Source organism: Capra hircus, chromosome 19 (genome assembly GCF_001704415.2).
Source record: "Capra hircus breed San Clemente chromosome 19, ASM170441v1, whole genome shotgun sequence".
In the NCBI taxonomy this organism is placed as follows: domain Eukaryota; kingdom Metazoa; phylum Chordata; class Mammalia; order Artiodactyla; family Bovidae; genus Capra; species Capra hircus.
In genome coordinates, this window is record NC_030826.1 from 34,952,071 (window position 1) to 35,013,018 (window position 60,948).

Below are 60,948 nucleotides of genomic sequence, written 5' to 3' on the forward strand. Positions count from 1 at the left end.
TACCCACTCCAGTATTCTGACCTGGAGAATTTCATGGACTATACAGTCCATGGGGCTGCAAAGAGTCAGACACGACTGAGCAACTTTCACTTCATTGTGCATGTGGGTTGCCCACTAGGACCGAGGGGCAGGTTTGGGCCTGGTGAGCGGCTCAGGATTGCAGGCAAGGGTTGCTCCCCTTCTGCGCTTGGAAGCCCTTGAGACAATGTTCTCGCTGGGGAAAAAGATACAGTGAAACACCAGGTGGAGACAAACACTGTTGGGGAAAATAACAGAGAAACGGGACAGCGAAGGGCGGGGAAGGCCTCTCGGAGGAGGCACCACCTGAGTGGACACCTGGACAGGGCGAGGGGCCTGGAGGAAGAGATTTCTATAAGGTGGGGTGGGGTGGGGTGAGTCAAAAGCCCTGATGGGGCACGGTGGAGAAAGCTGCCTCGGACCTGGCCCTGTTGCAGGGAGAGATGAGAACGAGGGCTCCAGGTGCTCTGGGGCCCCTCTTCCCAGCCTGGGGTCCGCCTGTTGGTATCCTTCATCTGGTGGACATCAGAGCTCTGCCCACTGGGGCAGAGAGGGGCTTGGTGCACCCATGCCTCACGGCCCACTTCAACGATGCTGGCATTCCAGGGGTGACCCCCTCTTTGAGCAGATGGGACCCAGCTTCCTGGAGGACAGGCACTCTCTCGAGGCCATAGGTGAGGGGTCAAGGCTGCAGACACTAGCTGCCAGACCTCTGATGATGTCTAGTGGCATGACACCAGATGATACCAATTTCTGTCCCTCCTGGAGTGGGTGGGGACAGGGCAAGTTCGGTGGGTGGGATCAAGGCTGTCAAGAGGAGCCCCCTGCACCCCTCCCTTGAGGCCCCTCAGTGGTGCCTCCCATTTGTGTGTGGGAGGGGCCTCCTGCAGCCCCAGCAGATACCAGTTGTGGTCCGGCATCCAGGACTGGGTGCCCTCCACACAGCAGCAAGGGCGGCTGGCAGGGGAACCCTGGCCCTCCAATTTCTCGGCAAGAGGACTGGCCCAGCCACCCTCCCTGCCTTAACTTCTTTTTCCTGTCCCTCGGAAGCAGCTGTGTGGGGCTCCAGCCCTGGAGGGGCCCAGGGCCCTCCTCATCCTTGCTCCCGCGGACTCAGCTTTGCAGTGCCCAGGCCTGGTTAACTCCTTAGGTTCCGCTCTTTTCTAGGGCAAGGTGCGTGAGGCCCAGAAGCCCCGTTCTGTGGCTTCAACTCTGCATCCTGGGACTTGTAGCTGAGGCCAGCCCTCACTGGAAGGGACTTAGCCCAGCAGCTCTGGGAATCTTAAAGGGCTGGCCCTGTGGGCACACAAGGTCCCGTTACACACTCTGAGTGAGGCTTTCCAGAGAGGCTGAGCTACTGGCCTGGGGTCACACAGCACCTGCTCTTGCTGTGCTCTGCCTCCAGCCCGTCCCAGCCCCTCCCAGCCCCTCGTTCCTCTCCTCTTCTGCTCTTTTCCTAGACGCTTGGAACGGGGGGCCAAATGAGTCCCAAGCACTCAAATAGAATGTGCCCGTTGTGCCTGGGGTCACCTGGCAAGAAGCAAATTGGGGCCCCAGGAACCGAGGGGCCACTGCCTATGAGTCCGCTAAGGGCACCGACAGGACCCTGTCTGTGGAAGGAGGGGTGTGGTGTGTTGTGTGGGGGTGACTAGCCTTTCGGAGCTCCTCGCGGCCCAGTCTGTCCCCCTTACCAGTTTCTCCCTGTGGGTGTGAGACCAGGAGGTATGGTGGGAGTGTTTCTGTAGGGCCAGTTTGGTCATGTGGGGATGGGGGGCCCCGTTTCTGAGCCCAGAGAGGGGGTGGCTAATGTGAGTTGAATGGCAGCTGGAGATGGGGCAGTCGTGGGGCCTGAGCCGGGTCCTTCCCTGGTGCCCAGCCCTGTTGTGGGGACAGTGACGGTCAGATGTCCTGGAGGAGCCAGCAGGAAGGACTGGTGGTGGGCACACACAGGGTGGGCACAGACAGGGTGGAGCTTGGTGCTGCTGATGGCCGCCGTCAGGAAGCCCAGGCTATGCCACTGGGCCCTTCTGTGTGGGTAGTGGTCCACAGCCCTGCCACACACATGCTAGACACTGTCCCCTCCTGCTGGACATTGGGCCATTTCACCTCTTTTAGCTACTAAAACAGGCCCTGAGGTCACAACTTCACATATCTTAATTATTTCCGGAGGGTTTGCCAGCCGTTGTAAAGTCGCTAGGTCAGTGGGTCAGTGGGTTTCATTTCTACGCTGAACTTGTAACGGACATGTGGGGATGGAGTCTGAGGGAGCAGCCTCCTCCGGCCCTTCACGTGCCCCTTCTAGAGGCGACCATTGGGTTCCTTGTGTGTCCTTGCCGTGAACACACAGCAGTGACACAAAATTGCTTTTTGGTTATTTTGAACAGAAAAAGGCAGCATGTGTGCACGCTGCCCCGCACCTCGCCTTTCTTTCTTGTGTCACCTCCGGAAGTGTTTCCTGGCCGGAGCAATCAAGCCGCCGTGCTCACTGTCTCAGCTCTGTGACGCTCTGAGGGCGCCGATGGCCCTTGCGTCAGCACCCCGTGGTGGGCGTCCTGACTCCCCAGCCTTTTGCTCTGCACACAGGCTGCTCTTCGCCAGTGGCATGTTGGGCACCTGCTGACCTGGGGAGGTCATCTTTCAGTGTCATATCTTTTTGCCCTTTCATACTGTCCATGGGGTTCTCAAGGCAGGGATGCTGAAGTGGTTTGGCATTCCCTTCTCCAGTGGACCACACTTTGTCAGAACTCTCCACCATGATCTGTCCATCTTGGGTGGCCCTACATGACATGGTTCATAGTTTCATTGAGTTAGATAAGGCTGTGATCCATGTGATCAGTTTGGTTTTCTGTGATTGTGGTTTTCATTCGGTCTGCCCTCTGACGGATAAGGATAAGAGGCTTGTGGAAGCTTCCTGATGGGAGGGACTGGCTGTGGGGAAATCTGGGTCTTGCTCTGATGGGCAGAGCCATTTTCAGTAAATCTTTAATCCAGTTTTCTGTTGATGGGCGGGGCTGTGTTCGCTCCCTGTAATTTGGCCTGAGGCCAGCCTATGGCAGGGGTAATGGCTCCCAGGACTATTGTACTCAGTGCCCCTGACCCCGTGGCAGGCCACTGTCGAGCCACACCTCTGCTGGAGACTCCTGGACCCTCACAGGCAAGTCTGGCTCAGTCTCTTGTGGGGTCGCAGCTCCTTTCTCTTGGGTCCTGGTGCACACAAAGTTTTGTTTGTGCCCTTGAGGAGTCTGTTTCCCAGTCCTGTGGAAGTTCTGTAATCAAATCCACTGGTCTTCAAAGTCAAATTCCCTGGGGGTACTCATTCCCTTTGCCAGATCCCCAGGTTGGGGAATCTGTTGTGGCCCATAGAACTTTCGCAACATTGCGAGAACTTCTTTCATATAACTGTTCTCCAGTTTGTGGGTCATCTGCTTGGTGGCTCTATGGTGGGGCTAATGGCCACCTCCTCCATGAGGATTTATGCCACACATGGTGCCTCCCAGGTCTGCTGCAGCCAGAGCCCCTGTTCCTGTGACAGCCACTGCTGATCCATGCCTCTGCAGGAGACACTCTAGCACTCACAGGCAGGTCTGGCTTAGTATCTGTAGGGTCTCTGGGTCCTGGTGTGCACAAAGTTTTGTGTGAGCTCTCTGAGCGCCTCTGGCGAGTATGGGGTTTGATTCTGAATGCAATTTTTCCCTTCCTACCATCTTGTTGAGGCTTCTCCTTTGCCCTTGGACATGGGGCATCTTTTTTTGGTGAGATCCAACATTTTCCTGTCGATGGTTGTTCAGCAGCGAGGTGCAAGCTTGGAGTTCTCACAGGAGAAGATGAACGCACATCCTTCTACTCTACCATCTTGAATCTTCAACGTCCCACCACGAGCACCCAGGCTGCTGGCACCCTGTGGGGTGTGGTTGGGTGTGAGCAGCTGATGGTGTTTCCTCTGGGATCTCAGAGTCCAGGGGGCTCACCATTACACCATGGAGCCTCCACGGGCCTGTCGCTCCTGCCACTGAGCCAGGCCCCAATATGCTACTGGAGAAGAGCAGAGAAATAGCTCAGGAAAGCATGAAGAGGGTGAGCCAAAGCAAAAACAACACCCAGTTGTGGGTGTGACTAGTGATGGAAGTAAAGTCTGATGCTGTAAAGAGCAATATTGCATAGGAACCTGGAATGTTAGGTCCATGAATCAAGGTAAATTGGAAGTGGTCAAATAGGAGATGGCAAGAGTGAACATTGATGTTTTAGGAATCTGCGAACTAAAATGGACCAGAATGGGAGAATTTAATTCAGATGACCATTACATCTACTGCTGTGGGCAAGAATCCCTTATAAGAAATGGAGTAGCCCTCATAGTCAACAAAAGAGTCTGAAATGCAGTACTTGGGTGCAATCTTAAAAATGACAGAATGATCTCTGTTTGTTTCCAAGCCAAACAATTCTATATCACAGTTATCCAAGTCTATGCCCCGACCAGTAATGCTGAAGTTGAGCGGATCTATGAAGATCTACAAGACCTTCTAGAACTAACACCAAAAAAAAAAAGTCTTTTTCGTCATAGGGGACTGAAATGTAAAAGTAGGTAGTCAAGAGATACCTGGAGTAACAGGCAAGTTTGGCCTTGGAGTACAAAATGAAGCAGGCCAAAGGCTAACAGAGTTTTGCCAAGAGAATGCACTGGTCAGAGCAAACACCATCTCCCAGCAACACAAGAGACAAATCTACACATCGATATCACCAGATGGTCAACACCGAAATCAGATTGGTTATATTCTTTGCAGCCAAAGATAGAGAAACTCTATACAGTCAGCAAAAACAAGACCGGGAGCTGACTGCGGCTCAGATCGTGAACTCCTTATTGCAAATTCAAACTTAAATTGAAGAAAGTAGGGAAAACCACTAGACTATTCAGGTATGACCTAAATAAAATCCCTTAAGATTATACAGTGGAAGTGACAAATAAATTCAAGGGATTATATCTGATAGACAGAGCTCCTGAAGAACTATGGATGGAGGTTTGTGACATTGTACAGGAGGCTATGATCAAAACCATCCCCAAGAAAAAGAAATGCAAAAAGGCAAAATGGTTGTTTGAGGAGGCCTTATAAAAAGACTGAGAAAAGAGAGGCAAAAGGCAAAGGAGAAAAGGAAAGATGTATCCATCTGAATGCAGAGTTCCAAAGAATAGCAAGGAGAGATAAGAAAGCCTTCCTTAGTGATCAATGCAAAGAAATAGAGGAAAACAATAGACTGGGAAAGACTAGAGTTCTCTTCAAGAAAATTTAGAGATACCAAGCTAACATCTCATACAAAGATGGGCACAATAAAAGACAGAAATGGTACGAACTTAACAGAAGCAGAAGATATTAAGAAGATGTGGCAAGAATGCACAGAAGAACTATACAAAAAAGATCTTAATGACTCAGATAACCACGATGGTGTGATCACTCACCTAGAGCCAGACACCCTGGAGCGCGAGGTCAAGTGGGCCTTATGAAGCATCACTATGAACAAAGCTAGTAGAGGTGATGTAATTCCATCTGAACTATTTCAAATCCTAAAAGATGATGCTATGAGAGTGCTGCACTCAATATGCCAGCAAATTTGGAAAACTCAACAGTGGCCACAGGACTGGGAAAGGTCAGTTTTCATTCCAATCCCAAAGAAAGGCAACGCCAAAGAATGTTCAGACTACTGCACAATTGCACTCATCTCACACACTAGCAAAGTAATGCTCAAAATTCTCCAAGCTAGGCTTCTACAGTCCATTCCATGAACTGAGAAATTCCAGATGTTCAAGCTAGATTTAGAAGAGGCAGAGGAATCAGAGATCAAATTGCCAACATCCGTTGGATCATAGAAGAAGCAAGAGTGCTCAAGAAAAACATCTATTTCTGCTTCATTGACTACGCCAAAGCCTTTGACTGTGTGGATCACAATAAACTGTGGAAAATTCTTAAAGAGATGGGAATACCAGACCACCTTACCTGCCTCCTGAAAAATTTGTATGCAGGTCAAGAAGCAACAGCTAGAACTGGACATGGAACAATAGACTGGTTCTAAATTGAGAAAGGGGTACATCAAGGCTGTATACTGTCACCCTGCTTATTTAACTTATATTCAGAGTACATCATGTGAAATGCTGGGCTGGATGAAGCCCAAGCTGGAATCAAGATAGCCGGGAGAAATATCAATAACCTCACATATGCAGATGACACCATCCTTATGGCAGAAAGCGAAGAGGAACTAAGGAGCCTCTTGATGAAAGTGAAAGAGGAGAGTGAAAAAGCTGACTTAAAACTCAACATTCAGAAAACGAAGATCATGGCATCCAGTCCCATCACTTCGTTGCAAACAGATGGGGAAACAATGGAAACAGTGACAGACTTTATTTTCTTGGGCTCCAAAATCATTGCAGATGGTGACTGCAGCCATGAAATTAAAAGACACTTGCTCCTTGGAAGTAAAACTATGACCAACCTAGACAGCATATTAAAAAGCAGAAACATTACTTTGCCGAAAAAGGTCTGTCTAGTCCAAGCTATGGTTTTTCCAGTAGTCATGTATGGATGTGAGAGTTGGGCTGTAAAGAAGGCTGAGCACTGAAGAATTGATACTTTTGAACTGTGGTGTTGGAGAAGACTCTTGAGAGTCCCTTGGATGGCAAGGAGATCCAACCAGTCCACCCTAAAGGAAATCAGTCCTGAATATTCATTGGAAGGACTGATGCTGAAGCTGAAGCTCCAATACTTTGGTCACCAGATGCAAAGGGCTGACTCATTGGAAAAGACCCTGATGCTGGGCAAGATTGAAGGCAGGAAGAGAAGGGGACGACAGAGGATGAGACGGTTGGGTGGCATCGCCGACTCGATGGACATGAATTTGAGCAAGCTCCAGGAGTTGGTGATGGACAGGGAGGCCTGGCGTTTGCAGTCCATGGGGTTGCATAGGGTCAGATATGACTGCACTGAACTGAAACAGGGTGCAGCAAGCGTCCTTGCTCAGGCGTGCCTCACGTGTTTGAGGATATTGATGAGTTAGGCTCTTCAGTGGGATTCCCATGTGGCTCCTACCAATGCAGGAGATGTGGGTTTGACCCCTGGGTTGGAAATACCCCCCGGAGGAGGGAATGGCAACCCACTCCAGTATTCTTGCCTAGGAAATCCCGTGGACAGAGGAGCCTGGTGGGCTGCAGTCTATGGGGCCACGACTGAGTGACTAAACAAGAACAAAGTTTTCATCGGGCCTGGGGGTCAGTGGTCTCTGGTGGCCATCTGGCCAGTGATGAATGTGATGCCCACTTCCCCATGCCCTTCTGGGGACTTTGAAAATCTGTTGGTGAAATGGGACCTCCAGCCAGCTGCGTTTGGAGTGCACTGGCAGAGGTTGAAGGAGAGGGAGGGGCCCCTGGTGAGGCGGTTGGCTGTCGCATGGGGCGGTCCTCTGTGTCAGGGGTAGGCAAGTCTTCCTGAGAGATTGACGTCTGGCCCTCCAGATGGAGGAATTATTGCTGCAGGTGAGAGGCAGGGGCTCCTGGAGGTGAGTCACTGCAGGCCAGTCAGGGAGGTGTGGCTGTGAGTGTGGGTTTAGGGTGTAGTAAGGCTGTTGGCTTGGCTGGAGGGGACAAAACCGGCCTGTGAGAGCCTTGATTTGCCCTCTTGGCGCTGAGGAGTCAAGCAGGCGAAGGAGAAGGCAGGACCCAGGGAGGACGGGCAGGGCGACCCTACAAACGCTGAGCACAGGGTGGAGGCAGCCCGATGTTTTATTCATGGCCGGCACACAGCCATCCATCTCTGCTGCCCAGCCTGCGCCGCCTCCATCATTCTGCCATCTCAGGCTATTTTGGGCTTGGGCTCTGCCTTCCTCCCCCATCCTCCAGGCCCCTCTCCCCTCCTGGGGTGGGGGCACTCATCCTGGCTTGAGGCGACAGCCAGAAGCCATGCGTCTACCACCACAGAGCGCCCACCAAACACTTAAGCAAACTGAGGTTCCAAGAGGTGCAAGGCCCTCGAGGCAGATGGGGGTTGTTCCTCCCATTTCAGGCGGGGGAGGGGCCCGGAGGACCTCAGGTCACATGTCCTCAGATCACATGGGGCGTCAAGACTGTCAGGAAGCTGGAGCTGTCCCCACCTGTCACCGGGCAGAAGATGGGCAGGGTCCCCCCTGTGCCAACACTGGGCATCTGCCAGCACCCATGTTCTGCATCTTCTCGGCCCCACGCACACCTGAGCCGTCCTGTTTCCCACAGCTGCACTGACGTGTTTGCCTCTTGTCTCCCTGGGGAGTGTTGCCTCCACATCATCTGATGTGCTCACCCCTCAGTGCTCAGGGTCGTGCCTGGTACACAGTAGGTGCTCTGCAAATACTGTCGAATGAATGGTTGCCAGTTCTGTGCTCACTGACTTCTGCCCCCCAAACCCCTTCCCTGTCAGTCTTCCCTATTCTATGACACTTACTGGGCACCTACTGAATGCCAGGCCCTGTGCAAGGGACTAGGGGCACAGTGGTGGCAGAACAATGGCCCTGTCCTCATGGAGTTGACATTCAAGTTGGGGATTAATAAATATCGGGGGGACATAGTGCATTGAAAAGAAAAAGGCAGCCGAGAAGGGCCCATGCTGCTGGGTGGGAGAAACTGCAGGGTAACATCTAGTGGTCTAGGAAGGCCTCCCAGAACAGGTCATGGCTGAGCCAAGACTTAGCAGGTGAAGGACTGAATGAGAATTCGTTTGGGGAAGAGCGTTCCTGGCAGAGGCAACAGCAGGCGCAAAGGCCCGGGGGTGGGCTTTTACTTCCTTGCTTCCCCTTCCCCATACCCAGACCCTCGATAATCTCTGCAGTTCCACCTGCTGAATTCCAAACCTCCTCCCCACCTCCACTGCCACTATCCCTGGCTAGGCGTGGTCAGTGGCTGCCTTGTGGCCACCCTGGGCTACACTTGTCCAGCTAAATTCCTCTTCACATGGCACCTGGATTTTTCTGGCACCTGATTCCAACCTTCCCAGCACAGAGATGCCCTGCTCCCCCGCTACTGCTGACAGTAGGAGCCCAAACTTCAATCGTGGCTGGGCTTCATGGCCCTACTATGTTCCCTCTGCTCTCCTCTTTTACGCCTGCTGTTGGTCCTGCACACCCGTGGGCCCCGCTGCTGAGTCACACTCAGATGCCCGTCTGGCCTGGGTTTGAAGTGTCCCTGAGGGTCTGTGGCTGGGCTCCTGCAGCCCAGAGAGGAGAGGTGAGCCATGGTCACAGGGGCAAAGGAGAGGGATGAACAAAAGCAGGCTCAGGCACTGGCCTCCGTCTTCTCACTTGTGAGGAGCATGGAGGGCAGTGTCCTCTCCCCAGGTTCCAAGCTGGTTTTTAGACTCCCCAGGCTACCCGAGTGCCAGGGTAGTGGAGGAGCGGGGCTTGCTCTTCCCCTCCCTGTCTGCTACTTATCCACTTAACAGCCCTGATGACCTTGGGCCAAGAGGGGAGGGCTGCTTCTGGAGGGCCCGTCAGCCCCATTAACACTGTTAACAGCCCCCGGGGAAGCGAGGGCCACCGGGTCGGGTCGCAGCAGCTGCTTGGCCATTAACAATCCATTAGCCCCGTCCCAACCCCCACTCCAGCCGGGGACCTGCACTTCCTGGCAGCACTTCTGCCCCCACACTAACCCTGCGGGCTCAGAGGCCCCCACCTCTGCTCAAGGGCTGGCTAGCCTGTGTAGGGCTGAGGAGGACAAAGCCAAGGAAGAGCCTGGCAGATGTGAGCTGCTGGCTGGACCTCTGAGCAGGGCATGGTGGCAGGCAGTGGAGGGGTGAGCTGTGGGGCCAGCAACTCAGCGCAAACTCCCCTCTGTCCCTTCAGCAAGCAGGGGTGGTATGCTGCCCTCTGCGTCCTCCCTCCAGAGTGCGTGAAGTGCCTTTTACCCAGGAGCCGCTGTGCCAGATCAGGTAGGCAGTCAACAAATATCCACCGAGCTCACACCCAGCAACGTTCCACCAAACCTTTGGTGTGAGAATAAGACTTAGACTCCCCTAGTTACCGAATTCATTCATTCACCAACACTAGGTCTCCTGAGCTTCCTGCCCGCTTCTCATACTTTCCAATTGGGAGAGTCTAATTCTATTGAGCATCCACTGTATGCCAGGCCCTGAGCATAGCAGTGAAAGAGACAAATATTCCCGGGGTGGGATGGAAAATAAATATGCGAAGCGACCAATGGGGCAATTTCTGAAAGAAAGTGCCATGCAGAATATAAAACACGGTCTCCCATGAGCAAGAGTCGGGGCAGGGGGGGGCTCTGTGGTCTGGGGACTTGGGCTTGGGCTGTCGAGGAGGACACCACTGAGCTGAGGCCCGGACTGTAAGAAGGAGCCTGGTAAGTGGAGCTCTGGGGGAGGAGTGCTCCAGGCAGCAGGGACAGCAAGTGCAAAGGCCCTGGGGCGCTGAAGGAAGCCCGGAGGCCAGTGAGAAGCACAGCAAGAGGTGGGCGAAGGCATGGGGGTCACTGAGGACCCCGGGGGTCTGGTTTCTTGCTACGCACAGGACAGTTGCCGGCGAGCTCAGAGCAGTGCTGGACTCCATCCAGCTCACGTTTCCAAGAGCTCATCTGGCTGTGCGTGGCTGCAGAGGGGCCAGCAGGGAGGCCTGAGAGGTGGCTCTAGCCGGTGCCTTGGTGAGCCTCAGGCAGGGTGGGTAAAGGGTGGGACAGACTGGACTTGCTTGGAGTCCGAGTCATCAGGAGTTAGAAGCCTTGCAAATCTGAGGATTAGACGCTCCCAGTTAGAACCAGAAGGAGAAGCCTCCGGGCATTTGGCCTCAGACGCTGACAGGAAGCTCAGGAGCCCTGGCTCCTGGCCTTGTGGCCTCAGCCCCCTGGGTCAACCTCCACCTCTGCCTGAAACAGCCTGCCCCCCATTCCGACTCAGCTGCCCCTGAAACTACCATGTCTGGCCCGTTCTAGTCCCCCAGAGTGCCCTGAAAGGCTGCCCCGCTTGCGTCCCTCATGGCAGGACTGGCCAGTGACCCAGGCTCTCCACACTGAGTGCTTCCTAATATTCCTTTTCCAGCTCCTCCCAAGGCCCTGATGAGATGCGGGCTACTGCCCTTCGGGCTTCATGCAGGAGGGAGCTGAGGTTCAGCAAGGCTCCAGATCGGCTTTTGCCAGCCCCCGGAGGCAGGCTGGAGAGGAGTGTGAGTGGGTGCGGTGGAAGGGCAGCCGCCCGCCTGCCTTGCTAAGGGGGTGGTGAGGGGACGGTCTTCAAGTGAGGAGGAATGTCAAGTGGTGTTGTAATTGGGATACTCCAGGAAGTGGTTCAGTGGGTGAAGAATCTGCCTGCAATGCAGGAGCTGCAGGAGGTATGGGTTCGATCCCTGGGTCAGGAAGATCCTCTGGAGGGGTGCACGGCCATCCAGCCCAGTATTCTTGCCTAGAGAATCCTCATGGACAGAGGAGCCTGGTGGGCTACAGTCCATGGAGTCACAAAGAGCTGGACGTGACTGACACAACTGAGCGGCACGGGGGAAAAACTGTTACACATGCTCAATTATTTTATATCAAGCCCATCAGGGTGAGGAGAGACCCCAAGTCTCAGCAAACTTGGTGTGTGTGTGGGGGGCGCTGGTGCTGGGGGTGGGAGGAATGGAGGTTTCTTCAAGTTGCAAGCCCAGGAGAGTCCTCTTACCCCACAAACTCATACCCTCATGACAGAGGAATTTCAGGTGCTGTGGGGGACACTTTGGTGAGGATCCCAGAAGCAGACAGACCCTTTCTCCTTGACCATGCTAAGTGGAAAGGAGGGCCTCCTGGGAAGGACAGACCAGCGTTTATCTCTGTCTGGGTCACCAGCAACTTCACACACTCCATGCCTCTCCACCCTCCCCCGGCCCCCTCGCCCTCCTGATAAGGTCCCAACTCCCTGATGAGTGGTCCTCATCATCTTGTCTCACGGTCTCCCTCTGGCCCTCCCTGAGACGCTTTGATTCTTAACCAGGCCTGGTAGGTTCCTGCTACCTGGACTATCATCTTCCTTTTGCTCACAGCTTGAGAACTTGATGTCATTTTTTTCCTGGTTTGGTTCAACTTTTCTCCTCAGTAAATCATCCCATGTGTCTCACCACTGGCAGGAGTCCCTGGTATGTCCTTGGCCCTCAGTTACCTCATCTCTTCAGCTGGGATGGAGGCTGGACTGAAATTTCAGAATTCTGAAGTACCTACACCGGGAAGGATCAGGGTCTCCAACCCGCAGGCCCTCGAGAAGGTTTCCACAGTGGTTGGCCAGAGATCAGTCATCCCCAGGAGCTCGGTCCTCAGCAGAGCCTGGCCCTTGGCAGGTAGTCAGGGTGAGTGAGGAAAAGCTGAACATTTTGAATTCCATTTTAGAATTACATTTTAAGTTTCAAATTAATTAAAGGAAATTTATTTGGCTGCACCAGGAGTTGTGGCACTTGGGATCCTTAGTCGCAGCCGATGAACCCTTAGTTGCGGCCTGTGGATCTAGTTCCCTGACCAGGGATGGAACCTGGGCCCCCAGCATTGGGAGTGCGGAGTCTTAGCCACTGGACCACCAGGGGAGCCCCTCAAACTAATTTTTTAAATCATGATTTTGCCTTCACAAATATGTCTGGGAATGGAACAGTGGCTGGGAAATGGGAACCTGATGAAGAATCATTTCTGGGGGCTCCCAGGAGCCGCCCCATGGGCCTCCACTTCCCCATCTGTGAAATGGGAACACTCAGGTCTCCATGGAGGACTGAGTGTGTTAGAGAGGCTCAGTGTTATTGACAGTAGCTGTAACAGCTCCGCCTCCCATGGAGACAAAGGTCTAGATTTCTCCAGACTCCAGAGGAAGCCCTCCTGAGCCTCCACCCCTCTGAGTCCTCATTCACCTGCCTATCCCTCAGTTTCCTTTCTTCCTCATTTACAGCGTCAGTTTTTTCATTCCCCTCTCACCTCCATCTGACTTCAACCTCCCAGCTAGATGGAAGTGAGAGGTGAATAAAAAAACTGACGCTGTAAATGATTAAGAAAGGGAACTGAGGGACAGATGGAGGGTCAATGGATAGATGAATGGATCAATAGGTGGCTGGATAGACAGGCAGATGGATGGATGGATCAATCGATGAGAGGATGGGTGGGTGAACAGATGGCTAGGAGAAGGACAATTATGACGATGATAAGAAGCGGCTATGATGCACGGAGGGATTCCTTTGTGCCCTGCCTGCATTTCACATACTCAATCTCATTAAATTCCCATTTCAGCTTGGTGAGGGAGACATTTATGCCCCCATTTCAGAGACGAAAAAAGCTGAGTCTGAGATGAAATGACTTACTAAAGACTCACAACAAAAATCCTTTCTCAACCTCCCTCTGTCCTCCTCAAATGATGCTGGGGGTGAGTGCGAGCCCAACCTTCAGAGCCCTGAGACCAGCAAGGCTGAAAGGGGCCCCAACCGGGATGGGGGGCCCAGGTAGGGGCAGTGCCTCCTCACCCAGTGTGAGCTATGTGCTGACAAAAAACCCCGGATTTCCTCACCTTGGTTCCTTCACTGCACGCATTTTGTGCCTAAGACCTGGTTTGATGGAAGACTCAGGAGGGATCCCTGGACAATGGTGCCCCAGCTCCGGGCACTGCCCTTGCAACTTGACATGCCCCCTGTCCCGAGGAACACACACACACGACACGCTGACCAGAGCCCCCCCAGATGGAAGCAGCCCCCACCTGCTGCTTAAGGACAGAAGAGTCCTGGCTACTTGCACACCTCTTGTAACGTGGCTCTGACTACCCCACTGGCAGCTCTGTCCGGCTTTGAGCTGCTCTGGTGGTAGGAAAAGTTGCTCTTTCTTCTGCAGGAAGAATGGACCAGAAGGAGGCTGACTTTTGGCCTCTAAGAGACTTTGATTCCATACCTACCACCTGGTCCCACCACCAACCGTTTGTCTTTTCTATTCTCTCTGCCCAAAGGCCCTCCTTGCTCCCGTTCATTTTGTAATGCTGGGCCTTTAGGCACCTGAGGACGAGCGGGGGACTGAGCCCCGAGACTCTTTCAGGAAAGGGGCAGCAGCTGTTGTGAACCTCAAGTCTGGAGTCAGTACTTCTTGGCCGTGTGATATCAGACTCGAGGGCTCTGTATCTTGTTTGCTGCTGCTGCTGCTGCTGCTAAGTCGCTTCAGTCGTGTCCGACTCTGTGCGACCCCAGAGACAGCAGCCCGCCAGGCTCCCCCGTCCCTGGGATTCTCCAGGCAAGAACACTGGAGTGGGGTGCCATTTCCTTCTCCAATGCATGAAAGTGAAAAGTGAAAGTGAAGTCACTCAGTCGTGTCCAACTCTTCTCGACCCCATGGACTGCAGCCTACCAGCCTCCTCCGTCCATGGGATTTTCCAGGCAAGAGTGCTGGAGTGGGGTGCCATAGCCTTCTCCGGTATCTTGTTTCCCTCAACACAAAGAGGCCAAGATGCTTTCACAGGGAGACTGGGGGTGTGGGTGGAGAGGTTGCCTGGAGAATTCAGTGAGTTGAACCCAAGGATGAGCTGAAAATATCGTGAGGTCTTGGGGCCTCCCCAAGAAGCCCGGGTTCTGGGCCCCCATATTCAGCTGAGCTTTGGGAATTGGACGAGGGGCTGCTTTCTCCAGGCCACCCACCTGCCCCATTACAGAGCCCCTTGTGGACAATGCCTGCACCCTCCCAACTTCCCCAACCTGGGCCCTCTCATCTCTTTCGCTACCCCGTCTTCTGAGTGCTGGTTTTGGGTGCTGGAGATTCTGGCTTTCCGGGGGTGTCAGGAGCCTCTGCCCGGATGCTGGGGAGGGACCTGCACCTGAGGAAGACGACTCCCTGGTGGACTTGGAAATGGCAAGGCCAGCAGGGAAAGCACGAGATCTCTTAGGGCACCCCCAAGGATAGCACCTGCCCGGCCCCCACCCCAGGGCACAGAATCCCCTTCTGGTCTGACCCCTGAGGAGACCTTGGAGCTTATGCAGATAGCTGCGCTTGAGGAAGGGTGAGCTTGGGGCTCTGAGGTGTGTGGCCATAGGCCCAGGACCAGAGTTGTGGTACTGCCTCTCTGGGGCTTTCTGGCCCTTTCTTATGCCTTAGACACCTCCTCAGAATCTTAGTTTTAAATGTCTCACCTAACATCCAGGATCCCTGCGGGGCCAGTTATCACAGAGGTTAAAAAGCTCACTGTGATATGGCAAGATGTGAGCTGTGTGTGCACACTGATGATAAAGCTGAGCAGCACATTTCATCTCAACCACACTTTGGGGCCAGAGATGAACAAAAATGACAAACCCCCAGCCCCAAGGGTGGGATATGAGCGCTTCTGTGACTCCTCTTGGTGATGAAGTACTACTATTTCATCTACTGCTACTGCAGATACCAGGCTTTGCTGCTTGAATTTACAGCCGAAGGAAATGCTAGATTTCAGCTGCGCTTGGTAAAAATAGTGATACTCTCCCCATTCAAACACGTGGGCCCAAGTCCATCCCTGACATTTTGCCTGCTCCCACCCTCTCTGCCAGGAAGAACAGCAGCAATAATAATGCCACATTCAGTGATGGATGGTGACAAGTGACGATCACTGGTCTTTATGGAGGCCTTGCACTGTGCCAGACACTGGGTGAGTGATTTTTCTGTGTCTTATCCTTACCACTTCCCTGGTGGCATAGACAGTAAAGAATCTGCCTGCAATGTGGGAGATCTGGGTTTGATTCTGAGACTGGGAAGATCCCCTGGAGGAGGGCATGGCAACCCACTCCAGTATCCTTGCCTGGAGAATCTCCATGGATAGAGGAACCTGGTGGGTTATAGTCCATAGCGTCGCAAAGAGTCAGACACAACTGAAGCAGCTAAGTACACATGGCACATCCTTACCATAGTGCCTGCAGGGTAGGCACTAGTATGGTCCCCATTGTGCAGAGGAATAAACTAGGGCACAGAGAAGTTAAGTAACCCAGCCAAGGTTACTCAGCTTGTAAGTGATGGTATCAGGATTTTAATCCAAGCCTATCTAACCACAGAACTTGTGGTCATTACTGAACCCTCTGTGTTCACAGAGGGATGTTCCCTGGGGCTGGGCTGGGCTCTAAGGATGTATAGTTGATTCTGCGTTTGTCGTCCCCATCCCTAGGCTAATGGATTTTAAATGGAGGCGGTACTAACTGTCCCCAGCTGTGGATGGGCCAGTCTAGGGGCAGGGTTCCCTCCAGCTCTGAGCCTGTGGCCAAGATGCCAGTAGGGGTAGCACTGGGCCAAGAGAACAGGGCAGGCTCAGGTGTGCAGGCCCCTACAGACCACTGGGGAGCCACGCACTCCCGTCCCTCAGAGCAGCAGCTCCTCCTGGCCCCTGGCACAGGGCGAAGCTGTCCCCAAGGAGCTTCTGTGAGATTTAGGTCATCACAGAGTGTTTATTAATCACCACAGACAGGACGGGGTTGGGCAGCTCCACGGGGAATCTGGAGCCGGAAGGAGCACTCACAGGAAGGAGCGGCAGGGGGTGGGGGGTAGGGGGGTCAGGATGGCTTTCTGGACCAGCCTCCTGGGCAGCAGGGAGCCCCTTCTCCCCTCCAGCTTTTATTTATTTTTGGCTATGCTGGGTCTTCCTTGCTGTGGGAGGGCTTTCTCTATTTGCAGGGAGCAGGGGCTACTCTCTAATTGTGGGCATGCAGTTTCTCCTTGCAGTGGCTTCTTTTTGTTGTGGAGTATGGGCTCCGGGGCATGCGGGCTTCAGTAGTTTTGACCCAGGCTTAGTTGCCCTGCGGCATGTGGAATCTTTCTGGACCAGGGATCGAACCCATGTCTCCAGCACTCTAAGGCAGACTGCCAACCACTGGACTACCAGGGAAGTCCCTGGGCTATTTTTAATGAATTGATGTGTGTGTGGTGGTGGTTGTGGGGGTGTGCATGGAACCCTTGAAGGTGGTGTAAAGGCATAACTGACCCACAGAGAACAGCACATCTCCCTCCTGCCCCTAACCTCCTGATCCTTCTCTGGGGAGTCAGTTCCTGGCGTCTTTCCAGAAGGTGTCCTAGGTTGTCTGTGCGCATACACCCTGCTTACGCAACAGACACTGATGACATCCAATCCCGTCTCTTCTGCATTGTGCTTCTTCACTGTGTCTTAAAGAATTTGCCCCATTAGGTTCATTCAGCAAATATTTATCGAGCACTTACTGAGTGCTGTCTTGTGGCACTTCCAGACCCTTGTCCTTCCAGACCAGAGCATGGTCCTCATTCCCCAAAGCTGTGTGCTCCTCACCTCCCCGGGTGTGGGATGAATCCCCAGCATCAAGGGATGTGTCTTCTTAACTTGGCCAGTGGTAGCTAGACCATGGTTGAAATGTCAGAGCCTGGCTGCAGGCAGGGAGGTGACCCAGGCTGGAGGTGGTTCTGATGCAATGGAGAGGGAGATATCCGAGCTGGAAGGGGAATGTGTTTGGGGAAAGGGAGGGGGGAAGTCCCCTCTGCTCTTGAGGAGACCCTCATCTGAGGGAGAATCAGGCTTGGAGAAGGACAATGATGTGGTGTGGGCAGCTGGCAGGCTGTGGGTGCCTGGGGCAGGCGTGGGACCCAGCCCGGGAAGGCGGGCACCAGCAAGGCCGAGGGAGCCCCTACTCTGCTGGGAGAGCCGCGTCTTCTGTCTGCTCTTCCAGTGAAGCATCTGAGGGCCACCCAGGTGCTGGGCGCTATACCTGGGTCTCACTGCACCTGCTCCACAGCAGAGGACACAGAGGTATGGGAGGGGAGGGCAGGAGCCAAGTCTCCTCCCTCCCTCCACCCCAGCCCTGCCCCTGTTAAGAGCCCAGGCTGCGGGTGCTCCTTCTATAGGTGCTTCCATCCAGGCTGATCCCTCAGATGGGACCTTAGGACACCAGGGAGCCTTGTCCACCCTGTCACTTTATTACATTTACAAGATAACTTGACTTAAAAAAATGCTGAAGTGATAAATGCTTTCTGCACAAAATTAAAAAGAAAAAACAAACAAAAACAACCAGCCCTGAAACCTACCTGTTGTACTGTGCAAACCACTCTGGTTCCTCAGGGTGGAGGCTGAGCTCCTGCTGAGGGGTCTGGTGGGGGCTGCTGCAGGGGCAGGGACCCTCCAGGCTGGCCTGAGCCCAGAGAACTCAGGAAGCAGGGTGGACATTTTCCTCCACACGGAAGTGAGTGAGGGGAAAAGGCTCCAGACCTCCAGAAGTTTCGCTTTGCTGATGCAGATCTAACTGTAGCGTTCTTAACATAAATGGGATCACGTAATAGGCCCTGTTCTGCTTCTTGATCCTCCGGGGGCTGGTGAGGAAGCGGAGATGGTGGCTTGGCCAATTCACTCTCCTTGTCTGGCCTTACAGGTCTACCTTTATTTCGGAGTCAGGCCCAGTTCAGAAGAGAGGAGATGGAGGCAGACGGCTCCAGCCCCGCCCCCTTTTGAGGAGGGAGGGGTGGGGGGCTGGTCCTGGGGCAGAGGCTCCATAGGTGGGTGACGACCCCTGTGGAGACTGCGATGGGCGCAGGCAGTGCCCACTGGGTGGATTATCCCAGCAGGGAGGCTTCCTTGGGGAAAGCAATTTTTAACTGTGAGAGCTGAAGCAACTTCCCTCCCCTCCTCTGTTGCCCTTTATCCCTGTCGGTCTGGACCTGCAGGTCATAGCCCCTCTGGAGGAAGGCAGAAGGTCTTGGACCCCCACGGTTCTGCCAAGGAGGAGGAGAGAGGGGTTCGGGAAGTCTGGGGGTGGTGTGGAGGCCTTGCTGGACTGCTTACCCCCTCAGCAACCCCTTGACGCTAGGAGCAGAGCCCAGGGATTGCTCTAAAGGGGCTCCCACGGCCACGTCTGGAGTCAGTTTTTTGCACTTTCACCTCTGCATTCCTCTGGGAGGGGATCCTCTCAGGTGGGCTGAGCCCACGGTGGGGCAAAGTGTCCCTAGCAGCCCCTGGGGACAGAGTTCATCACCCAGCTAATTTAAAGTCTTGGGGCTGGTTCTCATTGGTTGGCTTCAATCACATGTCCACCCCCAACCAATCACAGTAAAGCTCACAGCCAGGCGTGGGTCACTTGTATTCTGGGCTCACTGTGGTTCCAGCCATCCCTCCAGCAAGCAGGTGGCAGAGGGCACAGGGTTGGCCTGGGTAAGATTCTCAGGAGAGGGGCCCAAACAGTGGGAGGATGTGGACCACCAAGGCCTCCTTAGTGGCCCAGCCAGTACGGCACCTGCCCAGAGGGCAGGAAACACTGGATGGAGTGGCCTTCACCCTGGTGCTGCCCCCTGACCTCCAGACAGCTGCAGCCGCGGGGCAGCATGGGGAGGAGGCTGAGTGCAGAGCCTGTGGGAGGGAGACGTCAGCCAGCCCGCTCCAGGCTGAGATCAATGCCTGCTTCCTGACCGGCTGGGCAGGACTCAGTGTCCTGTTTCCAGGGCTGCCCTCCGTTCCTGGAGTTCTGTTCTCATCAGATAGATGCTGAGGGTCAGCTCAGGGCCTGCAGGTGCCTGGGGACAGGGGAATGCATGGCCAGGAGCTCCCAGCTGTCTCTTTCTGGACCTCTCCCTGCAGTCATGTCTCCACAGCACACCTGACAGAGGACCTTAGCCTCAGCCTGCACACCTGTCACATCCTCCCCAGGCAATCCCTTCCTACTGTTCTGGGGCTGCGGGCTGTGAGCAGGCTCTCCCTGCCCTCATACAGCTGACATACCTTGGAGAAGACCGACAGTAAACAAGATTCTGCAGAAAGTGGCCTGCTGGGAAGAAAGCAAAACAGGGGAAGGGAGGCTGTGGGCGGGCCTCGCCAAGAGGTGCCCTGAGGTGCCCCTGAAGGAAGAACAACCTGGGAGGAGGGCTCAGCAGCAGAACCAAGCTGGTGGTGTCTGAGGCCTGGATGGCCAGGCAGTGTGTCGGGAACAGGGAGGCTGAGGGTGCGGAGCACTGGGACTTTGGTTCTCTGTCCTGCCCTGGGTGGCCGTGAGCCCCTTGTATGTTTTGAGGGTTTCCTGCTGAGGAAGGAGAGACCTGGGCAGGTTCCTGGGAGGAGGCAGTTCCTGGGGCTGTGACACTGAGAGGAACCTTGGGAGCCTCAGGGCGGCAGCCTGCAGGGCGAGGTACCAGTGAGGCACTGCCTGGTTTTCGCATCCCAGTCACTGGTTAATTGACGCTGGTATTGTCATATTAAGATGCCAGTGTTACAGGAGCTGGCAGCTCTGAGCCTGCTGGCCACTCAGCCCAGTAAACCCCAGCCTGTGGGGTCCCCTCCTCACACACCCCTGCTCCTTATGGCTCAGGAGCAGCCCCTAGTCTCTGGGCCTCACACTTCTCAAATAAAGGAGCAGCTCAATTGGGCCAAGGGGCTTTTTGCCCTTCTGGCTTGTCTGTGGCTCTGAGAGTGCCCGGCTCAGCAAATGTTTCTTCAACAGCTACTGTGTGCCCCACTCAAGGCTGGGAGGGCCTGGGCCCCACCCTGGAGTAGAGGAGAGTATTTCAGAGTAAGGTGTGCTGGGAAGGGCTGGCTGTAGCCAAAGGTTCTGCTCATCTCACTGGCTTCTCACACAGCTGTGGGAGGGGGTTTGTTTTACAGAGAAGAAAGTGGGACCTGCCTCACAGGGTGAGCCGAAGTTCCCCTACCTGGCCCTGCTTGGTCCCCTCCACATCAGGAGGTGTGATGCCCCCCTCTGCTGTGGGCAGTGCCCTGGAAGGGCCATGAGCTCTCTGCCCACAGGTAGACAGTGCTTGCATCTGGACATGGGAGTGCCTCCCCAGGGAAGCTGGTGACCTTTGTTGCCCAGCCAAGGGCCCATAGTGGCTGCTGGTGGGTGTGATTAGGTTAGGAATTGAGTTCCCACCTGGCAGGCAGGTCAGGAGGGAGTTGCAGAGCCTGAGGAGTCAGGCTTATACCTCTGCTGGATGACCTTGGGAAGATGCCGGCTTCTCTGGGAAATGCTTCTGATCAAGTTTCTGGGGGAGGCTGGGGCCCCGGGGTCCGGCTGACTAGCTCTGAGACTGGCCCTCTGGGTGGGGGCTCTGTACTTGGTGCTGAGGGTGGCCTTGTCCCAAGAACTGCTTGAGTTCGACACAGAGTTGATCCAAGGTATTCCTGTCTATTCCTCAGCTGAGACCGTTTGCTGGAACTGTCTCCCAGCTGAGAGGTGTCTTGGCTCCTCTGGGGACCCTGGGTGTCTTGGGCCCCTTCCTCCTAGGGTGGTACTCTGTTCTCTGTCTTCTGGGAACCTGGTCAGGGGAGGGTGGGGAACTGAGCCACTTCCCTCCTTGGTCACCATGAGGGAGAGCGAGGAGAAGTTTCCTGAGAGCCTTTGGTCCCCAGGGAGCAGGAGAAAACCAGGACACCAAGTGCCAGTGGGCGGGGGGAGGGGCTGTGGCTGGGATCTCCTGGGATGCCCCTTCTCTCCACTGCAAGCTGTCAAGGCAAGGGCGCTCAGTCTGGGGGCAGATATACTTTTGAACTCATGAAACAGGGCCAGTGTCGTGGTAACAGTGGAGCGTGGTTGTGAGCCAGCGCTCGGTCAGCGTTCCGCCGTGAGCCTGCCGAGGGTGTTGGGTATGCTTGGTCCTCGGTCCTCACTGTAGCTGCACGACCCGGGCGAGGAGAGTGAGGCACAGGGAGGTGAGGGGATCTGTCACCACCGCTGGGCAGAAGACCTGGTGTGGCTCCAACTCTGGACAGCCTGGGGTGAGTTTTCTGGGTGGCCTTGGCCAGGCCGAACCGCCAGCTGCCTGGGGCTAGGAGCCTGGGGCTGGTGGGGCCTGTAGACCGCTCTGTCTGAGCCGCCAGCAATCTGGGCGGTGGCCAGAAAGCCATCCTCCTTGGTTAGAATCCTGCAGCCAGTCTCCCTGCTGTGCAGACACATAATTATATTTCACATTAAAGGGGGAGCTGGAGGCTGAGGGGCCGGAGAGCTCTTTGAGGCGGCTGCTCTGGGCACAGACCTGTCTCCTTGGCCCAAATCGGTGGCCCCTGAGCTGAGCAAGGGTTCAGACTGGTGATAAAACGGGGTCTCCCTTTTAGGCCAAGGTCCAGCAGGGCAGGTCTGTGTGCCGGGATGAAAGGCCTGGGCCCTGCCAATGGCTGAGAGATCTGAGGCCCAGACAATAGGCCCCAGGAGGCTTGAAGGGCAAGCCTGTGGGAACAGGCTGGGAAGAGGCAGAGGCAGGGGTGGCAAGAGAAGAGGGTCACATGGGGGTCAGGTCCTCCGAGAAAGAGGGCAGGGGGAGGAGCACAGAGAGAAAGCAGGAGAGAGGAAGAGTCAAGCAGAGCACAAGATGAGGAGAGAAATTCTATTAAAGAGGGGGAAATATGTGTGTCCGAGTGTGCACGCCTGGTGTGCAACGGGCAAGGAGTCCATGGGAATGTGCAAGCTGAGATCTGTGCACAGGTGCCCTCCTGCAGCCACCAGCCTGCACGTGGAAGTAGGAGTGTTTATCGCACCTGTGCACCTGCGCACCTGCAACCGTCATGTATGTCACGGCGTGCATTCTGCATGTGTGGATCCAGACGCCGGAGCTCGTGTACTTGGCTGTGTGTGCCTTCGCCATGCACCTGTGTGGGTCCCTGGGAGGACATGCCTCCGCCTGTGTGTGTGTATGTGTGTGTGCGCGCGCGTGTGCACGCTCGCGCGCGCGCTCCAGTGCGCAAGTGGCTGGTGGTGTGTCTGTGTGTGGAGGGGGGCCGGGGCCAGGGACGCCCGGTCAGGCCTGGGTCTCGTGGGCGGGGGCGGCGGCGGAGCGGCGCAGAGCGGGAGTGCTCTCGGCTGAGAGTTAGAGTTGTTGCCGAGCTGGGTTCTGGTGACAGCCGGGCGCGGAGCTGGGAGCGCGCCGAGCCTCAGTCTCCTGCCGCCTCCTCGCCCTCCATTCCACTCTCCCCGCCTTCTCCGGGCCTTGCCTCTGCCACCGCCTCCCGGGGAACCGTAGCTGAGGGCGAGCGGCCGGAGCGGGCGTGGAGGCGCGGGGCGCCTGGGCGTAGGGGAGCGCGCCGGGCCCAGCTTGGGATCAGATAGCAGCAGGCGGGGGAGGGGTTGGATCGGCCGCACGAGCCGCCGGACTGAGGGACGGAAGCCAACCGCGCCGACCGGAGCGTGCGCCCCGCGACCGGGGGCGCCGTCCAGGCGCGCGCCCCCGACCCGCTGCTGGACCGGGGCGATCGGCGGCCCAGACGGACGCGCCCCTCAGCATGGAGCGCCCCCGGGGGCTGCCCTGAGGCGGCGGCAGCGATGCAGGCAGCGCGGCGGCTGCCGGGGCCAGGAACAGCCGCCCGGAGCTCGGAGGACGCGGAGCGCGCCGTGCCCAGGGCACTGACCGAGGTAAGCGCCCGGGGGCTCGGCTCCAGCTCCCCGCAGGTCCCCTCCCGGGCCGACCGAGCAAGAGAGGGTGCCGCAGCAGGGCAGGTGGGACGGCGGGCTTGGTTCGTCCTCTCGTTTTCTGTTTTTCCCTTTTTTTCCCCCTTTCTCCCCCTCCCTGATGAGCTATCGGAGGAAATGCTGACTGCAAGCTTTTCTCCCCTGCCATGTCTCCAGCCGCCACCACCAAGGAACTTCGCTTCTTGCTAACCTTCGTCCTGGGGGCGCTCCGGGAAACTTTGAGGCGCCCACGGTCCCCTTCTGGAAGACTTGCACGAAAAGATTCGGGAGGGAGCGTGGGAAGGCACTTTCGTGGGCAGCGTCAGTCTTACTCATGACCTTCTCCGGAGACCCCCCGACCCGGGTCGGGATGCGGAGGGGAGCGTGGACTACTGGAGGCCGGGAAAATGCCCCCAGGCCCAAGGGCTGCGGGTCCTTGGAGTCGGCTCTCTTTCCCATCTTCTGTGCTTTAATGGAGCAAAAACATTCTGGAAACGGTGTTCTCCGCTGGCGAGTGAGCTAGCCAGCGAGTCCAGGCGCACCTTTTTTTTTTTTTTCCTTTGCTTTTAGAAACCGGCCTTGATCGCGGAGCGGGGGCCCTTGGCTGAGAAGCCCGGCGGATTCAGGGCCGGGGTCCCCTCACCGTGCTGCGGTCTGCTCTGGACGTCCTGGGGAGCGGGGAGGGGCCCCGGAGAGAGCAGCTGGGTGCAGAGCTCCTGTGGGGCTTCAGATGGGATTCGAGGCCTGTTCTGACGAGTGTGCACATGTCATGTGAATATTTAAACACCTGTGTTCAGAAAGGGAGGGCACAGGAAAGTGTCTCTTTGGAGGTGGTCTCTAGTTCCGCCTGCCCACGGCCTGGATCTGCTAGGACCTGGCCACCCTGCTTCCCGGGCTGCTCATCCTCCCGGAGCACTGCACTGCCTGGGACCACTGCCCCGGACCACTGCCCGCTGCTTCTCTGCTCTCCCGTGCCCAGGACGGGCCCTGGAATAAAGTGCTGGGGACCTCCTGTCCCCCATATCCATGTCCCGTCCCACAGCCCGGGGTTTTCAGGCTCCGTTTCCTGGGAGCACAGAGGCGCCCACACGCCGCTGAAATCAGCAGCCACCTCCTCGAAGGTGTGAACCCAGAAGGTGGTAGCCTCTGGCCTACCCCTCACCTGCTCCCTAGGTACAAAGGACAGCCAGGCCCTGGCTGCTGCCCGGCTTGGACCCCAGCCTCCCCTTGTGCTAGTTTGCTCCTTTGCAGTGCCTTACCACAGGTCTCCGTCCCGCCGCCACCATGCGGGCCAGGGAGGGCCAGGGAGGGGACAACCCATGGAGCGGGGGGTTTCTGGCCTACCTGCTGCATGCTTCCTCCTCCGTTGTCAGAAGAGCACCCCCACCTCGTGCTGGATTCCCATCCCAAAGAAACTCCCCAGCAAAATCTGCCCCTCAGCTTTCAGGCAGCCCCTCCCTTCCAGGTAGGGGGCTGGGTTTTGGCAGCTCCAGAAAGGGGGCTTCCACCATGTGGGGCCAAGACCCCAAGAGAGAGCAGGGTGCAAGGGGAGGGGCTTGCTTGAGCATCCTTGGGGACAAGAAGGGGGCACCAGTATGCTGGACAGCAGCGGAGGGCCCTCTTCTCTACTGATGTACTGCTAAGGGCATGCACTGGGCATTCTACAAATGCTGGGTGTTGACAAACACCTGTGTGTGTCTATGTTTGTGTGCCCAGTCATGTCCAACTCTTTGTTACCCCATGGGCTGTAGCCTGCCAGGCTCCTCTGTCCATGGGATTCTCCAGGCAAGAATACTGGGATGGGTTGCCATTTCCTTCTCCAAGGGATCTTCCCAACCCAGGGATTAAACCTGGGTCTTCTGTACTGGCAGGTGGATTCTTTACCACTGTGATTGGGACACACGTGGCACATCTGAATTCCCAGTCCCAGACCTTACCTTGTGCCCCTGTCCAGGTGAGGGTAGAGCAGAGCCCCCTCCCTAGCCCTGAGTGGGATGGACCTTCCCTTGGTGAAAGGGGCAGATCCTGACTTTGTTGGTCTCTCCCTGGACCTCCTCCCATGCCCGACTGCCATGTCAGACCCCCACTGGGCTTCAGGTTGCTCAGGAGGGGACCCCCTGAGATATGTGCCTGGTGGAAGGATGTTCAGTGAACTGTGCTGTACTGGGAGGAAAAGGTGCCCAGGGAGGGGTAAGATCTTGCGCAGAGCCACGCAGCTTGTCAGGAGCTTGAGCGTCAAACTCCACCTTGCTCTCCCTAGGCCAGAGGGCTGCCCTGTTGGGTTTCTTGTCCCTCCTCTCAAGGCTGCCCAAACGGGACAAGGTAACGCTGGTGGCCCTGAGGCAGCGGAGTAGTAGCAACCGCAGTGATAACAGTAGCAGCGGTCACAGCGACAGCAGCGCCTGTGCTTGTGAAGCACTGGGACTGGCTTGGCTGTGGGCAGATTCCTCTGGCCTGGTGAGGCCTCAGGTGCCCTGGCCATGGCTGGCAGCACCAAGCATGGCACCCGGAGCCTTGGCACAGTGTCTGGAGTGGAAGCAAATGCAGTGTCACTCCCAGAAACCTCTGTGGCCCTTGTCTGGCTCCAGGCAGGAGGCTGCTGGAGCCCCCCTCAGGGCCCACCTGAATCCCACTCTTAGCCTGCTCCTCCCAGCTCCGGCTGGCTGTCCTTTGACTGGGTTCACCTTGTTCTCGTTGCTGGGCCCCTGCTGGGGCTTTTGCTGTGAGTGACACTGGGCACACCTGCCCCGCCCCTGGGGCTGCAGCTGGAGCCTTGCCACCGCTGACCTGGAGGAGGGGTTGGGGGAGGCAGCTTATGGACCGCAAGTGGGTGGAGGCTGGGCTGGCCACTTGGAAGGTGCGGTGGGTGTGGGCTTGGTCCACAGGATGGCTGCTCCAGAGGAATTTGGCCGTGTGGTAGGGAGACAGCCAGGGTAAGGCCAGAGATGAAAGAGAGCCAGCCTGAAACTGGGCTGCGGGCAGGGCAGGAGGCTCAGAGGCTTCAGAGAAGCCGTGGGGGTGGGGATGGGGTTGGGGGTGGGGGTGAGGCCAGGCTCAGGCAGGCGGGTTTTCCAGAGGATCTGGGGCTGAGAGCAGAATTGGAGCCCTCACTGGGCACTGGCTGAGGGCCCAGCACTCTGCCAGCTGATTTAATTTCCTAATGGTCAGCCAGTGCAGAGGGTGGCAGTAGCTTTTGAGTCCCAGGGAGGCTCCCGGAGAGACTGGAACGTGGCTCCGACCCAGAGCCCACCTTCCTGCATCCCCCAGATATCCCGCCCAGACGCGTCTCTGCGCCAGGCTGACTGTGGCGGCTCCTGCACCCAGGGCTGCTCCCCTACAGGGCCTGGTGCCTGCCCGCCATCCCAGCTCCCAGGTTGCTGTGTCCTCAGGGCCTGGTTAAGGCCTCGCATGCAGTAGGAGCCCTGTAAATGTTCAGCGGGTCTGGGTCTGGGCTGCTGTCTCTGCCGCAGAGCCTCAGCAGAAGTGTGCTCCCGGGGTGGAGACTCTGGTGCTCTCTGCTGAGCTGTGGCCCCAGTGCAGTGTCTGGCATTCAGAAGGTGATTCATAAATGGGTGTTGAGTAAATGGAGACCCGGCCCTTGCCCTCAAGGATCTCCTTATTTCGGGAGAGACTTTGGGGCAGACAACTGGGGCAAATGCAGCCGGTGGTCTGACTGTGGCGAGTCACTTCTCCTCTTGGGCCTCAGTCTGTCATCTGTGAAGTGGGATCAAACACCAGGCGGGGAGGCTTCTGAGATGCCCAGTCCGGGACAGTGAAATGTGAGCCTCTGTGTGTGCCTCTGGGGGTCCTAAACCAAATGGGGTGTGGAGTGGAGGGGCTCCGTGGCATAGGGCGTGGGCTGGTGCTGGGGCTTTTGTTGTGAGTGACACTGGCGCAACTGCCCCTCCCCTGACACCTTCCTCCACTTGGACAGGTGGGGAAACTGAGGCCCAGCAAGGGCAGGCAAGTCGCCTCCCCGCTCCACTGCCTCCGCTCACCCCACCTGTGTCCCGCTGCTCCGTCTTCCTGCCCAGCTGCTGAAGTGGCAGCTGCAAGGCTGCATGAGGCTGTGGGGGCCCTGGGCCCCGAATTAGCCTTTAGTCAGGTAGCACCACACGTGGCCCTCTTTGCGTGGCCCCTGGGGTCTGGGCTCTGGACCCTCCTCATCCTGGTCCACCGGGCCCTGCAGACTGGTCCTCCTTGTGCCTTCGCTTCCTCTTCCCCTCAGGCCATCCTGCTGCCTCCCCTCTGCACCTCCAGCATGCAGGCCAGCTCCTGCCCCGACACTCCCCTGCAGATGTCCACTTGACTCTGCCCTCATCACCTTCAGGTCTTGCCTCTCGGGCCCCTGGGCAAAGCGGTCCCTCGTGTTTGTCTTGTTTCCTTTCGATCTCCCTTGGAGTGTTAGTACCTTGAGTGCTCGTCTCCTGAGCTCACCTCTGGGACACAGCCCGGTCCCACCAGCTCACTGTGGCCCTGGTCCCCAACTGTGGGGGCGTCCTGGGGGAGAGGACGGTGGGACATGCCCACTGTGGGAGTGGGGAGCCTGTGGCCTGAGAGGGACAGCCCCAGCTGGAGGTGGCAGGTCTCTCTAGGAGCAGAGTTGGGGGCAGCAGTTGAGACCCTCTGCCCCTAAAGCCTCCTCACAGCATCTTGGAGGCATCCCTTGGAGAGCTGGGCTGGGTGGGTGAGTGGGGGGAACGTGGAGATAGCAAGGTACTGAGCTCTGTGTGTGTGTTTGAACAGCCGATGGCCGAGGTCAGAGAGGGGCTGTGTGCCCCCGCTCCCCGCCCACCTCCTCTCCTTCCAGCTGCAACCCAAGCCCCCTGAGTTGGCTGCTCCAGCCTGCAATTCCCCAGCACTTAAAGCAAAAATAAATCTCTGCCAGCAGCTGGCATTCTGGGTGGTAGCAGTCATACCACCCCCTGCCCCGACCCTGTGCCTCTGGGCTCTTGGTTCCAGGCCAAGCTGGGCCAGGGGTGCCAAGGGGAGCTGGCTTCATCTGGCCTCTTTCCAGAACCAGAGGGGCCTCTCTGGGTCACTGTCACTGGGAGGGCAGAGGAGGATGGATGCTGGTGACTTCTGCAGGAGCTGGGATCTGGGGGCAGGTGGGGGCTGAGAGGTGGGGCTTCCCAGGGGCCTGGCCATGATCTTGTGGAGGCGGGGTGTGGGCAGGGCCCTGGAGCCCCTCTCACATGACACCCTTGGGATGGGCCCCTGGATCTCGCTATCCTTGCTGGGCTCTCTTTCTGTTCTCAAAGAGCTCTGGAGGTCTCCGATGGGTGAGTTTTAGTGACACAGGCCTCGAGGAGCTCAGAATTCAGCATTATTCACTCTTCTGACAGTTAAGTCTCCAGCAAGCATCATTGCTATGCCCTGTGCCTGGGGCTGGGGCCTGGGAACTGATGTCTCGGTTGGGGGGGATAATGAAACAAGTGAACAGACACTTAAGGAAGCGTAGACTTTGTCATATTCTTCTGCTAATTATCACAGCTTTTTATGACAAGAGTGTTACATGCTCATAGTAAAGCATCAGACAATTTTAAGGATAGAAATGAATTTCTTTTTCTCAAACTTTGTCTTCCCCTCACCCCTACTATGAAGCTACATGCACTTGAGGTGACTGTCATTAGAGAACTTTCTGGGTTGTCCGAGTGCTTTACCAGTACGTGTCGGCAGCGCCCTGTGTCTCTCTCCCCATTCCCGTTTCCATGTTTCTCATCTTCCCTCCCTGCTGTCCATGCTGGTGCCCCAGGCCCCATCCCCTGGGGCTTCATCCTATCTCCTTTGATGGTGTTGGCTTGAGGGCTGTCAGAGCCTTGGAACCATGGAATCTTAGCTGTGGAATCTAGGAATGCACAGCCACCCAAGTTCCCAGGCAGTGGGCTCTGAGTTGTGGTTGTGGCCTCTTTGGGACAGAGAACCTGGAATTTGCAGAATTGGTGTATGTTGGCCCTGGGAGGTGTATTGGATCTTTGCTGGGGTACCTCCTTCCTCAGCCCCCTCGGGCAGCAGTTGGAGAATCCAGATCTGGCTCCACCCTCAGAAATCCTGGTTCCAGGGGCCCAGGGTGGAGCCCTGGCTTAGCACCCATGGGTAGGTCATCCTGCTGCAGTCAGACCTGGGCTGTCCATGCCTTCAGGGACCGTGTGGCCCAGCATGGACAAATTCGAGGCTGAGGCCAGTGTGGTGCCTGACCCTGAAGGGGAAGTGCTGGCCAGGTTGCTCCTCTGAAGCCCTGGGGGTGGTGGGGGGCCGGGGAAACAGGCCTCTGCTGGGGACGGTCACCCTCAATCCGCCACTGAGTTCCTGCTGGGTGCCACCATCACTCCTGTTACCTGGTTTGGAAGAATCAGGACGGTCCCCGCCTGGGGACCACTGAGGGGCCCTGGAAAGGGTCTGAGAGGCTGAGTTGAGAGGACCGCCGGGGTGCTCACCCCGAGCCTCAGCAATCCTCCTTGTGAAGTGGATGTGAGCATCACACCTCCGTCTGGGAATCTGTTTTCTTATCCCCCTTCCTCTCCAGCTCTGCGGCCAGGGCAGCCAGGGCAGCCTCCTTGCTCCCTGCCCCCAGCCCCTCTGCCATGCAGGCCGGAGGCTAACTGTGCCCATCACCTTGGCCCGCTGTGCCTCAAGCTGTCAGCAGCACCTGCCTGGCCAGGGTGGCCAAGTCCCCCCCCCCAACCCCCACCCCGGCTCCAGGAGCCTTCAGGACCATTGGAGGGGATGCCTTCAAAAGTCCTTGAGGGCAGCCACAGAATGGCCTGTCCCCTCCCTGGGGGCTTCATAGCAGAGGAGACCCCAGCCACCCTCTTTCTTTCCCCTGCTGGCCCTGCCAGCTATAGCCTCAGGGCACTCGTGGGCTTTGTCCCAATCCTGCGGCAGATGCCCTGACCCCGAGGCTACAGAGCGAGGTGGCCAAGCTCTGGGTCCTGTCCTGACCCAGCTGCCCTCCTGGTGGGCCTCAGATCAGACACTGGTGGAGGGGGTGGTGGGGGAGCAGCACCCCTGGGCGCTGTGACCTGAGCCTGTGGCCTCAGGCTGCTCATCTGGGAACTGGGAACATGAGGGCAAGTGGTTGAACAAATGTGCACAGCTGACGTGTCTGCACTGCCCTGCGTGGGGCTGCCGTCCTGTGGACGTCAGTCAGCTAGGCCCCAAGGGGGAATGGAAGTGGGATGGTGGGCAGCTGGCGTGTCTGCACTGCCCGGCGTGGGGCTGCCGTCCTGTGGACGTCAGTCAGCTAGGTCCCAAGGGGAAAATGGAAGTGGGATGGTGGGCAGCAGGTGGAGTCTGTACTACTTTCTTCCATAACAAGTCAAAACAGACTGGGGGGCTTAAAACAGAGCAGGCTATTGTCTCTCAGTTGCAGGGCCAGAGTCTGAATTCAAGACTTTGGCAGAGTCGCTTCCTCCTTGAGGCCTCCTGGGGTTCCTTGGCTGGCAGACATGTCCCTGCCATGTGTCTTCACATGGCCTTCTGCTCCCCGAGTCTTCTCTCCTCTCTAGAGGACACTTGTCCCTGGATTTAGGGCCATTTTCCCCTGATGACTCAGTGGTAAAGAACCCTCCTATCGATGCAGGAGACCTAAGAGGCATGGGTTTGATCCCTAGGTTGGGAAGATCCCCTGGAGGAGGGCATGGCTACCCACTCCAGTATTCCTGCATGGAGAGTCCTGTGGACAGAGGAGCTTGGCAAGCTACAGTCCATGGGGTCACACAAAGTCGGACATCGCTGAAGTGACTTAGCGTGTATGATCCAGGATGATCTCATCTCCAGATCCCTTGCTTAATTATACCTGAAAAGACTCTTTACCTAAAGGAACTCACACTCACAGGTACTGGGTGAACACGTAGTTTGGGAGAGCCATCACTCAACCTGGGTATGCTGCCCTGCATCCTGATTTTTTTTTCTCCTTTAAAAAAAATATGTAGTTTTTAGCAATGTGTCTTGGAGAGAGAAGCATACTCAGTATGCTTGGTTTGTGCTACTTACCAGCTGTGTGTCCTTGGGCAGACTTCTTGACTGTTCTGTGTCTCTATTTGCTCATCTGCAAGTGGAGGTATTGATGGTCCTCCCCCTCATCAGACTGCTGGGAACCCTAAGGGGAAGTGGACAGGAGAGGTGTAGTAGATGGCACCTTGGATCAGCACGTCCATGAGCAGAATGGTTTTACAGTTGCCTGCATTGCGTGCATTGGGCTGGATTTCTGGTTTGTGAGCAGCCTCATCACCCCACATAACGCTGCTGTGATCACCCGGGTCCTGAGGTCCCTGTGCCAGGACCACGCAAGCAGGAAGTCCGCATGTAGCCCTGCTGGGTCAGAGGGCCTGTTCCTTGGCAACTTTTAGAGCCACTAGCGATGTGCCCTCCAGGGTGGTCGCTGCCCTGCCCCTCGGAGAAAGGATGAGACTCTGTCCTTGTCAGCGCCTCCATGGGCACCTTTCTTGTTTTAGAGCCAGAGGAGCTTTTCTTCCTGTTGAAATACCTTCCTGTGGTTCCCTTCCTGGCTGCTGCTAGCTCCTGCTGAGCGATTATTTCCTTAACCTTTGTCCTTCCCCAGGTTGAGGTCTTTCTCGGTGCCCCTGCCACATGTGGCACCCTTTCTCATCCTGGTGGGTCCTCATGGTTAGACCCAAGGATGGCGAGCAGCTGCCTGATATCCAGATACCGACACTGAGGCTCAGAGAGCTCACGTAGCAGCCCAGCCTCTCGCTTCTAATAGTTCATCTGTACCTGGAGCCTGCAGGGCCTCCCCAGGTGTCTTGGTTTCCCTGCAAGCCTGCTGTCACTGGAGGGAGAAAGTTGGGTTTCAGTCTTCCTGTGCCCCCATCCTGGCTGCATCCCTAGGCTGCCAGGCAGAGTCCCTTTGGAGATGGCTGATGTGCTGTTGAGCCGCTGGGATCTGCTGGCCTGAGGTTGCTGCCCTGGGAGCTTGGGTGTCCTCAGCCCCCTCCCTTGGCTCCTGGTGACCATCAGGATATTTTGCATGCTTCAGCAAAATGCCTGCCTTGGCAGTGACTTCAGCAACCCATGGTGTCACTGGGTGCCTTTATTTCTCAGGAAGTGCTCTGATGTTTCACTGAGACTCGGCACCCAAAGATGATAATGAAGATGACTGTTTACTGTGTGTTCTGGTTCCAGGCACTGCGCACAGTGCTCTCCTGAACTTTGTCTCATTTAATTCTCAAATGTACTGGCTGGGAGAGGGGCAGGGATTGAGAGATGAGGCACCAAGGGAGGCAGGCAGCCAGGTGGAGAAGCGCCGAGGCTGGAGGCCCCAGGACCTTCCAAAGACATGCGGTCCTGTAGGAAGGCCATGGGTCCTGCTGGGTTCTCCCCTGAGGGAAGGCTGAGACCTGGGCTGAGGATCCAGGTGCAGTGTTGGGCATGAGCCAGTTTGGCCTAGATTTAAGTAGGGCTGCCCCTTGCCCTGTCTGTGGCTCCAGGCAAGCAGCTTCACCCTTCTGAGCCTCACTATTCTGAGAAACAGGGCCAAGTCTGCCCTTTCAAACGTGATTCTGTGTGCCAGGTTTTAGGAGTATTTCAGAAGCCTAGATGGTGAAGGGTTCTTAGCGGCCTGTCCATTTTGCCAGTAGGAAAATTGAGGCTCAAGAGGAGGAGGGGCTGAATGACCTTCCCCCCTCCATCCCCTGAGACCTCAGCCACAGGACTTGGGGCTGGTCCAATCTCCCTCATCTCTACTTCCACAAAACTAGGATAGGAAGACAGGTCATTGTTTGAGCAACTGCTCTGTGCTGAGAGGCTCATGCAAGGGAAAGATTTAGGCCAGGGCTCTGCTAAAGCTATCAGGGTAAGGATCAGGCCTCCTTTATCCTTTCCTTAGGCAGAGGTGAGGCTCCCATCTCTCCATCAGCCCCTTGTCCCAGGAGCCCCGACCCCTCCCAGGGCTGAGTTCTGTGCTGCTGCGTAGGTGGGCGCATTGGACTTTCCACAGACCTTCCCGGGAGTGCTCCTGAGAGGCTAGGATGCAAGGGCCCGGCAGAGCTGCTTGGGGTGGAGCAGCGCTGCCCATCGACCCATCCCCCATCCACTTCACTTTGGATCAAAGTTAAATGAATTCACGTGGCCTGAGTAGAAGTCCTCAGCAAGGACTGGGGCTGGTGGAGCAAAGAAGGTACCTCAGGGGAGGGGTGTCTGGCCCTGGCCCCACAGAAGGCTATGGTGGCGCCCGTGCCTCCCAGGGTGAGTGTGCAGCCAGTGGAACTTAGAGGGCCCTTCAGAACCATCCCTGGTGCCCTGGTCCCCTGCCGCCTGCTTCCTGAGCCCACCCTGTCCCTCCTGGACATGCAGGAGATGAGATTTAAAGGGCATGACCCTCTGCTGCTCTGGTGCTGCATGGACCCCTCTCTTGCTGTGGTCCCAGACCCACCTCCTCCCTCTCCATCCAGAAGCTGCTATCTTGGTCCTGGGGCCCTGCCTCCCCTCTAGGCTCCTGGACTCTCAGCCAACAGTGTGGCCGCCCCATTACTGAGAAAATTGAAGAGGAGCCTTCCACTTGCTCCCACTGCAGCTGCCACCTCCCACCACCTGCACCCCTTCACCACACCTGCATCCCTTCCCTGTGACTTCCCACCTCCTGCCACCTGCATCCCTTTATCCTGCCTGCATCCCTTTCCTGTGACTGGATTGTTGTGCTCCATGTCCGCTCGGCGCCTCCGCTCTCACCCACCCAAGGCCAGCGCTGTGGTGTCTCCCTCTTCCTGCTAGAGCCTTTTCTACATGCTGCCCACGTTCCTTCCAGAGGTGACCACTGAGGGCCTGCCGTGGGCTGATGCTTCCTCCAAGCACCAGGACATACCAGGGGAGGAAACAAAGCCCGGCCAACATCTGTTTGTAATACAAATTCTCAGTGAACTAGGAATCGAGGGAAACTTTCTCAACTTGCTAAAGGCACCTACAGAAATCTAGAGCTGACATCCTACGATGAATGAGATCCTAGTGGGAACGATGAGAAAGTTCCCACTAGGATCAGGAACAAGGCAAGGCTGTTGTCTCTCATGTCTGCTTTTCAACATCTTACTGGAAATCCTGGCTAAGCAGGTAAGAAAAGGAAATAAAAGATATACAGACTGGGGAGGAAGACATAAAACTGTCTCTACCCACAAATGACATGATCATCTGTGTAGAAAACCTGAAGAAATTGACACAAAAGCTCCAGAAAGTATTTCCGTGCTCTGTGCTAAGTTGCTTCAGTCGTGTCCGACTTTTTGCGACCGATCCCATGGACTGTAGCCCACCAGGCTTCTCTGTTTATGTGATTCTCCAGGCAAGAGTACTGGAGTGGGTTGCCATTTCCTTCTCCAGGGGATCTTCCCGACCCAGGGATCGAACCCTGTCTCCTGCTTCTCCTGCCCTGACAGGCAGGTTCTTCACCACCCAGCCACCAGGGAAGCCCGTGGAACTGTTCAGATTGGTGCAAATGTAATTGCAGTTTCAGATGTGAATTTTAAATCATTATGACTAGGTTCAAACACATCTCGATTACTCAAAATAGGAACCATTACAATGAATACATTTTTGCCAACAAGAAATAAGGAAATCAGTGTGTTTATTCCTGTAGCGTAAAAACCCATGTTTTGGGATTATATGAACTCTTGGAAAGCATTTTCTGCCTCCTGCTGGCGGTGGAAGTGTTTTCCCTGTAAAAAGCTGTCGAGAAGCTTTAAGAAGTGGTAGTTGGTTGGCGAGAGGTCAGGTGAATATGGCGGATGAGGCAACACTTCGTAACCCGAGTTGTTTAACTTTTGAAGTGCTGGTTGTGTGACATTCAGGCGAGTGTTGTCGTGGAGAAGAATTGGGCCCATTCAGTTGACCAGTACGGCTGCAGGCATTGCACTTTGGGGTGCATCTCATCAATTTGCTGAGCGTACTTCTCAGATTTAATGGTTTCACCAGGATTCAGAATGCTGTAGTGGATCAGATGGGCAGCAGACCACCAAACAGTGACCGTGACCTTCTTTTGGTGCAAATTTGGCTTTGGGAAGCGCTTTAGAGCTTCTTATCGGTCCAACCACTGAGCTGGTCATCACCAGTTGTCATGTAAAATCTGCTTTTTGTCACATGTCACAATAATCTGATAGAGAAATGGTTTGTTGTTGTGTAGAATAAGAGAAGATGACACTTCAAAACGATCTTTTTGGTTTTGGTCAGCTCATGAGACACCCACTTATTGAGCTTTTCGTCTTTCCAATATGCTTCAGATGCTGAATGTTAATGTCGACACTAAGTTCTCCGGCAACTTCTCATGCAGTCGTGAGAGAATCAGCTTTGATGATCGCTCTCAGTTGGCTGTTGTCAACTTGCGATGGCGGGCCACTATGCTCATCTTCAAGGCTCCCACCTCCTTTGCAAAACTTCTTGAGCCATCCCTGCATTGTACCTTTGCTAGCAGCTCCTGGGCCAAATGCACTGTTGATGTTGCTAGTTGTCTCCACTGCCTTACGACCCATTTTGAACTCAAATAAGAAAATTGTTTGAATTTTCTTTTTGTCTAACATAATTTCCATAGTCTAAACTACATATAAAATAAATAGCAAGTAATAAGTCATTAGAAAAAAATAAGTCAAAATATGTGCATTAAAATGATGTATAACATAACCACATTTATTTAAGAATGTATTCCAATATCAGATAGCGAAGGTTAACACTGCAAAACTGCAATTACTTTTGCACCGACCTAATACTAAGCAGTTAAAGCCAGGTTGCAGGATACAAGGTTAATGTGCAAAAGTCAATCACTTTCATATACACTAGCAGTGAACAAGTGAAATCTAAACTAAAATCACAATACCATTTGCATTAGCACCCCCACAACGAAACTGTGCTGTGCTCAGTTGCTCAGTCGTGTCTGCCAGGCTCCTCTGTCGATAGGGATTCTCCAAGCAAGAATGCTGGAGTGGGTTGCCATGCTGTCCTCCTGGGATCGAACCTGGGTCTCCTGCATTGCGGGCAGATTTTTCACCTTCTGAACCACCAGGGAAGCCCATGAATACTGGAGTGGGTAGCCTATCCCCTCTCCGGGGGATCTTCCTGACCCAGGAATAAAACTCGGGTCTTCTGCATTGCAGGTGGATTTTTTACCCCCTGAGCTACCAGGGAAGCCCTCAAAGAAACTACCTAGATATAAATCCAACAAAACTCTGATGAATGAAATCAAAGAAAAGCTAGATACATGGAGAGATATTCCATGTACATGGATAGGAAGACTCACTCTTGTTAGATGTCACTTATTCCCAGCTTGATCTATTGATTCAATGTATCCCTATCAAAATCCCAGGAAGTTATTTAGTAGATATAGGCAAACTAATTCCAAAGTTTATTAGAGAAGTGAAGGACCCAGAACAGCCAGCTATTGAAGGAGAAGAACAAAGTTGTAGGACTGATGCTAACTGACTTAAAGACTTACTATAAAGCTACAGTAATCAAGACAGTGTGGGATTGGCAACGGAACAGACAGATAGATCAATGGAGCAAAATAGAGAGCCCAGAAATAGACACACACAAACATAGCCAACAGATCATTGACAGTGGGGCCAAGGCAGTACAGTGGAGCAAGGATAGTCTTTCAACTAACAGTGCTGGAGCCACTGGACGTCCACATGCAAAGAACTTAATCTGGACACAGACCACATTACCCTTCACCAGCTGGGTCATAAATGTAAATGTAAGGCACAAAGCTATGAAACGCCTAGAAGACAGTGTAGGAGAAAACTAAGATGACCTTGGGTATAGTTAACGGCTTTTTAGATGCAATATCAAAGGCATGATCCATGAAAGAAATAATTGACAAGCTGGATGGACTTCATTAAAATTAAATGCTCTGGGAAAGATGATGTCAATAGAATGAGATGGCAAGCTTCAGACAGGGAGAAAATATTTGCAAAAGACACATCTGATCAAGGGCTGTTATCCAAAATAAACCAAAAACTCTTTAACACTCAGCAATAGAGGACAAATGACAGACGATAGGAAACAAATGGACCAGAGACCTGAACAGATACCTCAGCAAAAGAAGACATAAAGATGGCAAGTAAACATATGAAAAGATGCTCTATGTCACTTATCTGCAGGGAAGGGTAAGTTAAAACAACAGTGAGACACTGCTCCATACCTTTAGAAGGGCTGGCGAGGAGGTGGAGCAACAGGAACTCTCATCACTGCTGATGGCATACAAATGGTACAGTCACTTTGGAAGACAGTTTGGCTGTTTCTTATAAAACTCAACATACTTTACTGTATGACCCAACAGTGATACCCCTTGGTATTTACCCAAGGAAGCTGAAAACTTATATCCATACAAAACCCTGCATGCAGATGTTTCTAGCAGCCTTATTGGTTATTGCTAAAACCTGGAAGCAACCAAGATGTCCTTCAGCAGGTGATGGATAAATAAACTGTGATCCACCCTGACAGTGCAGTGTCCTTTAGCGCTAAAAAGAAACCAGCTTTGAAGCCATGAAAAGATATGGAAGAACCCAAATGCATACTTAGCCGTACACATGAAAGAAGTGAAAGAAGCCAGTCCTGAAGGGCTGCATGCTGTGCCATGTGATTCCAGCTACCAAATGTTCTGGAAAAGGCAGGCCTATGGAAACAACAGGCAGGTCGGTGGTTGCCAGGGCTGGAGAAGGGGACATGGATAGGCAGAGCACAGAGCTTTTAGGGTGGCGAACTGTTCTGTGTGATACTGTCATGGCAGACACAAGTCTTGGTCCATTTGTCCAAACCCACAGGCCGTACAGCACCACGAGTGAGTCCTGACGTGACCTGTGGACTCTGGGTGATGCTGACGGGCCCAGGCAGGGCCATGGGTCATAGCGAAGGTCCTGCTCTATTGCGGAATATTGATGATGGGGAGGCTGTGCATGTGCGGGGTCAGGGTAAATGGAACTCTGTATTCCCTCCCCTCAATTTTGTTGTAAACCTAAAACTGCTGTAAGAAACACTCTTGAGGAAAAAGAGAATCCCGGCCCTCACATGTCCATGGGTGACTGGGTTAGTGACCAGAGAGCCTGTGAGAGGGCAGGGTCGTCTGAGCAGAGATCCATGTGGACTTGGGGAGGAACCAAGAGGGGGCCTGAGGGGAGAGGCTGGGGTGGACGCCTCTCACCGGGTCAGGCGTGTCAGGCTGCGACTGGGCTCATGTCTCTTTCGTGTGTGCCCTCATGTTTGCTGTGTGCCCTCACAGGAGTGGATCGCGGTGAACTGAGGAGCTCCTGAGCCCCGTGGCGCTGGGAGTGCGCTAGAGTCACGTCGCCCACTCCAGACCCAAGCGAAGCCATGAGGGTTCCACAGGCCTGGCATACAGTAGGCACTCAGCATGTGCTCACTTAAGGGGCACAGTTGTGGATGTGTGTGAGCCCTGCAGTGCCCAGTGCCCCAGGCGTGGGCTCCCCAGGGAAGGGTGGGCCCGCCTGCTGCAAGGAGGGCAGAAAGGCAGGCAGGGGACAGGAGCCCCTCCTGTGGCACCCCTCAAAGGCTGCAGCTGCTCCAGTGGGAGGCGGGGGCCCAGCTGGCCCCCCACCCCCTAATCAGCCTGTCAGCACTGAGGAGCTGGCAGGAGCTCCCATCAGCACTATGCTGGTGGCTGGATCTGGAGGGAGTCCAAGCCACCTGGCTCCCCTTGGCCCGGGGTGCGGGTGCTGTGGGAGTGCAGGGTCTCACAGACCCCCACCCTCCTTTCTGTGTCCCCCGTCCTACAACACAGCATCCTCAGGGGGTAGAGCCCAAGCAAGTGGGTTCAGAGGGTAGGTAGGCTTGGGACCAGTCTTGTAGACAGGGTCAGGCTGTGTGAATGGCAAACAGTGTGGACGGCCAGTGAGCAGGAGGGGTGCTTGGCTGTGTGTTCCGTGGCTGCACAGGGCTGTGACTGTGTGGAGGGCATGTGTCTGAACGTGTAAGCAGGAGTGAGGGGTTCGTGCACTGTGACAGTGACGTGGATGCAGCCAGTGGTGCAGGTGCAGGAGCCGTGCCACTGCGTGTGCGTAGCACCTGAGGCTTTGGGCCCCCTGCCCTGAGTGTTGCGCTCAGACCCTCAGTAACTTTTAGGTCCCAGTGCCTTCTGCTGTCCCCAGCCTGCACTCTGTCCCAGCACCTCCCCAGTTCATGGGTTTTCTGACCCCGTCTCCTCTCCACTCCTCTCCCCAGCTGCAGGGAGGGCGGGCTCCTGGGTCTCGGGAAAGCATGCTCCTGGAAGCTCCTGCTGCTTTGGGCTTTCTAGGTGTTGACGCATGGCTTCCCTGAGGCGACCTCAGGAGGTGCCAGTGCTCTCCTTAGCCCATTTACAGAGGAAGGCATGAGGCTCAGAGGGGGTTGGGGACTTTCTGGGGCCTGAGGTGCCCCCTCTGAGCCTCTGTCTAAGGTCTGGCTGTGGCTGACAGAGTAGCCTTCAGAAGCCAGGCTTCAGGGCCCCAAATGGTCTGTCCCCACATCCCTGGCTATTTTCAGGGCCGGCCTGCTCACCTCGCCCCCATGCTGCCCTTGCTCATGGGCACAGAGTCTCTGCAACTCCCTGCCTTTGTGCCAGGCCTGCCGCCTCCTCTTCTTTGTTTATGGGGCCATCACTGTCTGCTGGCTGTTAACCTGGTGTCAGGACCTTTAATGCCCCTCTGGGGGCCTGAGACCCCTGAACCGGTGACCTGTCAATAGGAGGTGGAGGCCTGAGTGGCAGGAGGCTGGTGGACCCTGGACAGTTAGGACCCCCTGCCCTTCCTTCCACACCTGACGGCTGAGTGCCCTCTGCCGGGTGCTGGGCTTATACCTACAATCCATTATACAGAGCAGGCCACAGAGACCCGAGTGCCTCCTGCTCCACATTCCAGCCTCCACGTCTCCACTGAGGGCCTACTTTGGGGCTAGAATGTGGCTTCCCTAAGCTCGGGGCTGGGAGTGCCACCAGGGCTCAAGGGGGTTATTGCCATTGCTGGTCACAGCCCACATGGTCTTCAGCGTTCAGAGGCCACCTTTCTGTGCCTCAGTTTCTTCTGATGTCAAAGCAAGACTCTTGGAAGGCTTAAGGGAGAGCATCGAGATAAAGTCCTGGTGGGCGTGCACACTCATTTCTGGTTCTGCACACAGACATCAGCCCTTGCTCCTGCCCGGCATTGTGCTGGGTGACTGCAGTGATGAATTGGATCCAGAAGCTCGGGATACCTAGTGTGGCCAGGGTTTGTGTGACACAAAGAAACCCAGGCTGCCAGTGGGAGCTGCTGGGGTTCAGCATTGCCAGAGGCAAACCATCGGAAAACGTGCATTCGTCTTCTTTCCAGAAATTCTTTCTAGGCTGTGCTGGGGCCACAGAAGAGGGCTGCCTGGACATGCTCCTGGGGCCTGGCAGGCCTGGAAACAGACCACGAGCGCACAGCATGGCCAGTGCTGGAGTGAATGGGTCCCTCCTGCTGTCCCCCTGGTGCCTGGCACAGAAATGCTGCTGCTGCTCATGATGGTGGTGGCGGTCACTCTTCTCTAGGCTCTTTATGAACTTGTCAGTCCTCAAAGCAGTCACATCTGAATGCTCGCACATTACAGATGGGACCCGAGGCCCCGAGAGGCCAGTGACCTGCCCAGGGTCTGGCCTCGTCTGACCAAAACCCTAGGATTGCACGTAGTCAGCACACAGGCAGGGTAGTGGACTGGCTGGGGGAGGGTAGGGAGGGGCCGTGCCCTGTGGCCAGAGCACTGCGGGCCCTCACTGGGACCCGGAGGGGAGGCCCAGGGGGAGGTGTCCCTCAGGGGTGTCTGCTGCCCTGGCCTTGGGGTTGAGTGGAATGAGAAGCTGTTTGGCTCTCAGGCGCTAGCTGAAGCTGAAGTGGAGTCTGGCACACACCTGGACAGGCCTGCGGGAAGGCAGGGAGACCATGGCTCAGAGGGGCTGCCAGGTGCCTAGACATGCAACCAAGGAGTCAGAGATGGAATTTGAGCCCAGAATCGGCACACTGCAAAGCCCATGCAGCTCTGTAGCTCGCAGGTGGGCTGTTTCCCACTTTGCAAACGTCAACATGAAAGCCTACTCTGTGGCCACAGGCTGAGCGGTGACTGGGAAGGCCCAGCGCTGGGCTCCATGTCTCGAGGGCCAAGTCCCTTTAGAGGGCCTGGCTGCACCTGTCTTACAGATGAGGACACTGAGGCCCGCACTGCCTTTCGGTAGCCAGAGTTCTAGCTGGCTCAGTTGCCAGGGTCTCAGGAGAAGCCAGGGATTACGGGAATCCCCCATCCAGTGCTGCTGTGGCCTAGTGAGGGGCCCCTTGCCTGTGAGGGTGATGGTCAGAGGTTAGCAGTAGGATGCCAAGCCTTTTCACACTTGTCCCTGTGTTGACAGCTGGGCCCTTGGAGGCACCAGAGCCCAGCAAGCTGGCCTCCACAGCTGTCTGGAAGGTGGGCTGGGTGTTGATGCAGGGCCACCTCGCAAGGTGAAGGGGCCCCACATGGCTTCTGCTTCAGGTAGCAGTGGGGAGTGGCTATGCTGAGCCATTCTCTCCCCTCGGGGGCTGCCCCCTGCATGCACTGGAGGGTCACCAGGGCATGGATTGGGGCAGATTACCAGGCAGGGTCATATGTCTGGCTTCCCTTCCTGGATGCATGACCGTGGGCAAGTCCCTTCACCTCCCTGAGCCTTAGTTTCCTCTTCTGTAAAACAGGAATCATAATGAGTCTCTCGCCTCTGGGACTCAACTGGGGAGGTCTGTGCTGTGCAGCGAAGGCCCAGGTTTTGGGGGCGGCCTGGCAGGGGGTTCGTCCCCAGCTCTGCATCTTATAGGCTGTGTGGCCTCGGAGAAGTCACTTTAGCTCTCAGCTTCCTTATCTGCCCTCTGCGGACAGCAGCAGACCCTACCACAAAGGGCTTTCTCAGGACGCAGTGAGCAGGCAGGGCAAAGCCCCTGTAGCTGTGAGCGGAGGTCTGGCCCAGGCTCCTGAGCAGAGTGTGCGCACCTCGACTCTGCCTGACGCTGCTGGGTGGCTGCCTGCGGGGAGCGGCGCCCGGCTGGTTCCGTCTGATGAGATATAAATAGCGGGCAATGTTTGCGAGCAAGGATCCGCCTCCCTCCCCAGCCGGCAGGGCAGCGAGGCTGACGAGCTGGTCGTGGGGACGGGAAGGGGACGGGAGCTCGTGAATAAATCATCACACGACCCGGCTTAGTGCCCCGGCCTCAAGGCGGCGGGGCAGTTAGCGCCTCAACAGGCGGGAGAGGGTGACGCGTGCGGCTCGGCCCAGCGGCCCTGGTGCCTGGCGTCTGGAGCGCCCTCTTCTGGGGCCCGGTGAACCTGCAGGGCGGCCCCACCCAGTCCCTGTCCCTGCCTGCTGCCTTCCCAGGTGGACTCCCCGGGCTCCGAAGGGACCCACCCCACGGACTGTCTGCCCACTGGGTCGAGCACTCGCGTCCTGGCTCTGGCAGTCCTCACGGGCTCAAGGACAGACAGGCGAGGCTGCGAATGGAGCCTGGGCCAAGCCTGACCCTCAGCCATCCTGCTCCTCTTTGTGTTCAGTGGTTTGCTTTTTTTTTTTTCCTTTTGAACCAAGGCCGCCCCAGCTTCGCCAGCTCCTGCCCCATTACCAGGGTGACCAGGCCAGCCATAGCCTTCGCCCCACAGCTGCAGCCAGGGTCAGGTGAGGGACTTCAGTGCATGCACATGCGTGTAGCTGAACATGTGTGCATGGCTATGTCACACCTCCTACACACGTGTGTACACACAGCTCACACATAAAGATACACGCGTGCAAGAACAGACACATGGAGACTCACCCCATGGTGTCCAGCCCCGGTGTGATGGAGGCGCAGATGTGCCCTCTTGAGGACACAGCCCAGGCCCCTTTGCTGATGTTCCCAGAGGAGCAGGGGTGTGGATGTGCACCGGTCAGTGTGAGAGCTTTGTTCCTCATGCCCTGGTCTCTGCATGAGCGCCACCTCTGGCCACGCAGCTGTGTGATGAACACAGCACCCTGTCTCCTGTCTGCTGCAGCCTCCAGCTCCCACAGCACCTGCTTCCAGCTGCTGTCCTTCTCCAGTCACCTCCCAAACCCTCCACTCTAGATCTGTTTCTGGGGAAACAAACTGGGGCCACGTGCGTGCACACTCTGACACTCCTGGAGTCACATGCACCCACACCCCAGGCTGTCTTTGCAGGATGTGTGCACATGTGTGTGCATACCTTTGTGTGCTGGACTGGGGTCTGGGCACTGTGCGTAGACTAACAGGCAGGCAGTAGAACTGGGTCCCTTTCACAGATCTGGAAATGAGACAGAGATTAGTCATGTAAACACGCAGCTCAGCTGTAGAGGAGGGCAGGCTGGAGCCGGCGAGGCTGGGATCGTGTGCAGGAGGACTCCCCAGCCCCGGCCGCTGGCAGTGCTGACGGTGCAGATGAAGGCGGGAGCAGCCTCCATCCCTTGGCTTCTGGTCATGGGCCCCAGCCCCTGGGTACGCACAACCTCTCCAGGAGGTCCAGCCTGAGGATGGCACTGACTAGCCTGTAGCCTTGGGGCACTGTATTCTATCTCTGACCCTGTTGCTTCCTCTTGGGGCAGTCTCAGGATTGTTGAAAGGCGCACACAGTTGGTGCTAAATAAAGTTCCAGGTAGGAGAAAGCTCTTCCTGGGGCTCTCAGTGGCCACCCTTCCCGCCCTTGGGGAAACTGACCCCACAATCCACCTCATCTTCCTGGGCACAGGCTCAGAGAGGGCCAGTGGCTCAAGCCACACGGCACAGCAGGGCGTAATACGGTCCAGACCTCATGCCCCTGTCCCCTAGTCTTGGGCTCTCTGCAGCCCCTGGCCTCCCACAGTACTGGTTTGTCATGAAGGAGAGGCAGCTGGGGAGAGCTTCCTGAGCCCCTTGGAGAAAACTGGTTTTTCCTGGAGACATCTGGGCCAGACATGTGGTCAGTGCCTGAGTCTTGGTTTCCATGGCCCTGAATCTGGACTCAGTGATTCCTACCCAGCTCTGGGTGGACCAGCTGTGTGACCCTGGGCATGGTGCTCACCCTCTCTGAGCCCCAGTTTGTTGTGACTATCCGAAGGAACCATAGTGTGAATGGAAGTAGCCCGTGTCACAGTGTCCACGTGGGTGCACAGTTCCAGCTGTTAGGGTTGGAAAAGCATCTGCGGTGGAGGCCAGTGTGAGGCTGTGTGGGTCAGAGGCTCAGACGCCCTCTAGCTTGCTGCCTTGCCACCCTGAGCCTCAGTCTCCTCGAGCAAGGCAGGACGTGGGAGCGTTTCCTCCAAAAGCCATTTCTGGGGCGTGGATTGTTCTTACTACTGGCAGATGAGAAAGAGGAGGCTCGGGTGCCCCGGCACATGCAGCTCTAGCCTCGCTGCCTCCCTCCAGTTCCTTGAGCACATGGAGCAACATCCCAGCCTCAAGGTCTTTGTCCTTGTGCATATTTCCAAGAACACTGCTGTCTCCTCCTGCAGGCCTCAAGTCACGTGTCACCCCCTCAGAGAGGTCTTCCTCCGCCCACTCTGCTTCAGGTATGACTCGGTTCTTTCCTCCCCAGCATGGTTTTTGTCTGCCTTGCCCCCACACAGTCTTGGCCCTGAGCACTGTGTCTGCATACAGCGGAGGCCCAGCGGTGTCTGCTGAGTGAATGTCCCGTCCCTGGGGCATTAGAACCCTGCTCTAATTAGAATCCAGCTCTCCAGAGCATCCTGGGTGGAATGATGGGTCGTCCGGAAGCCCACCCTGTTTTCTCAGCCTCTTGATCTCAGAGCACAGCTTCCAGCCCATCCCAGGGTGAATCCTGGACCTCAGAGGTCTGTCAGGCCTTCCTATTGAATCTTCTGTTACCAAAATAAAGCCAGATTTATAAGATGAGGATGGGGAGAAGAGAGAAACTGAGAAAACAACTGTCCCTCTGCTCCCCTAGCAAGCGTCCAGGTCCATGGGGCACTGAGGCCAGGAGTCAGGCCGTGTCCTGCCTGACTTTTGCCTGGAAGGCTTCACACTGTGCCCAGCCTTCCATGAAGCAAGGTGGCCCTTGGTCAGGAGGGTTCCTTAGGGAGGAGGTGGCTGGACGCAGAGGGACAGAGGCCAGGTCGTGGATGCGGGGCTTGGATCTGCTGCTCAGGGCCTGGTGATGGTGGACACAATGCTTCTCTCTGCAACTTACTTCCTCCTTGCTCAAAGACACGTGGGCCATCTCACCTGAACTGTCCTTGGGTGCAATGCCAGACACTCAGCAGAAGCTAGGCATTCACTTCCAGGGTTCTAAGAAACGTGCTGCCGGCACCTGGCAGGGAGCAGCAGGGGACCTAGGGAAATCTTGAAAGGCTTCCTAGAGGAGGCGTCCTTGGAATTTGAAAGATGAAACGCAGAGCAGGGTTTTCTGAGGTGAGGGCCCAGCCCAGGCTGAGGCTTTGGGTGTGGACACTCCTGAGACGTCCCCCACTGAGGATGGGGGGTTCACATTCCCACTGTGTCCTTTTCTCTTGTTGATTTATAAGAACCCTTTATATACTCAGTATATCAGCCCTTTCTATAGCAAACGTATCATTTACCATCCATTTTGCTTATAATGTATTTTAATAAGCAACATCATGAATATTTTTATGGTGGCCGATTTTCCAACCTTTTGTTTCGTGGCCTTTCATGTCCCAGGGCGTTCCTTGTCCCTTTGTCTCAGGTCTCTGCTCTCCTGTGCGCACTTAGAAACTGTTTGAGACTAAAGTTGAAGCTTGATAAATTACAGCTGTAAGGAAAACAGACCCCACAGGGCCTTTGCTCACTGCATGGTCCCTCCCATCCTGACTATCTGCTCTCCCCTTCCTGCTTGGAGTGAAGTCCAGTCCAGGCCCTCCATGGAGGGACCTGTGACCCTCCCCCTTCAGGGTGAGTCAGAGGCTCAGAGATGTGGTGTTGGGAAGGTGTGGGGGGACCAGGGTATTTCCAGCTCTGTGTACTAACCTGATGAAACCCATCATGACCACATGAAATAGATAACATTATTCATCCCATCTCACTGGTGAGAAAACTGGGCTCAGAGAGTTATATGACTTGCTCAAGGTCATCCAGGAAGGGGCAGAGACAAGACTGGAATGCAAGCCATACTGCCTCTGGTTTCATACTTTGAAACTCTTCTCTGGCGCCCTGATTGCCCGTGGGGCCAAGTCCAAACTCACTGAAATAACGTGCAGGGCCTCTCAGCGCCTCTGCTTCTACACGCTGGTGTGAAGTGCACAGGCACTCAGCACCTAGTTTCCCTGCTTTTAGGGTCTCTCTGCACCCTGCTCAGCTGCATGCAGGTGCTGGAAGGGCCAGCCCCCTCACGTGTAGCAGGAGCAGAGTTCAGAGTTGGGCGAGCTTGGCCCAAGGCCTAGTGCATGAGGAGCAGAGCCAGTGCGCACCCTGCTCTCTGGGACCCCGAGTGCTCCTGGCAGTGCGTGGTCAGTCTCAGCTGGGCCCTCTCCAGGGAGTCCCCTGCCCCCCGACTGAGTCACACTCCTCCCCTGGCCTCCAAAGGCTCTGACCCTGCCCGTTATGGCTGCTACCTAGCTCGCTGTCTTCCTGCTTGGTGAGGTGCCCCTTGTAGACAAACGCTGCTGGTCCATCACAGAGCCCCTGGTGCCCAGCTGAGTCCAGCAGTGAGTGAGCGCTCAGGAAAGTTTGCCTCCCAGAGGGAGGTCCAGAGAGGGACGGGGGCCTGCCCTAGGCCACACAGTGAGTTTGAGCAGAGCTGGGGCCCCCATGAGTAACCCCAAGATCCCCCAGGCCCCACTTGGTCCTGGGACCCACGGAAGCCCAGGGATGGGCCAGTGTCTCTAATGGCCACTCTAGCAAAGGGCACCAGGAGTCTGTCCTCTGCTGCTTCCAGGGGCCCGGGGCCAAGGACACCCTGTCTCCCTCCTGCTCCTACTCCTCGTGGAAGGATGTTCTCAAGATAAAAATACCCTCGGAAGTATTTCCTGGTGCCTGGCGTGACCTGTCTTCCACATTGGGGGCCAGAACTTCCTGCCTTGGCTTTATCTCGGGGCTCAGAGAGTGGACATTTATCCCTCCTGGCCACTTGGCTCAGCCTAGCCTTGTGGTCAGTGCATCCAGCCCCTGTCTCCAGGCCACGGAATCTGAGGGGCCTGAGAGGTTGTGGTCGCTGTGGTTCCTGTAGCCAGCACTTACTGGGCACCCTTGCCAGAGATGACACCCTGGGCACAGAGCTGGGGGGTGGGGGCAGGGCGGCCAGACCCAACCCCTGCAGAGCTCAGGGCTCTCCTGCTTCAGAGCCTGTTGGGTGCATCCTGAGAGCAATGCACTGGGCCACACAGGAGGGTGTCGTCCTCTTAGAACACTGGGACGGCCGGCATTTACTGTGCGTCTGCTGCGCTGGACACCCTCTTTGTAGCCTCCCCATTTTGCAGATGAGAAGCCTGAGGCCCAGGGAAGTTCCCACTGGGAGCTAGGGGGTGATCAGGCCTCGAATGCAGGGCTGAGGCTCGCTGGTCCCCAAGCCCCACCCTCCAGGGGAGGCTGTCGTTGGTGAGGATGGTGACTGTGGTGGTGGAACCACGTGGTGCCTGGCTGGTGCCCAGTGCACTTCACCCATGGCACTGGAGCAAGGCTGAGCAGCAAGGGGGAGGGACCTGCCCCTGACTGACAGGATGGTCCTGGGGGAAAAGCAGAGGGCTCCTCTCCCTCGCTGGGAGGCTGAGGGACAGTCTCACTGTCACGTCAGGTCATCCTTATCAGCTGAAGACCCTGCCCCTGCTCTGACCTTCCCTGTTCAGAACTGTGGACCCCCCTCAGGAGTATGTTTAGTGAGCCTCCGAGGGTTGGAGGTCACACCTGTCTCATGGGCCGTGGCCGCTGCAGGGGAAGATGGAGCGCTGGGAGGGTGTCAGATCCTGAGCTCTTGTCCCTGAGCTGCCGCTCACTCTGTGTCTGTGTGACCCGGGGCAGGTCCCTGCTCTACTCAAAGGCTTTGTCTCCTCCTTGTGAAGCTGGTTTGCTTCCCTCACAGGAGAGAGCCCGTTTTAGGGAGCAGGGAGGCAGAGGCTGAGAGAGCCAGGGAAGGCAGGCCGAATGACCCCAGGAAGTGGGAGGCAGGCGCTCCTCCGTCTGCCCTGCCCATGGCCAGATGTCATCCCCCTGCTCAGTTCCAGCTCTCGGTGACCTCACCCTTCTCAGCCTCAGTTTTCCCATCTATCCCTTAGGGTGGGCTGTGAAGGTTGAAGTATCACTGAGGCCAGGAACCCAGCACTCAGGGCCAGATACAGGGGGTGTCCACTCCAGGAGAAGGACAAGAGGTCAGAGGCCCCGGACCTAGTCCTATCTGTCAAAAGTCCAGCTACCTGTTGGGAGTCTGGGGTTGAGACTCCACCGTTTTTAGAGGGACCAATGGCAGGGCCCCTGGCTGCTGCTTTGGGAACCAGGAGGGATGGGGAAGCAGGAGGCTGAGGGCTGGGTGTCCTGAGGTGAGCCCAGAGTGAAGGGAGACCAGCCAGGCCACCTCCTAAAAGCATGAGCAGGTGCCCCGAGCCAGGAAGTGACTCAGCCAAGGTCATACAGCTGGTGAGAGGCAGAGTTGCAACTGAAACTGGGTTTGTATGCTTCTAAACCCACCACTGGCGCTGCCTGAGAAGGCTTGTGATATGGGGCTGACTCACCACCCTTAATCCCAGCTGGAAGATCCAGCGTGACTGTGGATGCCCGCCAATGGTGGCTGCGAGAAAGTGGCCTGCATGGGCACTGTGGCCAGAGGACGTCTCAGGTGGACTTGCCTCCAAAGACTTCCCGATGCCCCCTTCCCCCGCCCCCTGCCATGGCATTATGGCATGCTGCGGAGGAAGGCAGGGGCTGTCCGCTCACAGCGGGGCCTGTGGTTGGTGTGCTGAAGGCTCTGCAGGTAGCCAGGTACGCAAGTCACACCCTGAGGTCCTCTGACCTGAGGAGAACCACGACAGTGCCCCGTCTCTGCAGCAGGAGCAGCAGCAGCTCTGACTTCATAGGGTTCCGATGTCGTGAGGCTTGCCTGAGTTGGTGTCTGTGAAGCGCCTACCAAGTCGCTGGCATGCAATAGTAAGCATTCAGTAACTGTCAGCAGTCACTTTCTCTGGGGGCTTGCATTGTACTGCCTTTCTCTGGTTCTGGAGGGTTGTTATGGGGAGACTCACAGGGTCCTCCACCTTCCACGGGGTCCTGGGAAAGCAAGCAGAAATGGGGGTTTGTGTGGGAGTTTATGACTGTTGAGCTCCCCCCAGCAAGGAGAATGGTAACTGTGCTCTGTCAACTTCAGGGTCTTCCAGCCGCTGAGGCCTCTCCAGCTGGTGGGGAAATGGCAGCCACTGCTACTGCAGCCTTGAAGACAGTCACTTGCTTGGTGAGCACCGTTACTTAGAAGATAAGGTTCCAGAGGTAAGATTGGGTCATGGGTGTGCACCTGTACACCCAGTCATCCTTCCATCCAGGCACTCATCTCTTTACCCACCTGCCCATCCACCCATCCACCCACCTATGTGACCTCTCATCCACCCTCTATCCATCTTCCTTCCATCTAACTCTTCATCTACCTACCCAACCCATCCAGCCATCCTTCCATCCATTCACCTCCCTTGCCAGCTATCCAGTCACCCATTCATCCATCCATCCACCCACCCACCCATTCACCCATCCATAGATTCATCTGTCCATCTGTCCTTCCACTCATTCATCCATCCACTCAAACATCCATCCACCCACTCTATCCATCCGTCCATCCATCTGCTCAATCCATCCATCCATCCACTCAATCCATCCGTCCATCCACCAATCCACTCAAACGTCCATCCACCCAACTCATCCAGACGTTTCTCACCTGCCTAACTAATCCACCCCTCTAGTCATTCTCCATCCGTCCGTGCATCCACCTGTCAGCCCCATTTATCCATCTACACGCTTGACCACCCATTGGTACATGTGAAGGTCTCCTCATTCATGATTCCTCCATCTCCTCATCCATGCCTCTATTCAGCAGCTTATTCCCTTGTCTTTGTCTGAGCAGCAAACATTTACTGGGTGCCTACTCTGTTCCAGGCCTTCCTCAATCTCTCTGGACTTCTGAGATTGGCCAGAGATGGGGCCAAGGCAAAACCAACTCTCACACAAGGTGGAAAAGCACCTTCTGGTCCTGACAGAAGGTGCCCAGGGCCGGAGAATCTAAAAGGGCCTCAGGGAAGTGGTGGGCTTCCACTGGTTCCTAACCGATGGATTTCCAGCATTCCCATTAGCTGTGATTTGGAGACTGGACCACGTGGGGCGAGGATCACCACAGGAACATCCATAAGGAGCCTGTTGCAGTGTCCAGATAGCAATGCCTGGACAGGAGGGGCCTGTGGGCAAGGAGTGGGTGGATGGCTTTGATCATTCAGGAGATCAAATGCACAGGACCTGGGGAAGGAGTCCCAGGGGCTAAAGAGGAGGGAGGAGGCCAGGCTTGTTGGCTGGGGTGACTGGGGAAATGGTTGGGCTGCCCAGTGACCCCATAGAGTGCTGGGGGTGTGAGGAAACAAGGAGACTGAGGGGGCAAGAAGGGGGAAGGGGTGAGCTTTGGAGAAGAGGAGGAGCCTGTTGGCTCTGCAGGGCTGGGAGGATGTTGGGGGGAGGGGTGGGCTGAGGATGTAGAGTCCTTGCTGAGAGCAGCCCAGAGGCCTGAGGAAGGCCCAGGCCTGAGGGGCCCTGCGGGCTTTGGTAGAGTAGGCACCCCAGGTGTGCTCTTTGTAGTGGGGAGCTGCTCCCTGGCCTGCCACTGCACAGGCAGAAGGCTGGTGTTGGTGGTTGGAAACTGGGCAGGTGGGCCTGGAAGTGGGGAGGGCCCAGGGACAGCTGAGCGTCGGCCAGGCCCATCACCAGCACACAGCTCTCCTCAGGCCTCACGTGGGCCTGGCAGGGGCCCCACCCTGAAGGCCTGCATAGTGTTGACTCCATGTTTGCAGCCTGGGGGTGACATCTGGGGAAGGGGAAGGACTGTGTCTGGGAAAGGTGGGCAGGCACAAGAGATGGCCATCATCACCCCAGACTGAGGGTGAGGGGAGAGGTGTTGGGCTCTCCCCAACCAGCCTTAGCCTGCTTACTGGACCCTGAGGTGCCAGCCTGCCCTCCCCACTCCAGGGATGCCCCTTTCCCACCTTTGCACCCTGAGCCGCCCTGTCTCCCTGTGGTGCACCCTCCAAGCCTGGCCCAGACTGCTTGCTCCCTGTGTGACTGGGTGAGGCACCCTTCTCAGAGCCTCCGTCTCCCCACCTGCAGATGAAGGGTTGCATTTTTCAAGCCGTTTTGCTGAGTCTGATAGATAGTGTCTGGATTAGAAAAAAGGGTGTGGCCACCACAGGCTGTAGTGAAAAAGTGCTCTGTGATGGATTAATGATGTCTGCCTCGGGCAGGGACTGGAGAGGAGGTGTTTGTAGGTTACATGCTGGCTTTCCCTGAGACAAGTGCTTTGTAAGGATTCTTCCAGTTGACCATGGACTTGTAAGGACTTGACCGTGAGGTAGTGACTGCCCCTTCCCTGGATGTTCCAAGCGGGGCCTGAATGGCCATAGATCAGGGGTGCTTGTGAGGGTCTTGCCTCTGCTTTTGTGTGCTGAGAGAGGGGCTATTTGTGTCTTATCACCACGTGGCAATGCAGGGATCCTGAGGACTGAGGCTGGGAATACAGTGTCATGTCCACAATCTGGCCTTGGGGCCTGGAGGAGATAAGGAGATGGGAAGTTGAGTTCTCTTCAACCCCCCACACTAGGTGCTCACTTATGAAAGGCTGTGTGACCCTGGGTAAATGACTGAAGCTTTCTGAGCTTCAGTTTCCTCACCCAGAAAGTCATAAGAAGGGATTACATGACCTATTTGAGCTCTTAGTGCCTGGCAGGTAGTAAGTGCCTGACAAATAGTGATCACCCTGTTCACACCTATGCAGGGGTCCTGCCACCTGGGAAGCCTCCCAGGGACAGGGACATTGAGCGCCTCCTCAGTGGCCCCTCTATCAGCCCAACTAGTTAGTGCTTTCTTGGCTTCAGCCTGGTCTCCTCTTGGATGCTGCAGAAACCTGAGGCCCAGAGCCTCAGGGCACCTGGCAGAGGGTGGCCCACTCCATCCGGAGGCACCTCCTGATGACTCGGCCCCACCGGTAGTCACGTGTTAGCTGCCTGCCTAAAAGCTCCCAGCCCAGTCCCTGCTGGGGCACTGAGTCTGCTGGGTGCCAGAGCCTCTGTGCGTGGGTGCCGTGGCCGGCGGGCATGCTGGCTCTGGAGACGCTGGGATCAGGACAGGTTTGCCTCCCCTTGGGGCTCTCTGGGTCCAGCCCACTGCGGGTACCTCACACCCCACCTCCGCTGCTGTAGTCGCCTGTCCTGGCTCAGGCGGGAGATCCCAGTGCCTGTCTCCTCTTTCCCTCCTCACAACCTCTGGGACCCCTGCCAGTCAACCTGGGCTTCCACCTGCTGTGGTGTTAACTATTGTCTTTATTATGTATCTCATCCTGGCCCATGAAGTGTTTTGTGACCTGGAACAAGTCGCAGCCTCAGTTTTCCCATTTATAAAACGGAGAGCTAGCCTCCTTGCTTGCTAAGGCCTCTTCCAGCAAAGCAACTCTAGCTTCCTGTCAGTCTAATCTAACCGTATGTACCTGTTGAGCAGGAGCCAGATAGGCCTGTACGTCTTGGTTGAGGATATTGTCCCACTTTGGATTTTTTTTTTGGCCATGGCCTGCAACTTTCAGGATGTTAGTTCCCAGACCAGAGATGGGATCCAACTTAGGTCCCCTGCAGTGGAAGTGCAGAATCCTAACCACTAGACCACCAGGGGTGTCCCCCACATTTCTTAAACCGAGTCCTTGAAGGCCGCAGAGCCCTGCAACCTTGCCTTCTGTGTGCGGAGGGTCCCTGCATGTTTGGCAAGTTTGTGGTGCCAGGGCTCCTACTGTGGGTCCTTTCCTCAGTCTTTCTTTGTGGTGGTGTGTTCAAAAGTGTCTGTGAGGGCTCCCCACAGCCCTGGCATCTCACGCACACACACATGCACACATGTGCACACAGAGCTGCCCGCTGTGTCTCTGCTCCTTGGCTTCCAGGGGTCTTTGCCTGGGTGACTTTGCTCCAAGTACCACCTTCCAGCTCTGAATAGTGGGGGAGTGGCTGTGAGTGTGGCCTGTGGATTTTCTCTATGGTTTTAGGAGAAACTTCAATAGAATAGGTCTGGGTGGGGCATAGGCACCCAGCCCAGGCAGAGATGCCAGTGGTCACTGTGACACCTTCCACCTGCCCGGGAGCTGGCCAAGTCACAGCCTCCCTGTGAGGCTGCCCAGCTGCTGGGAACAGTCGTGCAAGTCTGGGCTCTCCTGGCCTTTGATTCTTTTGATTCTGTCCCCATTACAGGCCTCAAGCTGCTCAGAGCCTTACCCGGAGCAGCCGTGACCTGCCGGACATCCCGCAAGTCCTCCCGGCCACACAGACCTGCCCCTTGCAATCTGGTGGCATGCTGCCGGCTTCTGAGTGCCCCATCCTGGTCACCTCTGCTTGGAAGGCCCAGGGATCTTGGGCTGGGCTGTCTTCCAGGCACGGTCCCTGGGGTACCCTCACCACTGGCTCCTTGCCTCCTGGCCCAGGCAGAAGCAGTGCCCACCATGATAGCCTCAGGCCTCAGCTCCTCAGACCCAGGGTGAGGTGGTCAGCTGCAGCAGCTGTAGGGGAGAATGGCAGTGTGAGGAGAGCTGCCGCAGAGCCTGGGGTCCGCACGTTGGGAGACCTTGTGTCAGAGAGAAGTAGTTCTGAGTTCAGCTCTCCTGCTTAGTGGTTACGTGATTTTGGGAAGGTCACTTGACCTCTCTGAAACTCCATCCAGAGAGTAGAAATAGCCACAGTAGTTACCTCCTTGGGCTGCTGAAGAGTGACCCAGGAGTGTTTGCTGATGGGTCTGGCCTGCTCTCCCTGTCGGCGGATGAGCTAGGAGCATTATGTACTTGCCAGACCTGGGGATCCAGTGACATTGGCAACTGGACGGCCCCTGGGAGGGGTCTGCAGCCCGGCTGGTTGAATGGGATCCACCTCCACCTTCTCCCAGGTGTTTGGAGCAGAGATCAGAGGTGGTGCCCTCTCTGAGGCTCTGGCTGTACCTCATCCCGCAGACCAGGGCTGATCCCAACTTTGCCACCTCCTGGCTGTCACCTCCATTCCCTCTCCTGGTCTGGCCGCCCTGGGACCTTCTCTGGGGCCTCAGGATCTCAGTGCATTCAAGCGCTCCCAGGCTCATCTGGCTCTGAACTCGTGGTGTGACTGGTTTGGAGTTGGGGAGGCGTGCGGTCCATCAGTGCCCTGCCACGTTGTTCCCGCTTGGTGCCTGACATGGACTGCCACATGGCCTCAGTGCCCACCCATGGGGCCAAGTGGAGTTGGGATCTCCCACCTACAGATGCTGCCCCAGAACCAGCAGGGCCATGGGGAGGGGTGGCGACCCGCGCATCTGGGGCCTGGATGCTTGCTCCCAGCAGTGAGGTTGGGATTTGTCAGCTGTGGGAACAGTGCCGTGGGGTGTGGCCTGGGACCACCCAATGTGTGAGTGTGTGTGCCAGCCAGGTGCTGTGCTGAGTGGGCTGAGGATGAGGACTCTTCTGAGTGCTCCCTACATGCTCTTATTTAGAGCTGAGGAAGGCAGGGGTGGCGGAGGTCCCCAGGCTGAGGTCAGCAGTCAGTGACCCCTCTGGAGGCTGACTCATGGGCCCCCTTCTAGCCACCTTTGGTGATGGGGAGGCCATAGGCCTTGCTTATGGGCAGTGAGAATAGGCACCTGGGGGAGGTGTGAATGTCAGGAGGGTGGTGGGTCCAGCCTTGGGTGTCTATCAGGCCCAGGCCCAGGCCCCCAGATTGAAACTGCCATGAACAAACAGCAAACCCCTGTACTCAGGGAGCTGGTGGTCTTGTGGTGGGACGGCTTGTGCAGCCCTGAGCAAGCTGTTGTTGTGGTCACTAGTGCTATGGGGTCAGGGAGGGATGTGTGGGGTTCGAGTGGGGTTCTGGGGGGTGTACAGTTTTCTCAGGTGCAGGGAGGCCCTGGGAGATGCCCCCGAGGCATCAAAGCCAGGGCTCAGAGGAGGGTGTCCAGGTGGGCCTGGGGGCGAGCAAGGGCAAGGCTGGAGACAAGATGGACTGACTCCTGGTGGCTGCTGTGGGCACTGGCACCGAGCAGGAAGGCCAGCATGGTGGCTTTCATGCTGGTCTTCGTGGGTGATTTCAAGGACTCAGGCTGGGAGGGTAGAAGAAGGAGCTGGATCCTGAATCCTGAATATATTGGAAAGCAGAGCCCTTGGTGGGAAAAGGAAGAACCCAGGGTTCTTGTCTGGAGCAGCTGGGAGGATGGAGGCAGGCGAGGAGCTGGCTGAGATGGAAGGGAGGACTAGGAGCTGGTTGTGGGTGAGTCTGGATCTCCGCAACCATGGCTTGGCCGGGGGTGGAGGCATGGAGGTAAGAGGGCAGCTACTGTGCCAGCACCACCATCAGCCCTGCCATCCTCTCTGTTGCAGGGGCTGCCCAACCCTGAGCCAGTCTGGGGTCAAGCGGGGTCCCGCTGCCCCCACCTCCTGGATGACTGCGTCCGGCCGCACAAACCCCTACAGCATCGTGTCTTCAGAGGAGGACGGGCTGCACCTGGTCACCATGTCGGGCGCCAACGGCTTCGGCAATGGCAAGGTGCACACGCGGCGCAGGTGCCGGAATCGCTTCGTCAAGAAGAACGGCCAGTGCAACATCGAGTTCGCCAACATGGATGAGAAGTCGCAGCGCTACCTGGCGGACATGTTCACCACGTGCGTGGACATCCGCTGGCGCTACATGCTGCTCATCTTCTCGCTGGCTTTCCTCGCCTCCTGGTTGCTGTTCGGGGTCATCTTCTGGGTCATTGCGGTGGCCCATGGGGACCTGGAGCCTGCCGAGGCCCGTGGCCGCACACCATGCGTGCTGCAGGTGCACGGCTTCATGGCGGCCTTCCTCTTCTCCATTGAGACGCAGACCACCATTGGCTACGGGCTGCGCTGCGTGACCGAGGAGTGCCCGGTGGCGGTGTTCATGGTGGTGGCGCAGTCCATCGTGGGCTGCATTATCGACTCCTTCATGATTGGCGCCATCATGGCCAAGATGGCGCGGCCCAAGAAGCGCGCGCAGACGCTGCTCTTCAGCCACAATGCGGTGGTGGCGCTGCGTGACGGCAAGCTCTGCCTCATGTGGCGCGTGGGCAACCTACGCAAGAGCCACATCGTGGAGGCCCACGTGCGGGCCCAGCTCATCAAGCCCCGGGTCACCGAGGAGGGCGAGTACATCCCGCTGGACCAGATCGACATCGATGTCGGCTTTGACAAGGGCCTGGACCGCATCTTCCTGGTGTCTCCCATCACCATCCTGCACGAGATCGACGAGGCCAGCCCTCTGTTTGGCATCAGCCGGCAGGACCTGGAAACGGATGACTTCGAGATCGTGGTCATCCTGGAGGGCATGGTGGAGGCCACGGCCATGACCACGCAGGCCCGCAGCTCCTACCTGGCCAACGAGATCCTGTGGGGCCACCGCTTTGAGCCTGTCCTCTTTGAGGAGAAGAACCAGTACAAGATCGACTACTCACATTTCCACAAGACGTATGAGGTGCCATCCACACCCCGCTGCAGTGCCAAGGACCTAGTGGAGAACAAGTTCCTGCTGCCAAGCACCAACTCCTTCTGCTACGAGAACGAGCTGGCCTTCCTGAGCCGAGACGAGGAGGACGAGGTGGACGGAGAGCAGGACAGCCTTGGCCCCCAGGCCCGGCGCGACTTTGACAGGCCGCAGGCCGGCACAGCCCTTGAGCAGCGGCCTTACAGACGGGAGTCTGAGATCTGAGCTGCCGTCGGTTGGCCGAGGTGCAGCATCTGCCCCGCCAAGGAGAGGCCTGAGCGCCTCGAGGGCTCTGGGCCTGAGCAGGATGAGCTTGGGCCCTGGTTGCAGACTCAGTAGCGTTTTAGATGTTATATGTTTCTTTACAACGCCTGGGAATGTTGGCGGGAGAGTGGGTGGCTTGTGCTGCCTCTGGGGCTGGGGAAGGCCCAGGGGTGGGGAGGTGGCCTCTGGGCACTGGGCTGCAGGAGCCAGGGCCTTCTGCCTGAGGAGGGAGCTGCAGCCTGTCTAGAGACGGCTGACCAGCCCCCCGACCTCTGTGGGCGAAGGCCAGCAGGCAGTAGGGTGCCTCACTGGTTTTTACCTTGGGGAGAAACACCAGTTTTGGCTTTCTCAATCTTAGTTTGAGTAAGACTGTTTACAAACAAAAAAAAATTAACATGTGATTGATTTTTATAATTTGTTGGGGGGAGAAAGGACAGTTAGAATTCTGTTAGTCTGCTAGAATACAAGTAGCTGAGTGGAGTTTCCAGCAAGTTCCCGATGCTGGGCAGGCCTCTCTTCCATGAAGATGGCACATGTGCCTGATGGTGCAGCCTGCAGGGTAGGCGTGGGGCTCACCCCCATTCTTTATGCTCACAAAGTGAATTGGATTTCATTTGTGATGGCAATACCGAGACCATGTTAATGATCCTAATGGAAGCTTTCCAGTGTTACTGGGGTCGGGGTAAGGGCCGGGAGGAGCCTGGGAAGAGCTTTCAAGTTTGACTCTGTGCCTCCTGCGAGGCGTGTCTCAGGGTCGGGATGGGACCTGCCGCCCACCGTCCCCCACCCTGACCTCCCGGGTTCTCCTGTTTGCTTCTCTCTCCTTTTCTGCCCGGAGGCCTTCCCCAGAACTGTGGGGGTGGATGGCTCCATGGGAAGGAGAGCTGGGTCCCCCAACTCCAAGGAAGTGTTTCAGCCCCATCCCCACGGGGCCCCAGCATGAGTCGTGCCTTAGAGACCCTGGGAGTTTGGCTCCAGTTGTCACTGTTTTTACTGGATTCACGCCTCCTCTCCGCAGCCCCCAACTCCACCATACTCCTCTGTCTGCAGAGGTTGGGCTAACCTAGCACCCCGCCCTTCCAAGGCGAGCAGTGCAGGTGTGCCCGGGCGGGGCCCAGCTGGGCTGTGCCCTGATGCTGAACACACAGGAGTGTCCTAGGAAAGGTGAGCTTGTCAGCACACACCTCTGGGTCGGGTAGAGGCTTGGGTTCTTTGTTTGTCACTGGCTTTTGGCTCTGCCAGCCCAAGAGCTGCCCAGCACAGGCTTGTTCTTGATGGAGAAAGCAGCTGGCAGGGGCCAGGCCTCAGGATGGAGCCTGGGCCTTTCCCGGGACTGCTGAGAGCACTGTGCTCACATATGACTGGGCTGTTCAGTCATTAGCGAGCTGGCATCTCCCCAGCCTACCTGCCCAGGTGCTGTGGGACAACTCACGACCAGGAGGTGCTAGGACTCCGGCCCCTCCCTTCCTCCAACCCCAAGGCAGCTGGAGGCTTGCCCCAAGGTCAGGGGCCATGCGGGTCCTGGCACAGACTGTCCATTCCCAGCCAGATAGCCCTGCCCTGGCCTCAGACCGCACCCTAACTTTCAGTCAGGAACAGTCAAAAGGGTCAATCCGAGGCAGGTGGAGGCCACTCGTCCGCTCAAGATCTACTGGATGGGCCTCTCTCCTTCCCAGCCCTGAGCCTCGGGCTTCTTCAGCCTCAGTCCTGGGGTGGTGTGGAGCCCCGTGGGAGCTGTGAAGGTAGCAGATGGCCCTGGTCGCTTGGGGCTGGCACACAGGCCTGCCGGGCCAGCCCTCCACTCACCCCACCCAGGCCCCAGCTGTCTCGAGTGGCCTGGGGCCCCTCCTCTCAGGCCTGTCCACCTCCTAGGCTCACACGGGATGGCTCAGGCCACAGACTCTGCAGGAGGGCCACTCCGAGCTGCCTTTCATCCCTCACCAAAGGCAGATGTTATGTTTTCAAACTCCACTATCTGCTTTTTGCCTCCTCTGTGTTTATTTATTTATTGCTTGTGCTAAAGACCAAAATAGTCTCCCTCTTTAGTGCCCTTGAAGCAGGAGGGCAGATGGAGGAGCTGTGTGTGCAGAGGCAGGATCAGGTGGTCCCTGGGGCGTGTGTGCCTGTGTGTGGGGTGTGGAGTGTGTGAATTCACTGAGTGTTCAGTGTGCCATGTGCTGTGTGTGTGCAGAGCATGTGTGTTGTGTGGGAGTCTGTGGGCACACAGGTGTAGGTCACATGTGGCCTGTGTGCTGTACAGGTGGGGGTACAAACTTGCTCTGTCCCCGCTCCCTGGCAGTGGTATTTCCAGGAAGCTTCCTGGCAGCCTGGGCCTGGTGGTGCGGGGGCTGGAGCTGCCCGAGGCGCCCTCTGTCCTGAGAAAGCAAGCTGCTTACGTGGGGAGGGGCCTGGAGCCAAGTGTGTGAGAGCCGAGGCGTGAATTCCCATGTTGAGTCATCTCATCCATGTGCCAGTGAAGTGTGTCCAGTGACGGCTTTTCCTGGAAGTGCTCGAGTCTGTGCATGGGAGTGTCCTGCAGATGTGTGCCCACGACCATCTCCACGTGTGTGTGAATCCGGGCAGGTGGCGTCTGTGTGTGATACTCCATGTGCGTCTACCCATGGGTCTGTTTGTCTGTTGGTTCCTGTGTTTCCAGGTGCGGGGCTGGGCACACAGCACTGACAGACCCCAGCTGTGGTCCCACCAGCCCTCTGCCCCGACTCTGTCCACATGGGCATGGAAGGGGCACGGGTGACAGGGTGAGGCTTCTGTGCACGTTGGCACAAGGTGGCAGCCACACGAGTATGTGAGTGTGCCACCTCCAAAGGTGAGCGTCTGCATATGACTGCATGTTAGGAGGCCTGTGTGCATCTGTCCACAAACACACATACACGCATGTGCCAGGCTCCGGCAGCAGAGCTGCGCCTGCCTGCCGAGGGTGGTGTGTGTGTCTGCGGACTGCTTCTGTCCGGTCAGGCCCAGGTGTGCTTCTCAGAACACGGCCCCTGCCTGCCATACCTGCTGGTGCTGTGCCGCCCAGTCCCTGCCCCCAGAGGGTCCCAGTGTGGGCCGCGGACCTGGTGGGAAGGAGGCCCCTGCAAAGGGCAAACCGACGTCAAATATATTTTAAATGGTGAAACGAGAATTTTCATGTTATTTTCAACACAGAGTGTCTGGAGATGTAGGCCACAAGACTAAACCACACTACACTCATCTCAGCCTCCCTGAGTGGCTCCCTGTGCAGACGTGTGTTGAAAGGCCCTGCCTGGTGTGGTGCCCCCCACCCCCACCCAACATCCCGTGACCTGCGGGGGGCTCCCCCAGAGGCTGATGAAGGAGGACAGAGAGGACAGAAGCAGCCTCCTTGCAGACCCCTGCGTGCTCCTCAGGCTGTGACCTGGCCCAAGTGTGCCAGACAGCCGCCACAGCTGGGCCCTGGGCCCCTGCAGGGTCCTCCCCAGGCCTGTGCCTCCCTTTCCCTTTCTCATGCAAGAGTTTGGCGGGGGCAGGGCTGATGTGTGCTGAGCCCCCAGAATGAGGCAGACCTGGCTCCCACCGGTGTGGGGGAGCTGAGAGGGGTTGAAGCGGGGGCAGCAGGGCCGCAGGGGGCAGGCTGGTGCAGCTGCAGTGTGGACACGTTGGTCTGTTCTGGGCTAAGGATATCATCACCTCGAGGGTCTCTGTTGGAAGAAGCCCCCAAGGAAAGAATCCTTCCTTTTGCCCAGACTTTCCCTGAGTGG

The 60,948-nt window shown here is 56.5% G+C and overlaps 1 protein-coding gene across 3 annotated transcripts; it reads left to right on the forward strand.

Annotated features, from left to right (window-relative positions):
* On the forward strand, nucleotides 23,071-60,353 carry KCNJ12 (potassium voltage-gated channel subfamily J member 12). 3 transcript variants are annotated; one of them, XM_018064828.1, is made up of 4 exons: nucleotides 23,071-23,301; nucleotides 44,768-44,824; nucleotides 49,579-49,697; nucleotides 55,825-60,353. In XM_018064828.1, exon 4 carries the CDS (start codon nucleotides 55,886-55,888, stop codon nucleotides 57,167-57,169), a length of 1,284 nt encoding a protein of 427 aa, XP_017920317.1. In that variant the 5' UTR covers nucleotides 23,071-23,301; nucleotides 44,768-44,824; nucleotides 49,579-49,697; nucleotides 55,825-55,885; the 3' UTR covers nucleotides 57,170-60,353. The 3 variants fall into 3 exon arrangements, with proteins under 3 accessions (XP_017920317.1, XP_017920318.1, XP_017920319.1); XM_018064829.1 differs by lacking the exon at nucleotides 44,768-44,824; XM_018064830.1 differs by lacking the exons at nucleotides 23,071-23,301; nucleotides 44,768-44,824; nucleotides 49,579-49,697 and adding an exon at nucleotides 52,511-52,582.

Bases quoted from the DNA above. Each gene is read 5' to 3' on its own strand.
- KCNJ12 (XM_018064828.1), top strand. From the start codon at position 55,886: ATGACTGCGTCCGGCCGCACAAACCCCTACAGCATCGTGTCTTCAGAG.